The 72,089-nt window shown below is 41.9% G+C and overlaps 2 protein-coding genes across 3 annotated transcripts; both read right to left on the reverse strand.

The window, feature by feature from the left end:
* Positions 1–13,626: 13,626 nt before the first annotated feature.
* On the reverse strand, positions 13,627–24,403 carry LOC123732100 (E3 ubiquitin-protein ligase TRIM8). 2 transcript variants are annotated; one of them, XM_045711446.2, is made up of 7 exons: positions 23,710–24,403; positions 23,181–23,276; positions 17,796–17,846; positions 17,333–17,435; positions 15,325–15,390; positions 14,660–15,022; positions 13,627–14,521 (listed from the first exon to the last, which is right to left on the reverse strand). In XM_045711446.2, exons 1-6 carry the CDS (start codon positions 24,304–24,306, stop codon positions 14,826–14,828), a joined length of 1,110 nt encoding a protein of 369 aa, XP_045567402.1. In that variant the 5' UTR covers positions 24,307–24,403; the 3' UTR covers positions 13,627–14,521; positions 14,660–14,825. The 2 variants fall into 2 exon arrangements, with proteins under 2 accessions (XP_045567402.1, XP_082827899.1); XM_082971773.1 differs by having other exon boundaries at positions 15,325–17,435.
* A 10,421-nt stretch (positions 24,404–34,824) lies between these two features.
* Positions 34,825–46,667, reverse strand: LOC145876003 (uncharacterized). The gene is made up of 2 exons (XM_082971772.1): positions 46,143–46,667; positions 34,825–38,493 (listed from the first exon to the last, which is right to left on the reverse strand). Exons 1-2 carry the CDS (start codon positions 46,438–46,440, stop codon positions 37,019–37,021), a joined length of 1,773 nt encoding a protein of 590 aa, XP_082827898.1. The 5' UTR covers positions 46,441–46,667; the 3' UTR covers positions 34,825–37,018.
* Between the last annotated feature and the right edge of the window lie 25,422 nt (positions 46,668–72,089).

Raw genomic sequence — 72,089 nt, forward strand, 5'->3', positions numbered from 1 at the left:
ACAGGACAGTCAAAGCCCTGAGAAGGCTGCTGGAAGAACAGCGAAAGGAGAGAGAGGAACTACTGAAGTTGAGAGAGGAGAGTACTGAGCCAGTAAGGAGAAAGAGTGAGGATAGAGAGTTCAGAAAATTAACCCAAGAATGGGAAAAAGATAGACGGGGACTAGGACATAAGTGTGGAAGACCTAAGGCCCTCAGTAGACTGGATCCCCATAATCAGAGTCAGAAGCCAGGGAGATTCAGAATGGATAGAGGAGGATGGGGAGAGTGGCCAGTACCCTATGATAGCATTGCCAAACCCACGGGCTGGGGATGATGGGGCACTGGCCACTCTGGATGTATACAGGGCATGGACACAGAGAGATGTGGTCCGAGCCGTAGAGGGTGTAGTGCATCCTAAGACAGGTATAGAAGGGTTCAGAAGAGATCTGGAAGGTCTAGCAGCCAGCTTTAAGCTAGACACAGGGGAGATTGAGAGAGCAGTAAGACAGCTGGTGGGGAAGGACTGGGCAGCAGTCCGGGGACAGTGGGTACCTGGACATAATGATTTGGTGGTATTGCCCTGGGCAGCAGATGGGCCATATGCCGACAAAATAGCACAGCTGTGTAATAATCTGAGGGAACACTATCACCGACATGCCGATTTTTCCAAGGTCCACGAATGTAAGCAGGGAGACAGTGAGACCATAAGTCAGTACCTAGAGAGGCTGAAATATGTTTTCAATGCCAACAGTGGGTTAATAGAGCCACCAGTAGCCCAGGGGAACGATACAGCATATCACCAACAACTGAAAATAGCTTCCCTCAGTGGAATGCGCCCAGAGATAAGTCGTACCATAAAAAAGACTCTAGTAGGGTAGGGAACAGCAACTCTGGCAGAGGTAAAGAGATATGCCGTTCACTATGAGCAGGATGGGAAAAACGACAGAATGAAAAAAGAACAGAAAAGAGCAGAGTACCTGGTAGCAACCCTAGGGGAACTAGCGGGGAGGAGCAGAGACTCTGTAGACAGGAGGGGAAAAACAGGGAAACACGATGACAGAGACGGAGAGAAGCGGTGTTTTAATTGTGATAAAACAGGACATTTCACCAGGGACTGTAAAACACCCTGCAAATACTGTAACCAAGTAGGACACAATCACCGTATCTGCAGACATAAGGGGAAAGGCAGGCGTGACAATCGGGGTGGGAAGGGAGAGAAGAACAATAGGCGCCCACAGCCCGATTCAGGGAAGGAGGAAAAAGAGGATGAGGCATGACTAGATTCAGAGGAGGGGGAAGATCTGAGTGAACTAGACGAGGGGGTAACAGAACCAAATTGTGAAGTGTTTGAATTGGCAACCATTGATTTGGCATTACAACAGGAACAGAAACCACAGTTGATATTGACGGTAATGGGAAAGAAAATACAATTTCTTTGTGACAGAGGAGCATGCCGTACAGCGATCTGTGCTGCTGATAAACCTGAGGGAGTAAGAATATATGGGGAAAAGATTATAGTTCGCTCAGCTTCATGGACATCAATTCATGGAAAGGTTGTCCTCACCAATCAATTTAAAACATGAGCAGTCTGGAGGGGAGGCAACCGTCCCTGTCTTGATATCCAAACTGTGAACCTGCTGGGACGTGATGTAATGACCAAATTAAATGTAGCTGTCACTCCCATTGAATGGGGAATGATGGCACACATTGTTCAAGACAACATGGTAGTTTGCAGGGAACCGTGCTATTGGTAGAGTCAAGATCTGTTAAGGGGGGGAGTAACGGATAATCCTAAAACCTTGATGGAACTTGCGGATGATGCAGTACCAGGCCTCACTAAGATGCCCCCCGATGACTTACACTGCCCTCTCTGGTATAATAGACACCCAGGCCCCAATCCAGTCTATGAGGAGGCATTACTTAAAACCACAGAGAGAATTATAGGGCTAAAGTGGTTCCACTATGACAGTACACATGCAGCAGGGGAAGTAGAGCCACAGCATCAGACACAAAGACTGTTCAGGGAAAGGTGTGGCCCCCATGTCTCTCTTGCGAAAGAACCTTCAGAAGGGTGGGAGGACATGTCAGTGGATATTTAAGGGAAAGAGAATCACAGACTGGGCAGACATGATGAGTGGAGATCAGCATAGTCCATCAACCGATAGATATCGTAGGAAGCTATATTGGAGAGCTAATAGTGTTCCTGTGGTACATTTGAGTGAATGTGGGAGGTACTGAGGAGAGGCATGAAAATAAGGGAGAGCCGCACACCCTAGGAGCTCAGATGCAACGTTTCGACAGCCAAGCTGTCTTCATCAGGGTATAATCCGAGGAGGGTATAACTGAGGAGAGGCATACCTGTTAACAGAAGTTACCTGTTAACAGAAGAACAGGAATTAGAATTACAAATAGTCCCTGAGCACTTATGGTCACAAGGTCCAGCAGATGTAGGATTAATTAAAGGGGTAATTCCAATACAGGTATTGCCGAAATCTAATCATAGACCATACCAGAAGTAAAATTTAATGAAGCCCGAGGTAATAAAAGGGATTACTCCCATATTTGAGGAATGGGTAGAAGGTGGAGTAATCAGAGAAGGAGATGAAGCATAGTGCAATTCTCCAATGTTTTTGGTAAAGAAAGCAGCGCCGAGTAATGACTGGAGGATGTTATATCTACTCGGCTACTATAAGAGGTGATTTAGAGTGTAATACCTGGATCTTTATGTGTACCAGATTTTGGTTAACCTCTATGGGCTAGGTGGGACGCTAGCGTGCCACCCGTGGTGCACTCCATCAACAGCAGGTGCATTTCAAGAGCGGCAAATTTGAATCCAAATAAATGTCAAAATTCAAATTTTTCAAAAATACAACTATTTTACACCATTTGAAAGATAAACATCTCCTTAATCTAACCACGTTTTACGATTTCAAAAAGGTTTTACGGCGAAAGCATAAATTTAGAGTATGTTAGGACAGTACATTTACAAGAGTTGTGTGTAATGTTTTGTCAAGTCAAAGACAGGGTCACCAAAACCATAAAACCAGCTAAAATGATGCACTAACCTTTTACAATCTCCATCAGATGACACTCCTAGGACATTATGTTAGACAATGCATGCATTTTTAGTTCTATCAAGTTCATATTTATATCCAAAAACAGCGTTTTACTATGGCATTGATGTTGAGGAAATCGTTTCCCTCCAATAACCGGCAGTCAAGTCAGCGTCACAAATTAAATAATTAAAATTAGAAAACATTGGTAAAATATTATATTGTCATTTAAAGAATTATAGATTTACATCTCTTGAACGCAATCAACTTGCCAGATTTAAAAATAACCTTACTGGGAAATCACACTTTGCAATAATCTGAGCACTGCGCCCAGAAAAATACGCGTTGCGATACAGACTAGACGTCATGTTGGGGAGATCTAAAATCGAAAATACTATGTAAATAATCCATTACCTTTGATTCTCTTCATCAGATGTCACTTCCAGGTATCACAGGTCCATAACGAATGTAGTTTTGTTCAAAAAAGCTCATCATTTATGTCCAAAAATCTCCGTCTTGTTAGCACATGATCTAAGCCAGCCGGACTTCTCGTCATGAACGAGGGGAAAAAATATATTTCCGTTCGTTCAAACATGTCAAACGTTGTATAGCATAAATCATTAGGGCCTTTTTTAACCAGAACATGAATAATATTCAAGGTGGACGAATGCATACTCTTTTATAACGTATTGGAACGAGGGTACCCAACATGAACTCGCGCGCCAGGTGTCTAATGGGACATCATCGTTCCATGGCTCTTGTTCGGTCAGATCTCCCTCCAGAAGACTCAAAACACTTTGTAAAGGCTGGTGACATCTAGTGGAAGCAATAGGAAGTGCCAAAATATTCCTCAGCCCCTGTGTTTTTCAATGGGATAGGTTTAAAGTCAATACAACACATCAGGTATCCACTTCCTGTCAGAAAATGTCTCAGGGTTTTGCCTGCCAAATGAGTTCTGTTATACTCACAGACACCATTCAAACAGTTTTAGAAACTTTAGAGTTTTCTATCCATATATAATAAGTATATGCATATTCTAGTTACTGGGTAGGATTAGTAACCAGATTAAATCGGGTACATTTTTTTATGCAGACGTGCAAATGCTGCCCCCTAGCCCTAACAGGTTAATGTATTTTTATTTTAGTATAAGTAGTATATCCTGATAGCCAAGGTTGGTTTGGCTTTACCTTTTAAGGGAGGGAATGGATATATAAAAGGGTATTATATGATTTTTTAAAAAGTAATTAGGAGTAATTTAGGAAGATTTGACCCTCCAGAGGAGAGCCACATTTGAATATATGAAGATGACATATTGGTGGCGAATCCCTCCCAGGGGGGCTGTAAAGCGAACACTCTAGCTCTGTTAGTGTTCTTAGCAGAACAAGGTCATAAAGTTAATAAGAGGAAGTTACAGCTCTGGCAGGAACAGGTCATTTATTTGGGACACACAATAAGACAGGAAGGGAGAACACTTAATTCCACCAGAAAGACAGCCATTCTAGAAGCACCTAAACCACTCAATAAGAAACAGATGAGTTTTCTTGGAATGATTAACTATTGTCGTGCGTAGATACCCCACTTTGCATTACATACAGGGAAGCTTAGTGAGTTGATATATGGTAAAGCTATGGCAGCAAAAGATAAGATCAAGTGGACAGATGAGGTTGAGAACCAGTTTGTAACGATAAAGAAGTTATTGACAACTAGCTCTGTCCTAGCGTTTCCCAGATATGATTGTCCTTTTACACAGACAGTAGACTGTAGGGAAGGATTCATGACGTCAGTACTAACCCAGAGACACGGGGGGGGGGGAGAGAAATAGGCCTAATGCTTATTATTCCTCCCGATTAGATGAAGTAGCCCAAGCCATGCCACTATGTTTGCAGTCTGTGGTGGCAGCAGCTCAGGCAGTTGAGGACTCGGCATCTGTTGTGCTCTATCATGATTTGACTTTAAAAGTTCCTCATGCCGTATCCATACTGTTGTTAGAACATAAGATGGCTTACAGGTCACCAGCTAGACATTTGTCTTGTATGATAATTCTTTTGAACATGCCTAATTTGACAATAGGATATTGCAACAGATGGCAGCCCACATGATTGTGTAACAGAAACTGAGAAAGTTGTCGTACCAAGACCCGATTTGACTTATCTAGCTTTACCTGATGGGGAACTGACTATGTTTGTAGATCGATCATCAAGAAAAAACCATGATGGCACTAATGCGACAGGATATGCTATAGTTACAGACACAGAGGTCTTGGAAGCAGAGCCGTTACCGAGAAACTATTCAGCACAATAAGCAGAAATAGTAGCACTTACCCGTGCGTGTCAGTTAGGGACAGGAAAACGTATTACTATTTACAAAGACAGTGCCTATGCATTTAACACAGTACACATATTTGCAGCCCAATGGAGAAGCAGGGGAATGGTAACCACTCCTGGGAAACCTATTACACACGCTCAGTTGATTTTGAATCTATTAGATGCTGTACTTTTGCCAGAAAAGTTAGCTATTTGTAAATGTGAGGCCCACATTAGAGGGACAGATAGTGTCAGTAACAACAACAGAAAAGCAGATGCGGAAACGAAAAAGGCAGGTCTTAAACCGCAGCCGTCGACACAGCAGTTCTTAAAAGAGGAAGTAAAAATAGACAAAGCTATATTAAAATTGTCAGTCTAGAGCACCAGTGAAAGGGATTTCGAAATGGGAGAAGTTAGGAGCAATTTATATAAGGACGGTATTTGGTATCATGATAAGTTACCAATACTACTTAAGTCATTGTTTAGAGATGCGGCAAGATTGACACATGGGCAGAGCCATGTGTCAACAGGGGGGATAGTAGAGCAGGTTCGGAAACACTTTGTGGCCTATTGGAAAACGAACTACTTAAAACATTTTTTTTATAATAGATAAGTATATTAAATGGGAAGAAGTGGTCCCAACTTACTGGGTGGACACGATTAGGGTAGTTGGTTTACTAGGATCTATCTCTTTAAATAATAGATTACATTTTAGCTGATCAGGTAAACCATATAGAATGCCAGAGTTAAATGTATCTCCATACTCTTCATGATCACCACAGATGTCATATATCCCTGTCCTGTTGGCTTAGAATATATCCTATATACTTAACCTCTTGATGTTACCCTAGGATAGGGGGCGCCACAGCGCATTTTGGAAAAAATTCGTGCCCATTTTCAACGGCCTACTAATCAGACTCAGAAGCTAGGATATGCATATAATTAATACATGTGGATAGAAAACACCCTAAAGTTTCTAAAACTGTTTGAATGGTGTCTGTGAGTATAACAGAACTCATATGGCAGTCAAAACCCCGAGACCGATTGAAACATGAAGTGGCATTCTGAATTGTGGACTCAACTTCACGTCGTCGCCTATTATTCACACCGTGCGATATCGTTTATTGAGCACTTCCTATTGCTTCCACAAGATGTCGCCAGTCTTTACAAAGTGTTTTGAGCCTTCTACTGTCGAAACTCAGTGAATGAGACGCGTTGGAAATTGGTCACAGGGGGAGGGCCATCACCATTATGACGCCGGCGGCCCTGTCTACCCCCACCTTTGGAAACGTTTTGAAACACGATGAAATCATCCCCCTCGAATCTTATTGGCTCTCTTGTTGAAACAGGCCCTGAAGATTTATGTTATACAACGTTTGACATGTTTGAACGAACCTAAATGTGAAAAAAAAGGAATATTTCGAAACTGCTGTGGCGCTAAGTGTGATTACCCAGTAAAGTTATTTTTAAATCTGGTACGACAGGTGCTTTCAAGAGATATTCATCTATAAATCTTAGAATGACAATATTACATTTTAACCTCTCTGGGCTAGGCGGGACGAATTCGTCCCACCTACGTAACAGCCACTTGAAGCCTGTGGCGCGATTTTCAAAACCTTAAAAATCCTATTACTTCAATTTCTCAAACATATGACTATTTTACAGCTATTTAAAGACAAGACTCTCGTTAATCTAACCACACTGTCTGATTTCAAAAAGGCTTTACAACGAAAGCAAAACATTAGATTATGTAAGCAGAGTACCAAGCCAGAAATAATCAGACACCCATTTTTCAAGCTAGCATATAATGTCACAAAAACCCAGAAGACAGCTAAATGCAGCACCAACCTTTGATGATCTTCATCAGATGACAACCCTAGGACATTATGTTATACAATACATGAATGTTTTGTTCAATCAAGTTCATATTTATATCAAAAACCAGCTTTTTACATTAGCATGTGACGTTCAGAACTAGCATACCCCCTGCAAACTTCCGGTAAATTCGCTAACATTTTACTAAATTACTCACGATAAACGTTCACAAAAAGCATAACAATTATTTTAAGAATTATAGATACAGACCTCCTCTATGCACTCGATATGTCCGATTTTATTAAAATAGCTTTTTGGTGAAAGCACATTTTGCAATATTCTAAGTACATAGCCCAGGCATCACGGGCTAGCTATTTAGACACCCGGCAAGTTTATCACTCACCATAATCATATTTACTATTATAAAAGTTTGATTACCTTTTGTTGTCTTCGTCAGAATGCACTCCCAGGACTGCTACTTCAATAACAAATGTTGGTTTGGTCCAAAATAATCCATCGTTATATCCGAATAGCGGCGTTTTGTTAGTGCGTCCCAGACACTATCTGAAATGGTAAATCAGGGTTGTGCGCATGGCGCAATTCGTGACAAAAAAAATCTAAATATTCCATTACCGTACTTCGAAGCATGTCAACCGCTGTTTAAAATCCATTTTTATGCCATTTTTCTCGTAAAAAAGCGATAATATTCCGACCGGGAATGTCCATTTAGCTAAACAGAGGAATGAAAACAAACCTTTCGGTCATGCGGGCACGAGCCTGAGTCTCACAGTACTGTAACCAGCCACTACCCAAACGCGCTACTTTTTTTCAGCCAGAGCCTGCAAAGCCACGATTCTGCGTTTTGCCGCCTTCTGAGAGCCTATGGCAGCCGTAGGAAGTGTCACGGGACAGCTAAGATCCTCACTCTTCAATAAACAGAGACAAGAAGAACGATACCTTGTCAGACAGGCCACTTCATGCATGAAACCGTCTCAGATTTTTGCCTGCCAAATGAGTTCTGTTATACTCACAGACACCATTCAAACAGTTTTAGAAACTTTAGGGTATTTTCTATCCATATGTAATAAGTATATGCATATTCTAGTTACTGGGCAGGAGTAATAATCAGATTAACTCGGGTACGCTGTTTAAAATCAATTTTTATGCAATTTATCTCGTAAAAAAGCGATAATATTCCGACCGGGAATCTGCGTTTCGGTAAATAGAGGAAAAAAAAGAAAGACGGGGGCGACCAGTGCACGCGCCTAAGCCCACTGTCCCTTGATCGGCCACTTGACAAAGGCGATAATGTGTTTCAGCCTGGGGCTGGAATGACGACATTCAGCTTTTTCCCGGGCTCTGAGAGCCTATTGGAGCCGTGGGAAGTGTCACGTTACCGCAGAGATCCTTTGTTTTGGAAAGAGATGTCAAAGAGAGCCAATAAATGGTCAGACAGGCCACTTCCTGTAAAGGAATCTCTCAGGTTTTTGCCTGCCATATGAGTTCTGTTATACTCACAGACACCATTCAAACAGTTTTAGAAACTTTAGGGTGTTTTCTATCCATATCTAATAAGTATATGCATATTCTAGTTACTGGGTAGGAGTAGTAACCAGATTAAATCGAGTACGTTTTTTATCCGGCGGTGTAAATACTGCCCCCTAGCCCTAAGAGGTTAAACATTCATGAAATTACAAGTGTCATACATCATTTAAAAGCTTAGAATCTTGGCAATCGAACTGCGTTGTCAGATTTCAAAAAGGCTTTACGGTGAAAGCATAGCATTCGATTATCTGAGGACAGCACCCCACAACAACATATTTTCCAAACAAGCAGAGGAGTCACAGAATCCCAAATAGCGATAAAATAAATCCCTTACCTTTGAAGATCTTCCTCTGTTTGCAATCCCAAGCGTCCCAGCTACACAATGAATGGTCGTTTTGTTCGATAAAGTCCTTCTTTATATCCCAAAATAGTCTGTTTAGCAGGCGCCATGACTTCAGAAATCCACTCCTTCAACATGCAGACAAAGAAGTTCTAAAAGCTACCAGTAAATTTAGTCCAAACAAGTCAAATAATGGGTCTATATCATCCTCAGGTTGTCTAAAATGTAAATAAACTATAATATTTCATACGGAAAGTACTGTGTTCAATAGGAATGCCAAATTCGCAAGTGCGCACCCTCTCCATTGCGCGCAAAAACACTGATGTGACCCAAGCAGTCAGCTCACTGAAAGTGTAAATATTTATTTATTTTTCAAAATTGAAGCCTCAAAACCTTGAATAAATACTGTTGACATCTAGTGGAAGCTATTATGAATTGCAATCTGGGTGACGGACATAGGAGTTTTCAATAGCTTTACAAAATATGAGCCTGTGATTTTATTTATTTATTTTTTGGTCGGATATTCTTCGGGTTTTCGCCTGCCATATCTGTTCTGTTATACTCACAGACATTATTTTAATAATTTTGGAAACGTCAGAGTGTTTTCTTTCCAAATCTACCAATTCTATGCATAGCTTCTGGGCCTGAGTAACAGGCATTTTACTTTGGGCTCGCCAGACTCTCCGAACTTCCGAAAACTGCCCTCTAGCCCTAAGACGTTTTAACGGTCCTCACACTGTTCATGCTCTCATTTCATAGACGCGTACTGCTCACCTGTTCATCTTGTAATGAATAATGTGGAAATTGAGCAAGTTGAGGAGACTAAACTGCTTGGAGTAACCCTGGATTGTAAACTGCCATGGTCAAAACATATTGATACGACAGTAGCTAAGATGGGGAGAAGTCTGTCCATAATAAAGCCCTGCTCTACCTTCTTAACAACACTATCAACAAGGCAGGTCCTACAGGCCCTAGTTTCTACCTTCTGTCATGGGAATTCTGTTCCCAATGTTCATAAACTGAACTTCAATTAAACTACTCAGTCTGCCATCCCAGAGGGTGTAAGATTCTGGTTGAATGAAGCAGACGGAGAGCCAGCCTACAATTGGTCAGAATGTTTATTTACGAGAGCTCTGAATATCATACAATGTACACAGCATTTTATACCTGACATTTGGTCATACCATATGTCATACCCCTTACAAATGCCCCTCCTCTTCTTTAACCTTTTATGGATAGGGGGCAGTATTGACACGGCTGGATAAAAAACGTACCCGATTTAATCTGGTTACTACTCCTGCCCAGTAACTAGAATATGCATATAATTATTGGCTTTGGATAGAAAACACCCTAAAGCTTCTAAAACTGTTTGAATGGTGTCTTTGAGTATAACAGAACTCATATGGCAGGCAAAAACCTGAGAAGATTTCATGCAGGAAGTGGCCTGTCTGACAAGGTGTCGTTCTTCTTGTCTCTGTTTATTGAAGAGTGAGGATCTTAGCTGTCCCGTGACACTTCCTACGGCTGCCATAGGCTCTCAGAAGGCGGCAAAACGCTGAATCGTGGCTTTGCAGGCTCTGGCTGAAACAAAGTAGCGCGTTTGGGTAGTGGCTGGTTACAGTACTGTGAGACTCAGGCTCGTGCCCGCGTCGACCGAAAGCCTTGTTTTCTTTCCTCTGTTTAGCTAAATGGACATTCCCGGTCGGAATATTATCGCTTTTTTACGAGAAAAATGGCATAAAAATGGATTTTAAACAGAGGTTGACATGCTTCGAAGTACGGTAATGGAATATTTAGATTTTTTTTGTCACGAATTGCGCCATGCGCGCGACCCTGATTTACCATTTCGGACAGCTTCTGGAACGCACGAACAAAACGCCGCTATTCGGATATAACGATGGATTATTTTGGACCAAACCAACATTTGTTATTGAAGTAGCAGTCCTGGGAGTGCATTCTGATGAAGACAACAAAAGGTAATCAAACTTTTGTAATATTAAATCTGATATTGGTGAGTGCTAAACTTGCCGGGTGTCTAAATAGCTAGCCCGTGATGGCTGGGCTATGTACTTAGAATATTGCAAAATGTGCTTTCACCAAAAAGCTATTTTAAAATCGGACATATCGAGTGCATAGAGGAGTTCTGTATCTATAATTCTTAAAATAATTGTTATGCTTTTTGTGAACGTTTATCGTGAGTAATTTAGTAAATTGTTAGTGATTCGCCGGAAGTTTGCGGGGGTTATGCTAGTTCTGAACGTCACATGCTAATGTAAAAAGCTGGTTTTTGATATAAATATGAACTTGATTGAACAAAACATGCATGTATTGTATAACATAATGTCCTAGAGTTGTCATCTGATGAAGATCCTCAAAGGTTAGTGCTGCATTTAGCTGTCTTCTGGGTTTTTGTGACATTATATGCTAGCTTGAAAAATGGGTGTCTGATTATTTCTGGCTTGGTACTCTGCTGACATAATCTAATGTTTTGTTTTCGTTGTAAAGCCTTTTTGAAATCAGACAGTGTGGTTAGATTAACGAGAGTCTTGTCTTTAAATAGCTGTAAAATAGTCATATGTTTGAGAAATTGAAGTAATAGGATTTTTAAGGTATTTGAAAATTGCGCTACTGGATTAGACTGGCTGTTGCGTAGGTGGGACGCATTCGTCCCCCCTAGCCCAGAGAGCTTAATGGCACCTGTTTGAACTTGTTATCAGTATAAAAGACACCTGTCCACAACCTCAAACAGTCACACTCCAAACTCCACTATGGCCAAGACCAAAGAGCTGTCAAAGGACACCAGAAACCAAATTGTAGACCTGCACCAGGCTGGGAAGACTGAATCTGCAATAGGTAAGCAGCTTGGTTTGAAGAAATCAACTGTGGGAGCAATTATTAGGAAATGGAAGACATACAAGACCACTGATAATCTCCCTCGATCTGGGGCTCCACGCAAGATCTCACTCCGTGGGGTCAAAATGATCACAAGAACGGTGAGCAAAAATCCCAGAACCACACGGGGGGACCTATTGAATGACCTGCAGAGAGCTGGGACCAAAGTAACAAAGCCTACCATCAGTAACACACTACGTCGCCAGGGACTCAAATCCTGCAGTGCCGGACGTGTCCCCCTGCTTAAGCCAGTACATGTCCAGGCCCGTCTGAAGTTTGCTAGAGAGCATTTGGATGATCCAGAAGATGATTGGGAGAATGTCATATGGTCAGATGAAAACAAAATATAACTTTTTGGTAAAAACTCAACTCGTTGTGTTTGGAGGACAAAGAATGCTGAGTTGCATCCAAAGAACACCATACCTACTGTGAAGCATGGGGGTGGAAACATCATGCTTTGGGGCTGTTTTTCTGCAAAGGGACCAGGACGACTGATCCGTGTAAAGGAAAGAATGAATGTATCGTGAGATTTTGAGTGAAAACCTCCTTCCATCAGCAAGGGCATTGAAGATGAAACGTGGCTGGGTCTTTCAGCATGACAATGATCCCAAACACACCGCCCGGGCAATGAAGGAGTGGCTTCGTAAGAAGCATTTCAAGGTCCTGGAGTGGCCTAGCCAGTCTCCAGATCTCATTTACATTTACATTTAAGTCATTTAGCAGACCCTCTTATCCAGAGCGACTTACAAATTGGTGCATTCACCTTATGATATCCAGTGGAACAACCACTTTACAATAGTGCATCTAAATCTTTTAAGGGGGGGGGGGGGGGGTTAGAAGGATTACTTTATCCTATCCCAGGTATTCCTTAAAGAGGTGGGTTTTCAGGTGTCTCCGGAAGGTGGTGATTGACTCCGCTGTCCTGGCGTCGTGAGGGAGCTTGTTCCACCATTGGGGTGCCAGAGCAGCGAACAGTTTTGACTGGGCTGAGCGGGAACTGTGCTTCCTCAGAGGTAGGGGGGCCAGCAGGCCAGAGGTGGATGAACGCAGTGCCCTTGTTTGGGTGTAGGGCCTGATCAGAGCCTGAAGGTATGGAGGTGCCGTTCCCCTCACAGCTCCGTAGGCAAGCACCATGGTCTTGTAATGATCTCAACCCCATAGAACATCTTTGGAGGGAGTTGAAAGTCCGTGTTGCCCAGCGACAGCCCCAAAACATCACTGCTCTAGAGGAGATCTGCATGGAGGAATGGGCCAAAATACCAGCAACAGTGTGTGAAAACCTTGTGAAGACTTACAGAAAACGTTTGACCTGTGTCATTGCCAACAAAGGGTATATAACAAAGTATTGAGATACATTTTTGTTATTGACCAAATACTTATTTTCCACCATAATTTCCAAATAAATTCATAAAAAATCCTACAATGTGATTTTCTGGATTTTTTTTCTCATTTTGTCTGTCATAGTTGACGTGTACCTATGATGAAAATTACAGGCCTCTCTCATCTTTTTAAGTGGGAGAACTTGCACAATTGGTGGCTGACTAAATACTTTTCCCCCCCACTGTATATATATATATATATTATATATATATATATATATATATATATATATATATATATATATATATATATATATATATATATATATACATTTGCAGTCAATATTAATGTAAAAAAAGAGGGAACACTTTATGCCTTTCTTACTTTTATTGAGTGCCAGTGAAAATATGCAAATTAACAAATCAATTGAATACCCAGAATAGACCACCTACACTTTGCCTCCTTCCCTGCTATGCACAAGGCAGTAGAAATGGCATGTTTAAAATGAATGAGAAACTCTCTATTAAAGCATCCAGCTTTTATGAAACATGACAGTGTACAGTATATTCAGCTAACTGTCTAAATAACGTAGGGATTTACATCATATTTACGTAGTGCAAGTTACTATACACAAGGCCTGTTACAAGCACCCATTGAAATGGTAATAGTTTAACAGTAATTGAAACACCTTGCCACATTCAACAACTTGTGGTTAAGAACAAAGTGCTGCTGAAAACTTGGGAACAATAACAATCCCTTTAAGGACTGTTTATCTCTTTTCCCTGTCAATGAGAGCAGAGTATTAACCTATATCATCAACTGTTATTCCAAAAACATGTGACCATAAGTGGCAAACATATGCTCATTAATAGCCCTCAATTATACATAAACAATACGAACATGTTGGATCTACAGTCGAGCCTATGTGGCATGTTTGTACAAGAACCAAAAATATAAATCATTTAAGGAAAATAATATGAAAATGAAACCCACAGATATTAACACTATCTGAGGAGAAGCTGATTGGAATTGGATGGTACCTGAGCTACAGTTGGCTCTAGTTCTATCTATTCATCTTCCTTTTTAATGCTACGTTTCTGTTGTGGATATTTGATAGCAAACCAGTCTCTGTCTTTCAGAGCTACTGGCTCTGCTTGTAGGCAGGAGTCACAGTCCTTTTTACCTGGTATTCTGCAACTTGTTATGAAATTAAGCAAATGCCGCTCAACAGCTTTCACTTCATCACCTGTCCACTTGCTTCTCACCTTCACAGCTTTCATAAATGCAAACAAAATACAGCTGATTAACAATGAGCTCTGTTAAAGTGACAAATGGAGGATATGATACAAAGGATTCTAGTTAGTAGTTATATGATGTTATCAATACATGTGAATACAAAATGCTTACTAACCTTGCTTTCCTTTGGAGCACTTTGAGGAAGCTTGGGATGTGACTATTTTACCATGTCTTGGTTGTGTGTTGCTCATGTTATCCAGGGTGGTTGGCTCAGGAGTGCCCTCCATGTTATCCAGGGTGGTTGGCTCAGGAGTGCCCTCCATGTTATCCAGGGTGGTTGGCTAAGGAGTGCCCTCCATGTTATCCAGGGTGGTTGACTCAGGAGTGCCCTCCATGTTATCCAGGGTGGTTGGCTCAGGAGTGCCCTCCATGTTATCCAGGGTGGTTGACTCAGGAGTGCCCTCCATGTTATCCAGGGTGGTTGACTCTTGTGTTTGCCTCAGAAGTGTCTGGTCCCTAGAAGTTTCTGTTGTTGAGCCTTTGCAAAGTAATAATGAATGTGATTATTTTCTATGAGCTTTATGACAATACATTTGCTTGCTTGTATTATTCACTGTAAACAACCTCAATGTCAGGCAATACGCAATTCTACATTAGATATTAACTGATATTTCAGATATAAACATAAACTGATTGCAAATCCATAAATGTGGAATTACTTATCACCACCAATGTGATTGTTTAAAAACAGATAGAGGATCGTTTCGATAATCCCAACAGAAATGTGCATTTATGTGACATAACTTAAAGATATTACCACATATATACAAGTCAGGATACCTTTGCATTGATGTAGGTCAGCAATGGATTCTTCGCTGGAATCATCATCACTCATTTCTACTTCATCTGGTTGGGTAAAAAACATTTACGGCCAATTATTTAAATGAAGGACTAACAACACTTATAATAGTTATATTTGAAGTTGCTAAAAACTATATTTCAAACAAAGTTTTAACTTCAGGATTGACCTCAATGTCATCCAGCCCTTTCCCCTGCAGGTAAGGCAGTCTTCCTTTTTCGATTGCTATCAACAGTTTGCTGACTTTTGCGAGCTGCAGGGTACTCTCTGGAAGCCGATAGAATTCTCTATGGACATGGATGTCATGTCCTAGAAAGGTGCCTCTGGGTTCTTTGCGCCGCATTGATTTGCATACTTGCGAAAGCAGTCGGAGCCTCTGTAATGGGAAAGGATACCTGGCCGTGCAAACATGTACACATTTTCTTTGTGGATTTGACACTCTTTCCTGCTTATCATGAGGAGGTCCATAGCAGCAATCATGTCAGGGGTTAGAAGCACTGGAACCTTTCTTGACCTTTTACCTCGAATCTCAACTCTCTCAAAGTGCTCTGCAAGCTTCCTCTCAAAGTCAGTAAGGCCACTCACAATGTCTGGATTCAGCTCCGTAAGATCCCTGGATGTGAAAGACTGAAGCTCCATTTTTGAAACTTCCCCTTCCCTCCTTCTGTTAAATAGTACTACCTGCGTCAAAGTCACTTTAGCAAGATTTCCAAAGCTTTTGCTGTTGGGTTCTTCCTCAAGGTCCTTCATACACTTAGCACGCTCAGTAGCAAGAAACTTGTGCAGCGCCGACACATCCTCTGTAAAGGGTCAAACCTGTGGTTTATTCCATTTGGCTTGTTGAAGTGTACCCAACGCGGCAGCTGAAATGGACTCTGTCCACTTTTTCTGATGTAAAGTGGCAAATTGCTTTGCAGACTCTGCAACAGCAGGGCGATTTGCAATGATGGCATTGCATTGCACAATGCCTGCAACTTTGGCTAAACTGTGTCCCAATTTCAAAGCCAATGATGGGATTTTATACGAGTTGCTTTCAACATCATAACCAGCAACAGATCTTACTGCCTGTATCACATGGGGAAAGTTACAGGGCATAACAAGGTCTTCGGTGCTCTTCAATGGTGTTATAGCCCTTGCCGTTATCAATAGTCTTGCCATCTCTCTCATTTTTTGGCGTGCGTAGTCATTCCTTTTCTCATATGGTTTCCTGGAATTTAACACTGACTCGCCGATACAAAGGATTTCAGTTTCACTCCTTACAACCGAGGAAACGTCATCCTGGTTCATTTCACAAACAATCTTCCAAACAGCTTCCTTAACTGAGTCAGGTCTTGGTATGTGCAATTGAATCCATTTCCGCCCAACTTGAGGCTCTCCCTCAACAGATTTCTTCGGGCAGTTTCTCACGTCTCCATAGGGAATTTCTTGCATACAGTCCTTCGCAAAATTTGCAGTGACGGTAGTAATCAGATGGTTTTGCAGTACTAGGTCTTCTACAGGCAACCATCTCTCCAGTGCCACAGCTTGCCACTTCAGCATTATGGTCAAAGTTTCCTCTCTTCTTAAGAGAGCGTAACAACTCTCTTCTTTTGCGGGATCCTTTATTAAAACTGAAAGCCATTGCAACATCAGGCTTTTCACTGTGGATGGATTCGAGGTGTCTTGCCAATTTAGAAATGGCCTTTTTACAATAAAGACAAAATTGCTTCTTGTTGTACTTGCTTCCTTTTGCTGTTATTGACAAAGGTGTGACATTTATGGAGCTTTTCTGGTGTGATGTGTTCTCTGATGAATTCACACTGCAGCTTATTACTGAAGTACAAGGATTGCTGCGCATCTTTGAATAACTTAATGTTCTTGGCTTCTCTGAACTGGTGGTACTATCCCCACTGTGTGCTGTAACGTTCCCTAATGGTGTGTTCTCTGACAGTTTGTGGTGGAGATTATTTTCTGTGGTTTTATATTCCTTACTACAAGAACTTATAGTACTTATAATAGAAGCATCCAAGAAACTGCCACATGTGTCTGGAACATAGTCTGCATCGTCATAGTCCGTAGCATCCGAAGATTCATCAAGTAGGTCAGTAGAGGTCTGAAGAAAAATGGAGAAAAAAAGCATCTAATTCTGTCAATAACTTATACATGTATTAATACCTGGGGTATCATACTCCCTACAGTACCATCACATTGTGCATAACACCTACATACTCACAGATAAATTAATTATGGTGAACTGATTGAAAGACCTCTGTCTCTCAGCTATCTCTTTTTTAGCCTTCTCATAACGATCATGATGGCGCTTCAGATTTTGCAGATAGCGTCTTTTTCTAAAATTAATTTGTATAAGTCTTACTGGAAATTACTACAATGTTTCCTCACATCAAAAATACCACAATGTGTTTACAAAGAACATTAACTATTTTATCTAATAACAAGAATGCAGCTTTCTTACCTGCTTTGCTGTAGGACACTGGAAGGGTATAATTCCACTGGACTTGCTTGCCTTGAATGAAATGATGAAGAATAAATATTTGTTTGTAATAACACAGCACCATAACAGTAAATTAGGATATTATACATTATACTGTATGTGAAAATAATTTGTGATAAGAAATGGATAATACTGTTTTATAGATGACCTATAGATGAAAATATTAATATGTGGATCTGGGGTTTTTAAGCAAGACTCTATAGAAATGGTTAAAACTGTACAATATCTGCTAGCCAACAATATGAGGACCGTGTAACACACACACTCTGCTCTGGTTGGGTCATACCATATCGAGACGTCATCTGAAACACATTTACGTCTTGAACAGACTAAATACAAAATGAGGACATGACGACTGATCACATCTAGAGTCAAGGTTAATGACTTTGAGTTATCCTTTTGTTGTCAAAGAAAGCTCACAACCTTAAAATTAATGTAAATGGATCTACTGCCATATCAATTAATTCACGCAAATTGATAAGAAGTATGTTAAATGGGCAAAAACATTGCCCAAAAAATACAAAAACATAGGCATTAGAGAGAATAAAGATTAATTGTATGTTTTGAGGAGCGGTTAGTTCTGTCAAATGGTCGGGCTAATTTTGTTTACGCTATGATATCGAAACAAGTTACGGGAATGTTGATATTGTGAACATTTTACATAAAAGGTTGGTTGTAATACAGTAAAAAGCCATTTAATTTATATATTGGAATGAACTGAGACAACAATTTAATTTAAATAGAAAAGATCTACAGTACATCTATACATCTACAACCGCATTACTACTGTAACTACAGTACATCTATACATCTACAACCGCATTACTACATTAGTACAGTAACTACAGTACATCTATACATCTACAACCGCATTACTACAGTAACTACAGTACATCTATACATCTACAACCGCATTACTACAGTAACTACAGTACATCTATACATCTACAACCGCATTACTACAGTAACTACAGTACATCTATACATCTACAACCGCATTACTACAGTAACTACAGTACATCTATACATCTACAACCGCATTACTACAGTAACTACAGTACATCTATACATCTACAACCGCATTACTACAGTAACTACAGTACATCTATACATCTACAACCGCATTACTACAGTAACTACAGTACATCTATACATCTACCACCACATTACTACAGTAACTACAGTACATCTATACATCTACAACCGCATTACTACAGTAACTACAGTACATCTATACATCTACAACCGCATTACTACAGTAACTACAGTACATCTATACATCTACAACCACATTACTACAGTAACTACAGTATCTATATCCAGAATTCCACTAGTTGTACAGCTGTGGACAGAAGAAATCTGTCTTCTAAATGCAGCTGCCTTAAAAAGAACATAAAATGTTTCCAGTTATCTGTTGTAATGTCATACAGACGTATATCTCTCTAAAATGTGATAGGACTGGTAAAAGCTAACTGGACTAAATGACAATGGCAGTCTCCATTCTAGATAGTACATATATTCCAAAGAGGCAAGCTGTGACACACTATCTCTCTACAATCTCCTCCTTATTCCTCTGACACTGGCAGGAATGAAGACCAGAAGAGAGAAAGAAAGAGATAATGGAAGAGAAGCCAGAAGAAGAGTGTGACATTACCTCCTGGGGTGGTTGTCCCAGCATGTGGTGGCCATAATTCAAACTAAAGGTCTGTCTAAGACTAGAGGAACAGAGCCAACAGACTCCCAGTTTGCGTCCCAAGTGGCACCCTATTCACTATATAGTGCACTACTTTTGACCAGAGCCTAATGGCCAGAGCACTACGTTTGACCAGAACTCTGATCTAAAGTAGGGCACTATATAGGGAACAGGGTGCCATTTGGGATGCCGGCTCTGACTCTCTGATAGGCCAATACCTCTAAACGTTCCTGAATCTCCAATGTGCAGTGTAGCATAGTACCAGATACTCACAGCATGAGGCGAGGTTGGAGAAGCTACTGTAGGAAAGTCTTTAAACTAACTAGAAAACAGGCATGGAGCCCTGAGCTGGTTATATAAGGATGTTAAAATGTAAACATCTAGAGGATGGAGATAAAGGTGTGTTTAATCCATACTTTCTATAAGCTTCTATACAGAACCTCTACAGATATCAGCCATTTCCATTGAGGATTTTCCCCAGAGTGGCCACAGACTTTGTTTCCAACTCCACAGCCTGGATCCAGTGTCCCGCTGAGCTATGGCCTCAGTGGTCCTGCTCTGACTTGGGGCCAAGACGAGACCACTTGGACCTTCCGAGCGGCATTTTACATAACAATTGGCTAACTGTGTACATGGGTTAACGCCTTCCACAGTTAACACTTTCTCACAAAGCAACTGTCCTGATGATGCAGAGAGAGGTTGTTGAGTCTGCTCTTCACAAGTCTCTAGTGTCACCCTAAGGAGTCTGCTCTTCACAAGTCTCTAGTGTCACCCTAAGGAGTCTGCACTTCACAAGTCTCTAGTGTCACCCTAAGGAGTCTGCTCTTCACAAGTCTCTAGTGTCACCCTAAGGAGTCTGCTCTTCACAAGTCTCTAGTGTCACCCTAAGGAGTCTGCACTTCACAAGTCTCTAGTGTCACCCTAAGGAGTCTGCTCTTCACAAGTCTCTAGTGTCACCCTAAGGAGTCTGCTCTTCACAAGTCTCTAGTGTCACCCTAAGGTGATGAAAACACACTTCCCAAAACATAACACTAGAGCTTAACCTGTTAGGGCTAGGGGGCAGTATTGACACGGCTGGATAAAAAACATACCCGATTTAATCTGGTTACCACTCCTACCCAGTAACTAGAATATGCATATACTTATTACATATGGATAGAAAACACCCTAAATTTTCTAAAACTGTTTGAATGGTGTCTGTGAGTATAACAGAACTCAAATGGCAGGTCAAAACCTGAGAGATTCCTTTACAGGAAGTGTCCTGTCTGACCATTTCTTGAACTTCTTTTCCATCTCTATCATTTACTAAGGATCTCTGCTCTAACGTGACACTTCCCACGTCGTCCATAGGCGCTCAGAGCCCGGGAAAAAACAGAATGTCGTCATTCCAGCCCCAGGCTGAAACACATTATCGCCTTTCTCAAGTGGCCGATCAAGGGACACTGGCCTTATGAGCGTGACCCCGACCGCCCCCGCCTTTGGGATTTTTTCCTCTGTTTGCCGAAAAGGAGATTCCCTGTCGGAATATTATCGCTTTTCTACGAGAAAAGTGTCGTAAAAATTGATTTTAAACAGCGGTTGACATGCTTCGAAGTACGGTAATGGAATATTTAGAATTTTATTGTCACGAATTGCGCCATGCGCGCGACACTTCTTTACTATTTCAGGTTGTGTCTGGAACGCACGAACAAAACGCCGCTATTCGGATATAACGATGGATTATTTTGGACCAAACCAACATTTGTTATTGAAGTAGCAGTCCTGGGTGTGTATTCTGACGAAGACAACAAAAGGTAATCAAACTTTTATAATAGTAAATATGATTATGGTGAGTGCTAAACTTGCCGGGTGTCTAAATAGCGAGCCCGTGATGCCTGGGCTATGTACTTAGAATATTGCAAAATGTGCTTTCACCAAAAAGCTATTTTAAAATCGGACATATCGAGTGCATAGAGGAGGTCTGTATCTATAATTCTTAAAATAATTGTTATGCTTTTTGTGAACGTTTATCGTGAGTAATTTAGTAAAATGTTAGCGAATTCCCCGGAAGTTTGCGGGGGGTATGCTAGTTCTGAACGTCACATGCTAATGTAAAAGCTGGTTTTTGATATAAATATGAACTTGATTGAACAAAACATGCATGTATTGTATAACATAATGTCCTAGGGTTGTCATCTGATGAAGATCATCAAAGGTGAGTGCTGCATTTAGCTGTCTTCTGGGTTTTGGTGACATTATATGCTGGCTTGAAAAATGGGTGTCTGATTATTTCTGGCTTGGTACTCTGCTGACATAATCTAATGTTTTGCTTTCGTTGTAAAGCCTTTTTGAAATCGGACAGTGTGGTTAGATTAACGAGAGTCTTGTCTTTAAATGGCTGTAAAATAGTCATATGTTTGAGAAATTGAAGTAATAGGATTTTTAAGGTTTTGAAAATCGCGCCACAGGATAGTAGTGGCTGTTACGTAGGTGGGACGAATTCGTCCCGCCTAGCCTAGAGAGGTTTTAAAACCCACTACCCCCATTCCACTACTTTGACCCTATCTGCTCCTGCACCAGGCCAACTAACCCTACACTCATTAAAACCCACTACCCCATTCCACTACTTTGACCCTATCTGCTCCTGCACCAGGCCAACTAACCCTACACTCATTAAAACCCACTACCCCATTCCACTACTTTGACCCTATCTGCTCCTGCACCAGGCCAACTAACCCTACACTCATTAAAACCCACTACCCACATTCCACTACTTTGACCCTATCTGCTCCTGCACCAGGCCAACTAACCCTACACTCATTAAAACCCACTACCCCATTCCACTACTTTGACCCTATCTGCTCCTGCACCAGGCCAACTAACCCTACACTCATTAAAACCCACTACCCCATTCCACTACTTTGACCCTATCTGCTCCTGCACCAGGCCAACTAACCCTACACTCATTAAAACCCACTACCCCATTCCACTACTTTGACCCTATCTGCTCCTGCACCAGGCCAACTAACCCTACACTCATTAAAACCCACTACCCCATTCCACTACTTTGACCCTATCTGCTCCTGCACCAGGCCAACTAACCCTACACTCATTAAAACCCACTACCCCCATTCCACTACTTTGACCCTATCTGCTCCTGCACCAGGCCAACTAACCCTACACTCATTAAAACCCACTACCCCCATTCCACTACTTTGACCCTATCTGCTCCTGCACCAGGCCAACGACCTGGGAGGACAGGACACCACCACTCAACACACCCTGGAACTCTTCTGAAGTCAAATCTAGTATGACCAAATACTTCTCTGCAGCTGCCACCAAAACATTTTTTTTCTTCTGTGATTTACATTCCATTTCTGCGGTACAGTTGATAACCATTTGCTATGAACACTAAGAAGCCAACCTTACTGAAGCATATATCAATGGTTGGCCCATCCCTCTGTGCTGTCACAGATCTACTACTCACAGGGATCCTCTCAGGATCCCTCAGCCTTGACCCATCCTCCTCTACTTTCTTCACTGCCTCAGCAGTGACAACCTGTTCCCAACAGTGGGGTCAGTGGGATTGGATAGGGGCCCCTCTTCCTCTCTCTCTCTCTCTGACTGGAGGAGACAGGTGAAATGGTGTGTCTCCTCTGGTCAACAATACTCACCTTGAGAGACTCCACAGCCTGTTGGAGCTCCTTCAGCTCCTTCTCTCTCTCCTGGAATCTCTGCTGGACCTTCTGCTGACTCATCCCCAGCTGCCTCTGTGGAGAATCACTCTTCAATGAGCTATCAAGCTTTATTAGTCCAGTAGATCAATAGTATAGTAATGTGACATAGGGCCCATAGAGAGGAAGATCTAAAAAAATGGATGGTCCATTTACTAAATGATATTTATTTGTTGCTATGTGAATGATTATAGTTTTTATGGTAGGACTACATGTATCAACAGGTTGAGACTGAACTTTGGACTCATAAAAGGGCATTCAGAATGATAATAGTCTTTGACATTATAAAATGGTGATACATTTAGAGAATCTGGGTTGACATATCAATATACTCAAGGTTTGTGTTCATATTTGTTCTGCTGAGGATTCATTTCATTTCAATGATCTCATATTCAAACAGCCTTAGTTCCTACTGTATCTTTAATTCTTTGTTTATCAGACAGTCACCAATAAGTTGTTCTGGTCTTACCTGTTTCTCAGTCATCTCTGCTGCAGCTGACACTGTATCATGGCCTTTATGTTCGTCCATTGTACACTGATAACAGATACACTGCTGATCGGTACGACAGTAAACCTCCAGCAGTTTGTCATGATGAGAGCAGATCTTCTCCTGTAGTTGTGCGGTGGCTTTGACCATCTTGTGCTTCTTCAAAGCAGGAGATTCGTAGTGAGATTGGAGGTGAGTCTCACAGTAAGAGGCCAGACACACCAGACAGGACATGAGGGCTTTCTGCTTTCTGGTCCCAGTGCAGACATCACACACCACATCTCTAGGTCCAGCATAGCACAGAGCAGGAGGGGGAGCAGCCTGGAGTCCTGTCTTCTTCAGTTTCTCCACCACCTCAGCCAACATGTTATTTTTACTCAGCGTCGGCCTCGGACTGAAGGTCTGTCTGCACTGAGGACAGCTATAGACCCCTTTCAGAACATCCTGATCCCAGCAGCCCTCAATACAGCTCCTACAGTAACTGTGTCCACAGGGGATGGCGACTGGTTCCTTCAGTAGATCCAGACAGACAGAACAACAGAACTGGTCCTGGTCCAGCAGAACTCCCTGTTGAGCCATTTGGACGGTTGTTCACTCTCACACAGACAGACGACACAGAGACTCAGATCAGTTTCGTTTCCTCAGAAGAGAGTTTGTGAAGGGGGATGGACTTCCTGGTTCTGCCAGAGGGGTGGGGTTAGAGGGAGGGAGGGAGGAATGCAGGAAGAGAGAGAGGAACTGCATGCAACATCAAGAGGGAGACAAATAGTTTTGTTCCAATGTTAGAGCCCTTAACATGGAACAAATGACATAATGAATCTTAAAATGTGAGTTGTTAGAATATATGAAGGGTAACAGTTTTCTATGAAGTACGTATGTATCATTATTTTAATCACCTTTATAATGCCTTATAAATCGATAAGTCCTGAGGAGGTGTGATATATGGTTATTATACAGTACCACGGCTAAGGGCTGTTCTTAGACAAGACACAACACGGATTGAGAATTATCTAACACTTTCAACAATACAATCACATTTTATTTTATTGGTTTCATACACATATTTATCAGATGTTATTGTGGGTGAAGGGAAATGCTTGTGTTCCTGGTTCCAACAGTGCAGTAATATCTAACAATGCTTGTGTTCCCAGCTCCAACAGTGCAGTAATATCTAACAATGCTTGTGTTCCCAGCTCACAGAGGGCAGAAGTCAATGAAAATATTAGGACAAGCAATGATATATATATATATATATATATATATATATATATATATATATATATATATATATACATATATACACTGTATACTGTGATGTGATGCATAGACAATTTGGAGTACATCTGTAGTATATCTGAAGAATAGTAGATGTACAGTAGTAGTTATATAGGATGAACCAGGACTAGAATACAGTATATACATATTAAGTGGACAGCAGTAGTTATATAGGATGAACCATGACTGGAATACAGTATATACATATGAAGTGGACAGCAGTAGTTATATAGGATGAACCAGGACTAGAATACAGTATATACATATGAAGTGGGCAGCAGTAGTTATATAGGATGAACCATGACTAGAATACAGTATATACATATGAAGTGGACAGCAGTAGTTATATAGGATGAACCAGGACTGGAATACAGTATATACATATGAAGTGGACAGCAGTAGTTATATAGGATGAACCAGGACTGGAATACAGTATATACATTTGTATTTATTTCACCTTTATTTAACCAGGTAGGCAAGTTGAGAACAAGTTCTCATTTACAATTGCGACCTGGCCAAGATAAAGCAAAGCAGTTCGACAACATACAACAACACAGAGTTACACATGGAGTAAAACAAACATACAGTCAATAATACAGTAAAAACATAAGTCTATATACATTGTGAGCAAATTAGGTGAGATAAGGGAGGTAAAGGCAATAAATAGGCCATGGTGGCAAAGTAAATACAATATAGCAAGTAAAACACTGGAATGGTAGATTTATAATTTGAAGAAAGTTCAAAGTTAAAATATAAATAATATGGTGCAAAGGAGCAAAATAAATAAATAAATAAATACAGTAGGGGAACAAGTAGTAGTTTGGGCTAAATTATAGATGGGCTATGTACAGGTGCAGTGATCTGGGAGCTGCTCTGACAGCTGGTGCTTAAAGCTAGTGAGGGAGATATGTGTTTCCAGTTTCAGAGATTTTTGTAGTTCGTTCCAGTCATTGGCAGCAGAGAACTGGAAGGAGAGACGGCCAAAGGAGGAAATGGCTTTGTGGGTAACCAGAGAGATCCCTGACCTTATCTTCTCTCAAGAAGATGTCTGGTAGGCCCATTTACATACCTTTTTTGGACATTTCAAGATAGCAGATGTTTGAGTTGGGTCTATTAACACAGCTGTGAGTTATTTTTTTCATTTTTTCATTTTTGACAAAATGAGCACTCCTGGAAGTGACAGATTTTGACTCATATTGAGTGATAAGACTGAGCTATTTAAAAACACTTTTTCAACATTTCAAGATAGCAGTTAGTTCAGTTTGATCTTATTAAAGACGGCTGTATCATTTTTTTATTCATTTTGACATATTGTTTGGGACCACTTTTTTTGCTCTGTTTGAAGGCTGTCAGCTTCTTCTCAGGAAGAGAATCCCTTAGCCTTTCGACTAATTTTGGGTTAGTTCTCTCAAGAAGAACTAACCCATCTCAACATGACAGAAAGTAAGACAGGAGTCCCTGACCTTATCTTCTCTCAAGAAGATGTCTGGTAGGCCCATTTAAATACCTTTTTTGGACATTTCAAGATAGCAGATGTTTGAGTTGGGTCTATTAACACAGCTGTGAGTTGTTATTTTTTCATTTTTGACAAAATGAGCACTCCTGGAAGTGACAGATTTTGACTCATATTGAGTGATAAGACTGAGCTATTTAATGCCAACACCCAATTGTGTCCCTTATTCCATCATGCAATGCAGACATACCGGTGTATTCCTCATTTCATCATGTAATGCAGACCTACAGGTGTATCACTCATCATGCAACGCAGACATTCAGGTGCTCTCACTCATTCCTTATTTAATGTAATCATGCAGGTGCTATTCCCCAAAACAATGAATAAAGCTTACTAACCTTGTTATTTGCAGCTGAGTTTTTCAATGTTCGTTGAATCTCGTCACCACCTCTGTCGCGTACCAGTTTGCCACCGGCCTGTGAAGAACCCACAGTAAAGGGCCAGGTCTTTGATTTACGGATATTTCATCCGCACGGTTTCCGTGTCTCCTTGGAACGACAGCGGCAGTTTGAGATCCGGCTCGAAGGACCAATTGTTAAAGGAATTTTATATCTTTTATGATAATAATCAATAATCAATTCGCCTTGACTAATGCCCAAAGTTTGTAAGACAATGGGTTCAAATAATTAGGCAAGGACTCAGCTTTCTGCAAAAGGTATCTGTAGCTTTATTCAGAGAACGTTCTGAGGTCAGGATAACAAAACAGTCATTATATAGTTCTTGCTTTCTTACGCACATGCATTTACACACAATCTGTTGGTGACCTGCAACCCCCATAAACTTCTCACACTGTTTATCACCTTCTGGCTCAGCCTGTTCCTTTCCTTCAAGGTTAGGAACTCTCTGAGGTTTTACTCCCTTGACCATCTGCTTCTCTATCTCTCTATACTAATTGCATACACACATTTCTTTCCCTCTCCAGTGGTTCCTGGACTTTCCGGAACTAATCAGACTAATCGATCCCTACATTGATCTTTACTTTGATTATTCATTAACCATGCTGTATGACTAATAATTCATCATGGTTTATTGATTCATTTACATTTAATAGATAATTCTCTTATCAAGCACCCACCACTGCGACCTGTATGCTCTCGTCGGCTGGCCCTCGCTACATATTCGTCGCCAAACCCACTGGCTCCAGGTCATCTATAGGTCTTTGCTAGGCCGCCTTCACTCAGCTCACAGGTCACCATAGCAACACCCACCCATAGCACGCGCTCCAGGAGGTATATCTCACTGGTCATCCCCAAAGCCAACACCTACTTTGGACACATTTCTTTCTAGTTCTCTGCTGCCAATGACTGGAACGAATTGCAAAAATCGCTGAAGTTGGAGACATATATCTCCCTCACTAACTTTAAGCATCAGCTATCTGAGCAGCTTACCGATCGCTGCAGCTGTACACAGCCCATCTGTAAATAGCCCATCCAACTGCCTACCTCATCCCCATGTTTTTATTTACTTTTTTGCTCTTTTGCACACCAGTATTTCTACTTGCACATCATCATCTGCACATCTATCTCTCCAGTGTTAATTTGCTAAATTGTAATTACTTCGCTACTATGGCCTATTTATTGCCTTACCTCCTTACTCCATTTGCACAACTGTATATAGATTTTTCTATTGTGTTATTGACTGTATGCTTGTTTATTCCATGTGTAACTCTGTGTTGTTTGTGTCGCACTGCTTTGCTTTATCTTGGCCAGGTCGCAGTCGTAAATGAGAACTTGTTCTCAACTGGCCTACCTGGTTAAATAAATAAATAAAATCTGAACTTTATTGACAACACCCAAATGGATACTGTCATTAACGCGGTTCTTCAATAATTACACATAATTCTTAATGCTTTAGCAAACATTTTATTAAACAGGACATTCAAAAATATCCTTACAATTATAATCCAAAGTAGTGTGAAATGCACTCCTAAGCAACCTGGAAATGGAGGTTACTCCCCTGAGTTTTCCCCCATTCACATTCAGAATACATTGTGAAAAACTAAAATCTTTGCTCACCATTTTTGCTCCAGGTAGATATAGTACATCCATAACTAGTGGTTTCCTCATTAGCAGGGAGGAGTTTCTGCAATCAAATTGCCCTCGTGCCGCAATTTTAGCAAATACAGAAAGGGGCCTATATTGGAGACCAAAAGTCGTCTGGCACACTGCTTAGAGTTTCAACAACATGAATAACTTATTTCTAGCCTACAATCATTGATGTTACTACGAATGTGAAAACAAGACAAAATATTACTATTCTTGCTCATTTTAAGGCAAATATCAAATAATTGTAACATTCATTACAGAAGTCAATTGTTGTCCAACATCATGGCTCCGCTGTTGGCATCACCTTTTACAGTGGATTACCGCTGTTGTGGGCCTTTAATCATCTGTCTGACTTTGTTGTTCACACAGGAGAGATACTTAACTATCGTGGATCCTCTGGGGAGCCTCAACACCCTCATGATGCTGAAGAGGCAGAGAAGAGTCTCTCCACATCAGAACACCTCAATAAACACCTGCAGACATCCACAGGGAAGAGAACTCACTGCTGCTCTGACTGTGGGAAGAGATTCACCTCCCCATCAGGCATTAAAATTCATCAGAGAATCCACACAGGAGAGAAACCTTATAGCTGTAATCAATGTGGGAAGAGTTTTGGTCAATCTGGCCATCTGGTATCACACCAGAGAACACACACAGGAGAGAAACCTTATAGCTGTGGTCAATGTGGGAAGAGTTTTGGTCAATCTGGCCATCTGGTATCACACCAGAGAATACACACAGGAGAGAAACCTTATAGCTGTGGTCAATGTGGGAAGAGTTTTGGTGGATCTGGAGGGCTGACAGTGCACCAGAGAACACACACAGGAGAGAAACCGTATAGCTGTGATCAATGTGGGAAGAGTTTTGGTCGATCTGGAAATCTGACTGCACACCAGAGAACACACACAGGAGAGAAATCTTATAGCTGTGATCAATGTGGGAAGAGTTTTACTACATTTGCCACTGTGACTCGACACCAGAGAATACACACAGGAGAGAAACCATATAGGTGTGATCAATGTGGGAAGAGTTTTGGTGGATCTGGATGGCTGACAGTGCACCAGAGAACACACACAGGAGAGAAACCATATAGCTGTGGTCAATGTGGGAAGAGTTTTGGTGGGTCTGGAAATCTGACTGCACACCAGAGAACACACCAGAGAACACACACAGGAGAGAAATCTTATAGCTGTGGTCAATGTGGGAAGAGTTTTACTACATTTGGCACTGTGACTCGACACCAGAGAATACACACAGGAGAGAAATCTTATAGCTGTGGTCAATGTGGGAAGAGATACTCTGATAAAAGATCTCTGATCAAACATCAGAAAATACATACATGAAGGAATTGTTTCATGATATCAATGAAATGAAATCTCACAATGTAGAATGTTTTAACATTGTAGAAGGAGTATTTTAATGTCACAATGTAGAACCCTAAACGTTTGTCCCCTGTTCTATTGATTTCAACATGATATGGATATTAACCTCAGGGGGAAAATCCAGGCTCTGAATTGAAAGAGTTACTATTTATGAGATTTAACAAAAAGTGACTAACAAAAGAAAGAGTTGTGTTACACTTACCATGTTGGTGACCCACTTGAATCAAAATGCAACACTTCAAAATGTAGCTAGCTGTTTTCTACAAATTGTCTTCTAACCAGGGATGTACACATTATTCCCAGATTCCATGTGGATTTTGAGCTGTTCGTTTTAACAGGACGTGTAAACTCATCTTCCTCCTTTCGCACAATTGATTGCCAGCAGCATACCACCCTGCATCCCACTGCTTGCTTGCTTCTGAAGCTAAGCAGGGTTGGTCCTGGTCAGTCCCTAGATGGGAGACCATATGCTGCTGGAGGGCCAGTCGGAGGAACTCTTTCCTCTGGTCTAAACAATATCCCAATGCCCCAGGGCAGTGACTGCCCAGTGTAGGGTGCCGTCTTTCGGATGGGACGTTAAACGGGTGTCCTGACTCTCTGAGCTCATTAAAGATCCCATTGCACTTATCGTAAGAGTAGGGGTGTTAACCCCGGTGTCCTGGCTAAATTCCCAATCTGGCCCTCATACCATCACGGCCACCTAATCATCCCCAGCTTACAATTGGCTCGTTCATTCCCCTCATCTCCCCTGTAACTATTCCCCAGGTTGTTGCTGTAAATGAGAATGTGTTCTCAGTCAACTTAACTGGTAAAACAACGGTAAAAAGAAAAAAAAATCCACATGATATCGATGAGTTATGACAAATAAGTGTTGTGTTCCTTTGTTTAGGGACCCCTAAATTTAAATGCATCACTCCAAAATGTAGCTGACTGTCTTCTGCAGGTTGTCCTCTAATCAGTGAGGTGAAATATATCTCCCATTTCCATGTGTTTTTTTAGTTGTGTTAGTTTCAACATCACGTACAACCTGATTTCCCCCCTAATCGATATCAGTGATTTATTGCTACTTGTCAAACCAACAGTGTTTCTGGTGCTTGTACAGTTTTATAAGGTGCTTGTTTTAAATAATACAAGTAATATAATTATTGTGGCAGATGTTTGTGTATATAGCACATGTTATGTTTAGGTTTTCAATTTATCACAAACTGTTTCTGCATATTGGTTATTGATTTGGACACGTTAAAACTGTTTTGACATTGGGGATATCCCATCTAGCAAAATGACGTTGAAAATATGACTATGCAATCAAATATTTACATTTCATGTAACATTTAGTAGTGATAATTATTTATGCAACCAACTGACAATTTTTTTGGTACAATTATATTGACATTGTTGCCCTGCTTTTATAATATCAGGGTTCATTCTCAGATGTGCCAACACAAATGTACTAGAGCATGACATTGGGGACTGGGCCCCGATCCAACAACATGCCTATCTAGTGAACCCTGAAAAGAGAGAGAAGCTCTGCAGTGAGGTGGAAAGTTACTATGGATATTGCAGGAGTTTCCTCTTGAAATCAGACATGTCTGTGGTAAGGACAACTTGGTTTCTGATTGTCTCAAGGGTGGGCAGTCAAGAAGATTAGTTTTTTTGCGTTTAGCTAGTGCGTTGCTATAGATCACAATTTATTTTGACTGCACGTTTTTCCGTGTCGGAGATGAGTTTTGTTTGGGCTCGTTCCAAGGGGACGAGAGTTCTAGAAGCTAGTGAGTTTTAGGAAGATGAGAGTTCTAGAAGCTAGTGGGGAGAATATATATATTTTTTCTTGTTTATAATTGTTGACAGCCAGTAGACACCATGTTTATATTGGTGAAGGTGAAGCATTGTAGTTGATTATAATGTGAAATAGAAGTTATTTTCAACTAGTAGAAAAATGAGGAAGGGAAGTGCTACTAAGGTACACAATAGTAAATGTTGGTAGACAGAAGGTGCTCTTTGGTAAAAGGGGTGAGTTGGTCATCAAAAAGAAAGGAGGACCAAGGCACTCTTCATATAATTGATTAAAATGCCTTTATTAGTATGGCAGGTTCAATAGAAACAATGTTTAAAAAAAAATCCAACGCGTTTCGGCTGCATGGCCTTCGTCAGGGAGTACAAAGAAATAATACAATGTCCTCTTTTTAACAGCTTTTCCAATCAGCCCTAATTGGAGAGGGAGTGGTTACAAAATTGATTGGACACACCTAGTAAGCAATACTATACACATTAAAAAGTGAAACACTGTGGCTGTGTCATCACAAAAAAGGAAAGGTAATACAACTCCAAGCTAGAGGCACTAGAACACCCAGCAAGGTAGTTCCAACCCTAAACATGTCTGGGAGAGAAGTCAAGAACAAGAAAGCAATCTATTCCCTAGTACACTTGAACCCAACAAAACATGAACAACAGTCTAAACATAGCTGAGGGCAATTGAGAAGAAAGACCACTAGATGATAGCAAATGGACCTATCACAACCCTACAGGAATGGACCTATCACAACCCTACAGGAATGGACCTATCACAACCCTACAGGAATGGTGAGAAATCCATATCTTCATGTAAACCTGGGTATTTAGTGGCCTGTAGTTTGTAAATCCATATCTTCATGTAAACCAGGGTATTTAGTGGCTTGTAGTTTGTAAATCCATATCTTCATGTAAACCAGGGTATTTAGTGGCCTGTAGTTTGTAAATCCATATCTTCATGTAAACCAGGGTATTTAGTGGCCTGTAGTTTGTAAATCCATATCTTCATGTAAACCAGGGTATATCTAATAGAGGCCGGGATATGATCAATACCCACAAAATACAGTACTGAAGCAGAGAACATTAAAATAATCAATAAAAATAATTGGGGAATTATCCAAAGTGATACTCTACTACGCCAAGTCTTTCCTGTGCCACCAGTCATAAGCTTTAAAAGATGTCCTACCCTAAATGATAAATTAGTACACAGTTATCTTCCGGGTGACTCTCAAAAAACTTGGCTTGACCACAAACCCAAGGGCTCTTTTAAATATAACCACTGCAGAAATATTGCACAGAAAAAGTATTTTGTTGATACAGCTTCCAAAATGGAGTATTACGTCAAGCATTTCATTAACTGCAAAACCACTCATGTCATCTATAGATTGGAATGTCCACAGTGCAAGGTGTTCTACATTGGACGGACAAAGAGACGCCTTCAAGACCGCCTAGCGGAACACAAGTACGCCATACGGGTAGGCAATGACGACTACCCCATGGCAAGGCACTATAAGTCCTTACACCAAGGCAACCCTGCCTCCATCTCTTCGCCCCAACCCGGCCTCAAACCAGGGACCCTTGCACACATCAACACCTGACACCCCACGAAGCAACGTTACCCATCGCGCCACAAAAGCCGCGGCACTTGCAACGCAAGGGGAAACCCTACTTCAAGTCTCAGAGCGAGTGACGTCACTGATTGAAATGCTATTAGCGCGCACCACCGCTAACTAACTAGCCATTTCACATCGGTTACACCTACAAGCTGTGGGTATTGATCACATTCCGGCCTCTATTAGAAAAGGGGACCGTCTTAAACAGTTAAACCAAAGGGAAAGTTTTGGGATTAAATATTTATGTCCCCTTAGTGGTTCATCACGTCAGCAAAAGGGAATATGTTCCATTTATGTTTATTTAGTGCAAATTGTCCTCTGGTATTGCTGTATGAAAGTGAATTTCCCCCCAGGCATACATACATGTTTTTTGTTATTACCCGAGCCACTGCCTGTTCACCCCGCTATCATTCAGAAGGCGAGATCAGTACAGGTGCATCAAAGCTGGGACCGAAAGACTGAAAAACAGCTTCTATCTCAAGGCCATCAGACTGTTAAATAGCACAGAGAGGCTGCAGCCTACATATAGACTTGACATCATTGGCCACTTTAATAAATGGAACACTAGTCCCTTTAATAATGTTTACATATCATTTCTCATCTCATATGTATAAACTGTATCTCAGTCTATGCTGCTCTGACATTGTTTATCCATATATTTATATATTCCTAATTCCATTCCTTTACTTAGATTTGTGTGTATTAGGTATTTGTTGTGAAATTGTTAGATATTAATTGTTAGATATTACTGCACTGTGGGAACTAGAAGGACAAGCATTTCACTACACCTGCAATAACATCTGCTGAACACCTGTATGTGACCAACAACATTTGATTTATTATGAAGGTCATTTGTGTCAAATTTACTTTTCCCCTCATTCACCCCACCTCTTTACATTGCTGATGCATAATCAGTGGCCTGACTGTGTCAAAGGCCCATCCTGGTAGATCTGAACCTAATGCAGCTTGGAGTGATCAGATGACAGAAGTCACATTTAGGTGCCAGGTGTAACTGAGGCCATAGATGCTCCATATCCATTACTTTGAGAGTTTTATATAATATGACTAAATGTGTTTCTGTGTTGCAGGGACAGTCAAGAAATGGAACAGCAAGGCCACAGAACATGACATAAGCAGAGCTGTGGGAGACCACTTCAAGCCCCTGGTAGAGCCGGGGGTGGTGTTTACCACTCCACCACGCCTTCAGCAGGCTGGAAAAGTGGGATTGATCTGGTTGATCCATTTGTTTGTGTCCGTTTCCAGTAGTTGAATCCTTTGACATATTGTTGAATTAAACATTTATCTTCAACAAATGCACTGGGTTGGTTGAAAAGTGATACTAAACGTACATACCAGCACTATTTTGACATAGTGGGAAATATACTGAATTTATACTTTTTTCATAATAAGATGGACCAAGATACGTATTGGTTTTGCAAGAGTCTGTTGATTGTCAGTCATTATGTTAATTTCTTTTGCAATATGTTCAAATCAAGCTTTATTTATACAACACATTTCAGACATGGATGCTTCACAGGAAAAAAATAAAACAATGAAAATAAACAGAAATATTTACCACAACAAACATAAGATTAACAACTGAAAGACGAATTAGCATTCTAAGGAAAATCCATTGATTAAAATATTAATTGGATGCAACATCCAACCCAAAATATAAGCATGTTTTTAGGAGGGGCTCTGAAAGACACTATGGGGGTGTCCACTGGAAGTTGACTAGTAACAACAACTGGGACCTAAAAGACACCCACCATGAGGCCCACTAAATCTGCCCAAGAAGAGGAAAACAAAAGAAAAACCCACACCAAACTTAAAGACAGGAAGTAAACCAAAAAGGTGGAGCAACTAAAGGTGTTGACTCTCCACATGTATCAAGACAACTGGAGCACTGGGCCAGACACTCTTAAATAGAACCTGGACCAGCTCAGGTGAAACACCTTCCCACTAACGAGATGGACAAGCCAGCACAGGTGTAACACATACTGACTAACGAGGTGACACCAATCAGTGCGTCCTACGTGCTAACGAGCTAGACGGGCTAACGAGCTAGACGTGCTAACGAGCTAGACGGGCTAACGAGCTAGACGGGCTAACGAGCTAGACGTGCTAACGAGCTAACGGGCTAGACGGGCTAACGGGCTAGACGTGCTAACGTCCAACCTCAAAACATAAATGGAAAAACCAAAGCCTGTAACACCTTATGACAACAAATATATCCTATATTTCTTTTGGACAAGTTTGCTCACCACCAACAGAAAACAACTTCCATTTCACATTATAATCAACTACAATGCTTCACCTTCACCAATATAAACATGGTGTCTACTGGATGTCAACAATTAAAAACAAGAAAAAAAACACGTATTTCTAAATAATAATATACAATAGTATTATTTGTTTCTCCTTTTTCTTTCTATAGAATCCTAAATCCCACTAGCTTCTAGAACTCTCGTCTTCCTAAATCCCACTAGCTTCTAGAACTCTCGTCTTCCTAAAACTCACTAGCTTCTAGAACTCTCGTCCCCTTGGAACGAGCCCAAACAAAACTCATCTCCAATACGGAAAAACGTGCAGTCAAAATACATTGTGATCCATGGCAACGCACTGTCTAAACACAAAACTTTTTGACTGCCCACCTTGAGACAATCAGCAACCAAGTTGTCCTCACCACAGACATGTCTGATTTCAAGAGGAAACTCCTGCAATATCCATAGTAACTTTCCACCTCACTGCAGAGCTTCTCTCCCTTTTCAGGGTTCACTAGATAGGCATGTTGTTGGATCGGGGCCCAGTCCCCAATGTCATGCTCTAGTACATTTGGGTTGGCACATCTGAGAATGAACCCTGATATTTTAAAAGCAGGGCAACAATGTCAATATAATTGTACCAAAAATTGTCAGTTGGTTGCATGAATAAATATCATCAATAAATCGATTACTAAATCTGATCATGAAATGTAAATATGAAATATTTGGTTGCATAGTCATATTTTCAATGTCTTTTCAATGACATGTTGCTAGATGGGATATCCCCAATGTCAAAACACAGTTTTAACGTGTCCAAATCAATAACCAATATGCAGAAACAGTTTGGGATATATTGAAAACATAAAATGTGCTATATACACAAACATCTGCCACAATAATCATGTTACTCCTTATAAAATAGGGGGAAATTAGGGGGAAATCAGGTTGTACGTGATGTTGAAACTAACAACTAAACAAAACACATGGAAATGGGAGATATATTTTACCTCACTGATTAGAGGACAACCTGCAGAAGACAGTCAGCTACATTTTGGAGTGATGCATTTAAATGTAGGGGTCGCTAAACAAAGGAACACAACACTTATTTGTCATAACTCATCGATATCATGTTAAAATCATTTGTGTGACAGGAGGGAGATGAAGTTGCACGTCCTGTTAAAACGAACAGCTCAAAAAGCACACGGAATCTGGGAATAATGTGTACATCCCTGGTTAGAGGACAATTTGTAGAAAGCAGCTAGCTACATTTTGAAGTGTTGCATTTTGATTCAAGTGCGTCACCAACATGGTAAGTGTAACACAGCTCTTTTTGGTTCTACATTGTGACATCATTAAAATACTCCTTCTACAATGTTAAAACATTCTACATTGTGACATTATTTCATTGATATCATGAAACAACTCCTTCATGTATTTTCTGATGTTTAATCAGAGATCTGTTATCAGAGTATCTCTTCCCACATTGATCACAGCTAGGAGATTTCTCTCCTGTGTGTGTTCTCTGATGTGATACTAGGCTGGTTAGCCAAGAAAATCTTGTCCCACATTGACTACAGCTATATTGTTTCTCTCCTGTGTGTGTTCTCTGGTGTATAGTGAGATAGCTAGACGTAGAAAAACTCTTCCCACATTGAGTACAGCTATATGGTTTCTCTCCTGTGTGTGTTCTCTGGTGTATAGTGAGATAGCTAGACGTAGAAAAACTCTTCCCACATTGAGTACAGCTATATGGTTTTTCTCCTGTATGAGTTCTCTGGTGTTTAGTGAGATAGCTAGATGTAGAAAAACTATTCCCACATTGGTTACAGCTAAAAGGTTTCTCTCCTGTGTGTGTTCTCTGGTGTATAGTGAGATAGCTAGATGTAGAAAAACTATTCCCACATTGGTTACAGCTATAAGGTTTCTCTCCTGTGTGTGTTCTCTGGTGTAATATCAGGCCGTCTGACCGAGTAAAACTCTTCCCACATTGATTACAGCTATAAGGTTTCTCTCCTGTGTGTGTTTTCTGGTGCTTCTTCATATTCTGTGAAGTTGAGAATATTTTTCCACAATCTGAACAGTGGAAAGATTTCTCTCCTGTGTGTGTTTTCTGGTGTAGAGTCAGAGAGCCAGATGCAGCAAAACTCTTCCCACATTGATCACAGCTATATTGTTTCTCTCCTGTGTGTGTTTTCTGGTGTAATATCAGGCTGTCTGGCCGAGTAAAACTCTTCCCACATTGATTACAGCTATAAGGTTTCTCTCCTGTGTGTACTCGCTGGTGTTTAGTCAGATGGCAAGATGAAATATAAGTCTTCCCACATTGATCACAGCTATAAGGTTTCTCTCCTGTGTGTGTTCTCTGGTGTATTATCAGGCTGTCTGGCCGAGTAAAACTCTTCCCACATTGATTACAGCTATAAGGTTTCTCTCCTGTGTGTACTCGCTGGTGTCTACTCAGATGGCAAGATGAAATATAAGTCTTCCCACATTGATCACAGCTATAAGGTTTCTCTCCTGTGTGTGTTCTCTGGTGTGATAACAGGTTGCTTGACTGAGTAAAACTCTTCCCACATTGAGTACAGCTGTACGGTTTCTCTCCAGTGTGAATTCTCAGGTGTACTTTTAGTGCTTTTAAACTTGAGTAACTCTTCCCACAATCAAAACAGTGGTGAGATTTCTCTCCTGTGTGTGTTCGCTGGTGTATTTTAAGTTCTGATGAAGATTTGCAATGTTTTCCACAGTCAGAGCAGCAGATAGATTTCTTCCCTGTGGGTCTCTGCTGGTGTTTCTTGAGGTGATAGAATCTGGACAGACTCTTCTCTGACTCGTCAGCATCATGATGTTGAGGCTCCCCAGAGGATCCATGATAGTCACGTCTCTCACCTGTGTGAACAAGTCAGACAGATAGTTAAAGGCTCACAACAGCAGAAATCCACTGAAAAAGGTGATGCCAACAGCGTAGCCATGATACTGTACAACAATTGACGTCTGTAATGAATGTTAAAATGACTTGACAATTGTCTTAAGACAGTCAAGTGAGCAACAATAGTCATATTTAGTCTTGTTTTCACATTAGTAGTAACTAGAAATAAGTAAAAGGTGTTGAACTCCTAAGCAGTGTGCCAGGCGACTTTTGTTCTCAAATATAGGCACCTTTCTGTGTTTGCTAAAATTGCGACAAGGGCGATGCGCACACAATTTGATTGCAGAAACACCTCCCTGCTAATGCAGAAACCGCTAGTTATGGATGTAGTATATCTGCCTGGAGCAAAAATGGTGAGCAAGTGGCCTAAGCTGTGCCATTAGAGATTCTGGGTTCGAGTCCAAGCTCTGTTGCAGCCGGCCGCGACCGGGAGGCCCATGGGGCGACGCACAATTGGCCCAGCGTCGTCCGGGTTAGGGGAGGGTTTGGCCGGCAGGGATATCCTTGTTTCATCGCGCACTGGCGACTCCTGTGGCGGGCCGGGCGCAGTGCACGCTGACCAGGTCGCCAGGTGTACAGTGTTTCCTCCGACACATTGGTGCTGCTGGCTTCCGGGTTGGATGGGCATTGTGTCAAGAAGCAGCGCGGCTAGGTTGGGTTGTGTTTCAGAGGACGCATGGCTCTCGACCTTCGCCTCTCCAGAGTCCGTATGGGAGTTGCAGCAATGAGACAAGACTGTAAGTACCAATTGGGGAGAAAAAAGGGGTGAAAAAAAATATATATTTAACAAATGGTGAGCAAAGATTAGTTTTCACAATGTATTCTGAATATTACAGCACTAGATCAGGAGTGTTACTCAAGGAAACTCACATTAAGCTCTGTGTCTATTCACTAATTCACCACCGTGGGGGAAACTCAGGGGAGTTCTCATAGGCTGACAGCAAAAATAGCCTCCATTTCCAGGTTGATTATGATTATTATCATCATTTGACACTACTTTGGATTATAATTGTAAGGCTCGTTTGAATGTCCTGATTTAATATAATATTTGTGTTATTGTCAAATGTACTACTTTATATTTAAAAACGACTTCAACCAGTAAAATGCTCATTGGCTAGTTTTCCATCAGCCTGACATCAGCCTGACAATGAGGTTTTGTCCACTAAGTGTATGCCAAAATGGTCTATAATCTCACCTAACAATAACATAGACCTACTGTAGGACCCATAACTTCACCTAACAACAACATAGACCTAGGACTATAAATCATTTAATATTTTAGGTGAAACAAGGAGACTAAAATGTCTTTGTCATGACAATTCATAACCTGATCACCAGATAATTTTGTGAATAATCCCACTAGGCTACTCTGTAATGTGTTGTCATTCTAAATGTCCTGAATAAAGGAAAATAGCTCTGTGTGTTGTACAATAGCCTATCCATCAAGGAACAGTTCTCTACACATTATGAGCTAAGTATCTCCGTTTCCAAACGGACTAACGAGACCCTACTGTAAATCAAGTAGACAATAACACATTATAAATATCGATTTGTTTGGGATGTTGGATCCAACGTGGAGCACGGCATAACTGTCTTTACCGGTGTAATGAATGAAGAACTACGTTTGACTGGCATGCAGAAAATGATTTCCTGGATCAGCTGATGATAGTTGAACATGTGACTGTAACTAAACAGCTACAGTATTAAGTATTATGTGTAATTATTGAAGAACCGCATTAATGACAGTATCCATTTGGGAGTTGTCAATAAAGTTAAGGTGACTCTCGGTTAGAACCATTGGATTTAGTAAACTGAAATGATTTAGGATTTCTGTGCCCATGAAAACTGTTTTCCCAGCGTAACATAAGGAGACACTAAATGTTACGTAGTTAGAGAGCATTTCGGAGATCTGAATATACAAAACAACTGTCCGACAGCAAGATCCAGTATTTAAGTTAAAGTTCATCATATGACAAGCATAACGTTATGACTATAACTACTGTTCCCTGAAGGAGGGAAACTAGGTACAACATACTATTAAATCCACACGTTATGACTATAACTACTGTTCCCTGAAGGAGGGAAACTAGGTACAACATACTATTAAATCCACTGGCTTACTGGTGTTCTTCCATGCCGTCCATGGGAGGGGTGCGTCACTTGAGTGGGTTGAGTCACTGACGTTGTCTTCCTGTCTGGGTTGGCGCCCCCCCTTGGGCTGTGCCGTGGCGGAGATCTTTGTGGGCTATACTCGGCCTTGTCCCGGGATGGTATGTTGGTGGTTGGAGATATCCCTCCAGTGGTGTGGAGGCTGCGCTTTGGCAAAGTGGGTGGGGTAATATCCTACCTGTTTGGCCCTGTCCGGGGGTTTCATCAGATGGGGCCACAGTGTCTCCTGACCCCTCCTGTCTCAGCCTCCAGTATTTATGCTGCAGTAGTTTATGTGTCGGGGGGCTAGGGTCAGTCTGTCACATCTGGAGTATTTCTCTTGTCTTTTCCGGTGTCCTGTGTGAATTTAAATATGCTCTCTCTAATTCTCAGAGGACCTGAGCCCTAGGACCATGCCTCAGGACTACCTGGCTTGATGACTCCTTGCTGTCCCCAGTTCACCTGGCCGTGCTGCTGCTCCAGTTCAAACTATTCTGCCTGCAGCTATGGAACCCTGACCTGTTCACCGGAGGTGCTACCTGTCAAAGACCTGTTGTTTTCAACACTCTAGAGAGCAGGAGCGGTAGAGATACTCTCAAAGATCGGCTATGAAAAAGCCAACTGACACTTACTCTTGTGTTACTGACTTGTTGCACCCTCGACAACTACTATGATTATTATTATTTGACCATGCTGGTCATTTATGAACATTTGAACATCTTGGCCATGTGCTGTTATAATCTCCACCCGGCACAGCCAGAAGAGGACTGGCCACCCCTCATAGCCTGGTTCCTCTCTAGGTTTCTTCCTAGGTTTTGGCCTTTCTCTGGAGTTTTTGCTAGCCACCGTGCTTCTACACCTGCATTGCTTGCTGTTTGAGGTTTTAGGCTGGGTTTCTGTACAGCACTTTGTGATATCAGCTGATGTAAGAAATACATTTGATTTGATTTGTGACTATAATTACTGTTCCCTGAAGGAGGGAAACTAGGTACAACATACTATTAAATCCACACCTCGCTGGAAGCCCCGCATTCCACAGGTGATGAGCGTGAGACTCGGATATATTCCTTAACCTGTTAGGGCTAGGGGGCAGTATTGACACGGCTGGATAAAAAACATACCCGATTTAATCTGGTTACCACTCCTACCCAGTAACTAGAATATGCATATACTTATTACATATGGATAGAAAACACCCTAAATTTTCTAAAACTGTTTGAATGGTGTCTGTGAGTATAACAGAACTCAAATGGCAGGTCAAAACCTGAGAGATTCCTTTACAGGAAGTGGCCTGTCTGACCATTTCTTGAACTTCTTTTCCATCTCTATCATTTACTAAGGATCTCTGCTCTAACGTGACACTTCCCACGTCGTCCATAGGCGCTCAGAGCCCGGGAAAAAACAGAATGTCGTCATTCCAGCCCCAGGCTGAAACACATTATCGCCTTTCTCAAGTGGCCGATCAAGGGACACTGGGCTTATGCGCGTGACCCGACCGCCCCCGCCTTTGGGATTTTTTCCTCTGTTTGCCGAAAAGGAGATTCCCTGTCGGAATATTATCGCTTTTCTACGAGAAAAATGGCGTAAAAATTGATTTTAAACAGCGGTTGACATGCTTCGAAGTACGGTAATGGAATATTTAGAATTTTATTGTCACGAATTGCGCCATGCGCGCGACACTTCTTTACTATTTCGGATAGTGTCTGGAACGCACGAACAAAACGCCGCTATTCGGATATAACGATGGATTATTTTGGACCAAACCAACATTTGTTATTGAAGTAGCAGTCCTGGGTGTGCATTCTGACGAAGACAACAAAAGGTAATCAAACTTTTATAATAGTAAATATGATTATGGTGAGTGCTAAACTTGCCGGGTGTCTAAATAGCGAGCCCGTGATGCCTGGGCTATGTACTTAGAATATTGCAAAATGTGCTTTCACCAAAAAGCTATTTTAAAATCGGACATTTCGCGTGCATAGAGGAGGTCTGTATCTATAATTATTAAAATAATTGTTATGCTTTTTGTGAACGTTTATCGTGAGTAATTTAGTAAAATGTTAGCGAATTCCCCGGAAGTTTGCGGGGGGTATGCTAGTTCTGAACGTCACATGCTAATGTAAAAAGCTGGTTTTTGATATAAATATGAACTTGATTGAACAAAACATGCATGTATTGTATAACATAATGTCCTAGGGTTGTCATCTGATGACGATCATCAAAGGTGAGTGCTGCATTTAGCTGTCTTCTGGGTTTTGGTGACATTATATGCTGGCTTGAAAAATGGGTGTCTGATTATTTCTGGCTTGGTACTCTGCTGACATAATCTAATGTTTTGCTTTCGTTGTAAAGCCTTTTTGAAATCGGACAGTGTGGTTAGATTAACGAGAGTCTTGTCTTTAAATAGCTGTAAAATAGTCATTTGTTTGAGAAATTGAAGTAATAGGATTTTTAAGGTTTTGAAAATCGCGCCACAGGCTGCCAGTGGCTGTTACGTAGCGTCCCACCTAGCCCATAGAGGTTAAATGATTTAATCCTTAAATGTAATACCTCACTTCACCGACCCAGGAAGTGGAGGAGCCAAACAGGTGTTGTAACTCGTTCATAACTGGCACGCAGATCGGTAGAAATGGTAAGATAAATTGGCACTTCAAACGGAAATGGAAAAAGTTTGCCTATTTTACCGGAAACTTCAGGAGCATAACGTCAGAATTAACGAAGGCCAGCAGCAGGTGGGGAATTGGTTATTTTCTTCTGGTTATATTGACCTCTGGCTTCCTCAAGTAATTTGTTTGTGTTAATTATTTAATCAAATGCTTGAAGCATCAGTTCAATTCAAGTTCTGCACATACAGTTGATTTTATTAAACACATGGGGTGTGTCTATATGAACAAATACACGTCATAAAATTTCAACCAATCAATTGGTAGAAAGAATACAGTAGGTTGTATCTCTCTAGGTCATGCCAGTAGGTTACAGTAGGTTGTATCTCTCTAGGTCATGCCAGTAGGTTACAGTAGGTTGTAACTCTCTAGGTCATGCCAGTAGGCTACAGTAGGTTGTATCTCTCTAGGTCATGCCAGTAGGTTACAGTAGGTTGAACCTCTCTAGGTCATGCCAGTAGGTTACAGTAGGTTGTATCTCTCTAGGTCATGCCAGTAGGTTACAGTAGGTTGTAACTCTCTAGGTCATGCCAGTAGGTTACAGTAGGTTGAACCTCTCTAGGTCATGCCAGTAGGTTACAGTAGGTTGTATCTCTCTAGGTCATGCCAGTAGGTTACAGTAGGTTGTATCTCTCTAGGTCATGCCAGTAGGTTACAGTAGGTTGTACCTCTCTAGGTCATGCCAGTAGGTTACAGTAGGTTGTACCTCTCTAGGTCATGCCAGTAGGTTACAGTAGGTTGTACCTCTCTAGATCATGCCAGTAGGTTACAGTAGGTTGTACCTCTCTAGATCATGCCAGTAGGTTACAGTAGGTTGTAACTGTCTAGGTCATGCCAGTAGGTTGTATCTCTCTAGGTCATGCCAGTAGGTTGTATCTCTCTAGGTCATGCCAGTAGGTTACAGTAGGTTGTAACTCTCTAGGTCATGCCAATAGGCTACAGTAGGTTGTATCTCTGTAGGTCATGCCAGTAGGTTGTATCTCTCTAGGTCATGTCAGTAGGTTGTATCTCTCTAGGTCATGCCAGTAGGTTACAGTAGGTTGTATCTCTCTAGATCATGCCAGTAGGCTACAGTAGGTTGTATCTCTCTAGGTCATGCCAGTAGGCTACAGTAGGTTGTATCTCTCTAGGTCATGCCAGTAGGCTACAGTAAGTTGTAACTCTCTAGGTCATGCCAGTAGGTTACAGTAGGTTGTAACTCTCTAGGTCATGCCAGTAGGTTACAGTAGGTTGTAACTCTCTAGGTCATGCCAGTAGGTTGTATCTCTCTAGGTCATGCCAGTAGGTTACAGTAGGTTGTATCTCTGTAGGTCATGCCAGTAGGCTACAGTAGGTTGTATCTCTCTAGGTCATGCCAGTAGGCTACAGTAGGTTGTATCTCTCTAGGTCATGCCAGTAGGTTACAGTAGGTTGTATCTCTCTAGGTCATGCCAGTAGGTTGTATCTCTCTAGGTCATGCCAGTAGGATACAGTAGGTTGTAACTCTCTAGGTCATGCCAGTAGGTTACAGTAGGTTGTATCTCTCTAGGTCATGCCAGTAGGTTACAGTAGGTTGTAACTCTCTAGGTCATGCCAGTAGGTTGTATCTCTCTAGGTCATGCCAGTAGGTTACAGTAGGTTGTAACTCTCTAGGTCATGCCAGTAGGTTACAGTAGGTTGTATCTCTCTAGGTCATGCCAGTAGGTTGTAACTCTCTAGGTCATGCCAGTAGGCTCCAGTAGGTTGTATCTCTCTAGGTCATGCCAGTAGGTTACAGTAGGTTGTATCTCTCTAGGTCATGCCAGTAGGTTGTATCTCTCTAGGTCATGCCAGTAGGTTACAGTAGGTTGTATCTCTCTAGGTCATGCCAGTAGGTTACAGTAGGTTGTATCTCTCTAGGTCATGCCAGTAGGTTACAGTAGGTTGTACCTCTCTATGTCATGCCAGTAGGTTGTAACTCTCTAGGTCATGCCAGTAGGCTCCAGTAGGTTGGGTCTCTCTAGGTCATGCCAGTAGGCTACAGTATGTTGTAACTCTCTAGGTCATGCCAGTAGGTTACAGTAGGTTGTACCTCTCTAGGTCATGCCAGTAGGCTACAGTAGGTTGTATCCAAGTGGAAACAATTATCAACCCAATGTGGAAAGTGTTGAATTTGGTAAACAACAAAATGAATGGCTTATTTGCTACGTGAGGTTTACTTGATCTAACAGAAGTTTCGTAATGATTAAGTTGTTACGTGGACACGTGACATACCGACAACTTTGATAAAAACACTATAGGAGTTCTCCAGATCTCTATGCATATTCATGCTAGTAGCTTAGCATCTCTCTCCATTGAATACAAGCGGTTGACGACAACAACCCTCATAGAATATAAACAATAGATTACAATAATAAGATGTATCCACCAATCCAAAGACAGGATAGGTGGGAGATAGACAACCCACAGTGCAGCTTTGTGGACAACGACTCCCCTTGTCAGGACGGAGAGACATCTTGTCAGTATATCCATAATGTTTGGTGTAGCCAACCCAACTCTCACATGGCTCTATTGGGGGTCACGGTGTGTAGTAAAACATCACTACATTAAAAACACTACATGCCGTGGCCCCCCAGTCTGCGGTCAGCAGATAGACCCTCCTCAAATATATATGTTAAGTCACTTTTTGGAAACGGAACGGAGAAAACAAGGGGTAGCTTGTCTCTACGTCGTCTGATTCTAGACATATCAGTCATCATCCCAGGGCCCTCCGTTGAAGAGGTATTGACGAGCCAACTCCGAATATCCAAAGTTAAAAACTAATTGAAGGCGGTACTTACTGGTGTTAATCAGATCTCCTATCTCCTCCTCTTCATCTTCATCTTTCAATGTGACAGTAATCTCTCCTTCCTTCTTCACTCCAAAAACTGCATCTTCCTCCTCCTTCACTCTTAACACGTCTTCCTCTTCTTTCTCTGTAACGTCTTTCTCTTCTTCTTTCACGGTAACAGCCTCACCCTCTACTTGGTTTTGTATTGTAACAGCCTCCTCTTCCTCCTCCTCTTTGACGAGAGCTTCTTTCTCCGTCCAGCAGACCTCATCTTCTTTAGCAGGAGGAGAGTAGCTTAGTGAACGCATGGTCGGAGATGTTAGCTAGCTAGGCTAATGCTAACTTAACCAGCCCGCTAGCTGACTAATAACAACAACACCGTAAATATGAAATTAAATCGGATAACTAACTAGACGACAGAAGTGGGTTTAAAACACAGTGGCTAATATACACTAAAGCATCTAAAGAGCTTTATTGTTCGGCTATTTTGTCTAGCAAGCTACCGTGGTGTCTGACTAACTGTTGTTGCTGTTGAAAGAAGCGTTCCGTCCACTACATTATACGTCACACCAACAGCATTACCTTAAATTCCCACACCGCCATCTGCTGACTGGAGTGGGTAACGCAGTTGAGTAAAATGATTATTTTATTGTCAGACAAAAAGTTAAAGTGTAGGAAGCATGAGTTTTTACTCGCCAGTGTAACAACACAGTGTGGTTAAAGACTTAGTAGCCTAGTTGTAGTCACGATATGGTTACCTATAAGTACAAACAGTTATGTTTTTGCATTATTACAAATTGATTAACTTATTTCGGGAAATCTTCTAAACTACCCACAATGCACTATTTCCCAACGTCATATGTATTATCAACTCTATGCTACCGAGTTTGTATGCCAGTGTAACGGTGTAATGAAGTTACATTTAAAAAAAAATGTATTTAACCTTTATTTAAACAGGCAAGCCAGCTAAGGACAAATTCTTATTTACAATGACGGCCAAACCCCTGCCAAACCCTAACCCATGTTTCCTGAAGCACCTCCCACAAATTGGATTGGATTGATGGGCACTTCTTACGTATCATACGGTCAAGCTGCCCCCACAACAGCTCAATAGGGTTGAGATCCGGTGACTGTGCTGACCACTCCATTATAGACAGAATACCAGCTGAATGCTTCTTCCCTAAATGGAGCTGTGCTTTGGGTCATTGTCCTGGTGTAGGAGGAAGTTGGCTCCAATTAAGCGCCGTCCACAGGGTATGGCATGGCTTTGCAAAATGGAGTGATAGCCTTCCTTCTTCAAGATCCCTTTTACCCTGTATAAATCTCCCACTTTACCACCACCAAAGCACCCCAGACCATCACATTGCCTCCACCATGCTTGACAGAAGGCGTCAAGCACTCCTCCAGCATCTTTTCATTTTTTCTGGAACTCACGAATGTTCTTGTTTGTGATCCGAACACCTCAAACTTAGATTCGTCTGTCCATAACACTTTTTTCCAATCTTCCTCTGCCCAATGTCTGTGTTAGTTTGCCCATCTTAATCTTTTCTTTTTTTAAACGGTCTTTACTGTTGACGTTTAGACTGGTGTTTTGCAGGTACTATTTGATAAAGCTTCCAGTTGAAAACTTGTAAGGCGTCTGTTTCTCAAATTAGACACTAATGTACTTGTCCTCTTGCTCAGTTGTGCACTGGGGCCTCCTATTCTGGTTAGAGCCAGTTTGCACTGTTCTGTGAAGGGAGTAGTACACAACATTGTACGAGATCTTCAGTTTCTTGGCAATTTCTCACATGGAATAGCCTTCATTTCTCAGAAAAAATAATAGACTAATGATTTTCAGAAGAAAGTTATTTGTTTCTGGCCATTTTGAGCCTGTAATCGAACCCACAAATGCTGATGCTCCAGATACTCAACTAGCTTAAATAAGGACAGTTTTATTGCTTCTTTAATCAGCACAACAGTTTTCAGCTGTGCTAACATAATTGCAAAAGGGTTTTCTAATGATCAATTAGCCTTTTAAAATGATAAACTTGGATTAGCTAACACAACGTGCCATTGGAACACAGGAGTGATGGTTGCTGATAATGGGCCTCTGTTCGCCTATGTAGATATTCCATAAACAATCAGCTGTTTCCAGCTACAATAGTCATTTACAACATTAACAATGTCTACACTGTATTTCTGATCAATTTGATGTTATTTTAATGGACAAAAAAAGTGTTTTTCTTTCAAAAACAAGAACATTTCTAAGTGACTCCAACCTTTTGTTACACCATGTAGGAGCAGTATAGACCTAGTCTGTTCATTATATACATCTACATGATGTATTGTTACACCCTGTAGGAGCAGTATAGACCTAGTCCGTTCATTATATATATCTACATGATGTATTGTTACACCATGTAGGAGCAGTATAGACCTAGTCTGTTCATTATATACATCTACATGATGTATTGTTACACCATGTAGGAGCAGTATAGACCTAGTCTGTTCATTATATACATCTACATGATGTATTGTTACACCATGTAGGAGCAGTATAGACCTAGTCTGTTCATTATATATATCTACATGATGTATTGTTACACCGTGTAGGAGCAGTATAGACCTAGTCTGTTCATTATTATACATCTACATGATGTATTATTACACCATGTAGGAGCAGTATAGACCTAGTCTGTTCATTATATACATCTACATGATGTATTGTTACACCATGTAGGAGCAGTATAGACCTAGTCTGTTCATTATATACATCTACATGATGTATTGTTACACCATGTAGGAGCAGTATAGACCTAATCTGTTCATTATATACATCTACATGATGTATTGTTACACCATGTAGGAGCAGTATAGACCTAGTCTGTTCATTATATATATCTACATGATGTATTGTTACACCGTGTAGGAGCAGTATAGACCTAGTCTGTTCATTATATACATCTACATGATGTATTGTTACACCATGTAGGAGCAGTATAGACCTAGGCGGTTCATTATATACATCTACATGATGTATTGTTACACCATGTAGGAGCAGTATAGACCTAATCTGTTCATTATATACATCTACATGATGTATTGTTACACCATGTAGGAGCAGTATAGACCTAGTCTGTTCATTATATACATCTACATGATGTATTGTTACACCATGTAGGAGCAGTATAGACCTAGTCTGTTCATTATATACATCTACATGATGTATTGTTACACCATGTAGGAGCAGTATAGACCTAATCTGTTCATTATATACATCTACATGATGTATTGTTACACCATGTAGGAGCAGTATAGACCTAGTCTGTTCATTATATACATCTACATGATGTATTGTTACACCATGCAGGAGCAGTATAGACCTAGTCTGTTCATTATATACATCTACATGATGTATTGTTACACCATGTAGGAGCAGTATAGACCTAGTCTGTTCATTATATACATCTACATGATGTATTGTTACACCATGTAGGAGCAGTATAGACCTAATCTGTTCATTATATACATGTACATGATGTATTGTTACACCATGTAGCAGCAGTATAGACCTAGTCTGTTCATTATATACATCTACATGATGTATTGTTACACCATGTAGGAGCAGTATAGACCTAGTCTGTTCATTATATACATCTACATGATGTATTGTTACACCATGTAGGAGCAGTATAGACCTAGTCTGTTAATTATATACATCTACATGATGTATTGTTACACCATGTAGGAGCAGTATAGACCTAGTCTGTTCATTATATACATCTACATGATGTATTGTTACACCATGTAGGAGCAGTATAGACCTAGTCTGTTCATTATATACATCTACATGATGTATTGTTACACCATGTAGCAGCAGTATAGACCTAGTCTGTTCATTATATACATCTACATGATGTATTGTTACACCATGTAGGAGCAGTATAGACCTAGTCTGTTCATTGTATACATCTACATGATGTATTGTTACACCATGTAGGAGCAGTATAGACCTAGTCTGTTCATTATATACATCTACATGATGTATTGTTACACCATGTAGGAGCAGTATAGACCTAGTCTGTTCATTATATACATCTACATGATGTATTGTTACACCATGTAGGAGCAGTATAGACCTAGTCTGTTCATTGTATACATCTACATGATGTATTGTTACACCATGTAGGAGCAGTATAGACCTAATCTGTTCATTATATACATCTACATGATGTATTGTTACACCGTGTAGGAGCAGTATAGACCTAGTCTGTTGATTATATACATCTACATGATGTATTGTTACACCGTGTAGGAGCAGTATAGACCTAGTCTGTTCATTATATACATCTACATGATGTATTGTTACACCATGTAGGAGCAGTATAGACCTAATCTGTTCATTATATACATCTACATGATGTATTGTTACACCATGTAGGACCAGTATAGACCTAGTCTGTTCATTATATACATCTACATGATGTATTGTTACACCATGTAGGAGCAGTATAGACCTAGTCTGTTCATTATATACATCTGCATGATGTATTGTTACACCATGTAGCAGCAGTATGGAGGTACAGTGGGGGACAAAATTGTTGACACCCTTGATAAAGATGAGCAAAAACAACTCTATAAAATAAAGAATTCAAATACTTCTATGTAAAAAAAAGGGTGAATTATATTATTGTATGCTGAAACAATTGCTCAGAGAAAGAGATTTAGTTGAACATGTAATTCTCAAAAGGTAGGGGTCTGAATTACTGCCACCCATGTTTTCAATACTCCAGCACCCTCCCCTTGGGAGGATAACGACACTGAAATGTTTAATGAGATTAGAGAACACATTGGGTGGGATCTTAGACCCTTCCTCCATACAGAATCTCTCCATGTCCTTGATTTATTTAGTCTGCGCTTATGGACTGCCCTGTTCAATTCAAACCACAGGTTTTCAATGGAGTTCAAGTCCGAAGACTGAGATGGCCATTGAAAATGTTGATTTTTGTGCCCAATTAACCATTTCTTTGTGGATGTTGATGTGTCTTGCTGGAAGATCCACTTATGGCCAAGTTTCAGCCTCCTAGCAGAGAGGTAACCAGGTTTTGGACTAAAATATCCTGGTAGTGGGTAAAGTTAATTTATTTATTTCATACAGTCATTTTAGCTCATCTTTATCAAGGGTATCAATAACTAGGTGCTTATTTTGATATCTAGTTATTTGACTGAATCAGAAATACAGATGTGGAGTAGATGTAGAGTTTGTTTTAAATTCTCATTAAAATCTGAACTAATCAAACAACACTTGTTGCTCTTTATACGTGTTGATATAATATTCATATTTAATGGAGAGAAAAAAACGTTTCCCTGAACTGCTTTATAATATTATAATTCAATGAAGAATAAAAATAGTTTTCCCTCCTCAACTGCGTTTCCTCCCTCCAGACAGCAGATGGCGATATGTGTCTTTCAGGCGATGTTTCTAGTGTGACGTATAATCTAGTGGACGGAACGCTTCTTCAACAACTGCAGCCACCTCGGTAGCTCGCTAGCCGACAAAGTCGGAACATTCAAGTTCTTTAGACAATTTCGTGTTGTATTTGCCATTTTGCTTTAAACATACTTATGTGTAAACAACTAGCTACCCCATTTAATTTCATATTTACGTTGTAAGTCAACTAGCTGGCTGGTTAAGTTAGCACTAGTCTAGTCGCTAATGCTAACTCGCTATTATCCCCGACCATGAGTTCACTAAGCTACTCTCCTCCTGTTAAAGAAGAAGTCTGCTGGACGGAGAAAGAGGGAGTGTGGCAGAACGTTGTCGTGAAAGAGGAGAAGGAAGAGGAGGATGTCACAGTAAAACAAGAAGTAGAGGGTGAGGCTGTTACAGTGAAAGAAGAAGAGAAAGACGTTACAGAGAAAGACACCTTCAGAGTGAAAGATGAGGGGGATGTTACTGTGAAAGAAAAGGAGGAAGATGCCGTTTTTGGAGTGGAGGATGAAGTGAAAGAAGATGAAGACGTTTTTGGAACGAAGGATGAAGAGGGGGAGATTACTGTCACATTAGAGGAGGACGAAGAAGAGAAGACTGGAGAACTGATTAACACCAGTAAATACAGTGAGTACTATCTAATAAAACAGGGACATTGATCTGGTTAACACCAGTAAATACAGTGAGTACTATCTAATAAAACAGGGACATTGATCTGGTTAACACCAGTAAATACAGTGAGTACTATCTTATAAAACAGGGACATTGATCTGATTAACACCAGTAAATACAGTGAGTACTATCTAATAAAACAGGGACATTGATCTGATTAACACCAGTAAATACAGTGAGTACTATCTAATAAAACAGGGACATTGATCTGATTAACACCAGTAAATACAGTGAGTACTATCTAATAAAACAGGGACATTGATCTGATTAACACCAGTAAATACAGTGAGTGCTATCTAATAAAACAGGGACATTGATCTGATTAACACCAGTAAATACAGTGAGTACTATCTAATAAAACAGGGACATTGATCTGATTAACACCAGTAAATACAGTGAGTACTATCTAATAAAACAGGGACATTGATCTGATTAACACCAGTAAATACAGTGAGTACTATCTAATAAAACAGGGACATTGATCTGATTAACACCAGTAAATACAGTGAGTGCTATCTAATAAAACAGGGACATTGATCTGATTAACACCAGTAAATACAGTGAGTGCTATCTAATAAAACAGGGACATTGATCTGATTAACACCAGTAAATACAGTGAGTACTATCTAATAAAACAGGGACACAAACTCTGCAGTTGTTGAACTAATGTGTGATTTTTAAAAGTGCATTCTACACTCAAATATGTTTTTGTACTGTCGGAATTGTCCATGAAGTCCTACAGTGATTTTTTTTAAACTTTTCCTGTTGAAAAGTGATAAATACAGTGAAGTATAAACACACTAAAAGGAAACAAATACATGTTTTGAGCAAAATATATAACTGCAAACTAGAAGGAGTGAGTGATGTCATAGTAAGGCCTCCAAGGAGTTGGCTTGATGGGAAGTCATGATGTCATCCAATAGGAGGCTGATCTTCATGTGAATATTCATTATTCTTTTTAAAATCCTTCCTGTTCTGTCAAGTTGGTTGTTGATCATTGCTAGAAAGCCATTTTCAAGTCTTGCCATAGACTTTCAAGATGATTTAAGTCCAAACTGTAACTAGGCCACTCAGGAACATTCAATGTCATCTTGGTAAGCTCCTCCAGTGTAGATTTGGCCTTGTGGTTTAGGTTATTGATCTGAATCTGAATCCTACAGTAGGTCTATGTTGTTGTTAGGTGAAGTTATGGGTCCTACAGTAGGTCTATGTTGTTGTTAGGTGAAGTTATGTTTCCTACAGTAGGTCTATGTTGTTGTTAGGTGAAGTTATGGGTCCTACAGTAGGTCTATGTTATTGTTAGGTGAAGTTATGGGTCCTACAGTAGGTCTATGTTGTTGTTAGGTGAAGTTATGGGTCCTACAGTAGGTCTATGTTATTGTTAGGTGAAGTTATGGGTCCTACAGTAGGTCTATGTTATTGTTAGGTGAAGTTATGGGTCCTACAGTAGGTCTATGTTGTTGTTAGAAGTTATGGGTCCTACAGTAGGTCTATGTTGTTGTTAGGTGAAGTTATGGGTCCTACAGTAGGTCTATGTTGTTGTTAGGTGAAGTTATGGGTCCTACAGTAGGTCTATGTTATTGTTAGGTGAAGTTATGGGTCCTACAGTAGGTCTATGTTGTTGTTAGGTGAAGTTATGGGTCCTACAGTAGGTCTATGTTGTTGTTAGGTGAAGTTATGGTTCCTACAGTAGGTCTATGTTGTTGTTAGGTGAAGTTATGGGTCCTACAGTAGGTCTATGTTGTTGTTAGGTGAAGTTATGGGTCCTACAGTAGGTCTATGTTATTGTTAGGTGAAGTTATGGATCCTACAGTAGGTCTATGTTATTGTTAGGCGAAGTTATGGGTCCTACAGTAGGTCTATGTTATTGTTAGGTGAAGTTATGGGTCCTACAGTAGGTCTATGTTGTTAGGTGAAGTTATGGGTCCTACAGTAGGTCTATGTTGTTGTTAGAAGTTATGGGTCCTACATTAGGTCTATGTTGTTGTTAGGTGAAGTTATGGGTCCTACAGTAGGTCTATATTGTTAGGTGAAGTTATGGGTCCTACAGTAGGTCTATGTTATTGTTAGGTGAAGTTATGGATCCTACAGTAGGTCTATGTTATTGTTAGGCGAAGTTATGGATCCTACAGTAGGTCTATGTTATTGTTAGGTGAAGTTATGGGTCCTACAGTAGGACTATGTTATTGTTGTGTGAAGTTATGGGTCCTACAGTAGGTCTATGTTGTTGTTAGAAGTTATGGGTCCTACAGTAGGTCTATGTTGTTGTTAGGTGAAGTTATGGGTCCTACAGTAGGTCTATGTTATTGTTAGGTGAAGTTATGGATCCTACAGTAGGTCTATGTTATTGTTAGGCGAAGTTATGGGCTCTACAGTAGGTCTATGTTATTGTTAGGTGAAGTTATGGGTCCTACAGTAGGTCTATGTTATTGTTAGGTGAAGTTATGGGTCCTACAGTAGGACTATGTTATTGTTGTGTGAAGTTATGGGTCCTACAGTAGGTCTATGTTGTTGTTAGAAGTTATGGGTCCTACAGTAGGTCTATGTTGTTATTAGGTGAAGTTATGGGTCCTACAGTAGGTCTATGTTATTGTTAGGTGAAGTTATGGGTCCTACAGTAGGTCTATGTTATTGTTAGGTGAAGTTATGGGTCCTACAGTAGGTCTATGTTATTGTTAGGTGAAGTTATGTTAAACACTTAGTGGACAAACCCTCATTGTCAGGCTGATGGCAAAGCTAGCCAAATAGCATTTGAAGTGTTAAGTATAAAGCAGTTGATTTGCAACAATAACACAAACATTATTTTTTTACATTTTAGTCATTTAGCAGACGCTCTTATCTAGAGCGACTTAAAGTAGTGAATGCATACATTTCATACATTTTTTTATTTTTGTACTGGCCTTCAGTGGGAATCGAACCCACAACCCTGGCGTTGCAAACACCATGCTCTACCAACTGAGCCACAGGGAAGACTATTATATTATATTAAACAGGACATTCAAACGAGCCTTACAGTTATAATCCAAAGTAGTGTGAAATGCACTCATAATCAACCTGTAAATGGAGGCTATTTTTGCTGTCAGCCTATGAGAACTCCCCTGAGTTTCCCCCACGGTGGTGAATTAGTGAATAGACACAGAGCTTAATGTGAGTTTCCTTGAGTAGCACTCCTGATCTAGTGCTGTAATATTCAGAATACATTGTGAAAACGAAAATCTTTGCTCACCATTTTTTGCTCCAGGCAGATATACTACATCCATAACTAGTGGTTTCCTCATTACCAGATATACTACATCCATAACTAGTGGTTTCCTCATTACCAGATATACTATATCCATAACTAGTGGTTTCCTCATTACCAGATATACTACATCCATAACTAGTGGTTTCCTCATTACCAGATATACTACATCCATAACTAGTGGTTTCCTCATTACCATATATACTACATCCATAACTAGTGGTTTCCTCATTACCAGATATACTACATCCATAACTAGTGGTTTCCTCATTACCAGATATACTACATCCATAACTAGTGGTTTCCTCATTACCAGATATACTACATCCATAACTAGTGGTTTCCTCATTACCAGATATACTACATCCATAACTAGTGGTTTCCTCATTACCAGATATACTACATCCATAACTAGTGGTTTCCTCATTAGCAGATATACTACATCCATAACTAGTGGTTTCCTCATTACCAGATATACTACATCCATAACTAATGGTTTCCTCATTACCAGATATACTACATCCATAACTAGTGGTTTCCTCATTACCAGATATACTACATCCATAACTAGTGGTTTCCTCATTAGCAGATATACTACATCCATAACTAGTGGTTTCCTCATTACCAGATATACTACATCCATAACTAATGGTTTCCTCATTACCAGATATACTACATCCATAACTAGTGGTTTCCTCATGACCAGATATACTACATCCATAACTAGTGGTTTCCTCATTAGCAGATATACTACATCCATAACTAGTGGTTTCCTCATTACCAGATATACTACATCCATAACTAGTGGTTTCCTCATTACCAGATATACTACATCCATAACTAGTGGTTTCCTCATTAGCAGATATACTACATCCATAACTAGTGGTTTCCTCATTACCAGATATACTACATCCATAACTAGTGGTTTCCTCATTACCAGATATACTACATCCATAACTAGTGATTTCCTCATTACCAGATATACTACATCCATAACTAGTAGTTTCCTCATTACCAGATATACTACATCCATAACTAGTGGTTTCCTCATTACCAGATATACTACATCCATAACTAGTGGTTTCCTCATTAGCAGATATACTACATCCATAACTAGTGGTTTCCTCATTACCAGATATAGTACATCCATAACTAGTGGTTTCCTCATTACCAGATATACTACATCCATAACTAGTGGTTTCCTCATTACCAGATATACTACATCCATAACTAGTGGTTTCCTCATTACCAGATATAGTACATCCATAACTAGTGGTTTCCTCATTACCAGATATACTACATCCATAACTAGTGGGTTCCTCATTACCAGATATACTACATCCATAACTATCGGTTTCCTCATGACCAGATATACTACATCCATAACTAGTGGTTTCCTCATTACCAGATATACTACATCCATAACTAGTGGTTTCCTCATTAGCAGATATACTACATCCATAACTAGTGGTTTCCTCATTACCAGATATAGTACATCCATAACTAGTGGTTTCCTCATTACCAGATATACTACATCCATAACTAGTGGTTTCCTCATTACCAGATATACTACATCCATAACTAGTGGTTTCCTCATTACCAGATATAGTACATCCATAACTAGTGGTTTCCTCATTACCAGATATACTACATCCATAACTAGTGGGTTCCTCATTACCAGATATACTACATCCATAACTATCGGTTTCCTCATTAGCAGGGAGGTGTTTCTACAATCAAATTGCCCTCGTGCTGCAATTTTAGCAAACACAGAAAGGGGCCTATATTGGAGACCAAAACTTGTCTGGCACACTGCTTCGAGTTTCAACAACATGAATAACTTATTTCTAGCCTACAATCATCGATTTCACTACTAATGTGAAAACAAGACAAAATATGACTATTCTTGCTCATTTTAAGACATTTGTCCAACAATTTTAACATTCATTACAGACGTCAATTGTTGTCCAACATCATGGCTCCGCTGTTGGCATCACCTTAAACAGTGGATTACCGCTGTTGTGGGCCTTTAATCATCTGTCTGACTTTGTTGTTCACACAGGAGAGATATGGGACTATCGTGGATCCTCTGGGGAGCCTCAACAACCTCATGATGCTGAAGAGGCAGAGAAGAGTCTCTCCACATTAGAACACCTCAATAAACACCTGCAGACATCCACAGGGAAGAGAACTCACTGCTGCTCTGACTGTGGGAAGAGATTCACCTCATCAGGCATTAAAATTCATCAGAGAACACACACAGGAGAGAAACCTTATAGCTGTGATCAATGTGGGAAGAGTTTTAGTCAATCTGGCCATCTGATATCACACCAGAGAACACACACAGGAGAGAAACCTTATAGCTGTGGTCAATGTGGGAAGAGTTTTGGTCGATCTGACTCTCTGACTCAACACCAGAGAACACACACAGGAGAGAAACCTTATAGGTGTGATCAATGTGGGAAGTGTTTTGGTCAATCTGGCCATCTGGTATCACACCAGAGAATACACACAGGAGAGAAATCTTATATCTGTGGTCAATGTGGGAAGAGTTTTGCTGCATCTCGCAGTCTGACTCTACACCAGAGAACACACACAGGAGAGAAATCTTATAGCTGTGATCAATGTGGGAAGAGTTTTAGTCAATCTGGCTCTCTGACTCTACACCAGAGAATACACACAGGAGAGAAATCTTATAGCTGTGATCAATGTGGGAAGAGTTTTAGTCAATCTGGCTCTCTGACTCTACACCAGAGAATACACACAGGAGAGAAACCTTATAGGTGTGATCAATGTGGGAAGAGTTTTGGTCGATCTGGCTCTCTGACTCTACACCAGAGAATACACACAGGAGAGAAACCTTATAGGTGTGATCAATGTGGGAAGAGTTTTGGTCAATCTGGACATCTGACTCAACACAAGAGAACACACACAGGAGAGAAACTTTAACTGTGGTCAATGTGACAAGAGATACTCTGATAAAAGATCTCTGATCAAACATCAGAAAATACATGAAGGAGTTGTTTCATGATATCAATGAATTAATGTCACAATGTAGAATGTTTTAACATTGTAGTAGGAGTATTTTAATGATGTCACAATGTAGAATGTTTTAACATTGTAGTAGGAGTATTTTAATGATGTCACAATGTAGAACCCTAAACGTTTGTCCCCTGTTCTATTGATTTCAACATGATATGGATATTAGCCTCAGGGGGGAAATCCAGGCTCTGAAATGGAAGAGTTACTATTTATGAGATTTAACAAAAAGAGTTGTGTTACACTTACCATGTTGGTGACCCACTGGAATCAAAATGCACCACTTCAAAATGTAGCTAGCTGTTTTCTACAAGTTGTCCTTTAACCAGTGATGTACACATTATTCCCAGATTCTGTGTGGTTTTTGAGCTGTTAGTTTTAACAGGAGGTGCAACCTCATCTCCCTCCTCTCGGCACAATTGATTTCAACATGATATCGATGAGTTATGACAAATAAGTGTTGTGTTCCTTTGTTTAGCGACCCCTAAATTTAAATGCATCACTCCAAAATGTAGCTGACTGTCTTCTGCAGGTTGTCCTCTAACCAGTGAGGTAAAATATATCTCCATTTCCATGTGTTTTTTGTTTTGTTGTGTTAGTTTGAAGAGCAGATTCAACCTGATTTCCCCCCAAATGGATATCAGTGATTTATTGCTACTTGTCAAAACAACAGCGTTTTTCGTGCTTGTGCAGTTTATAAGCTGCTTGTTTTAAATAATACAAGTAATATGATTATTGTGGCAGATGTTTGTGTATATAGCACATTTTATGTTTAGATTTGGACATGTTAAAATTGTGTTTTGACATTGGGGATATCCCACCTAGCAACATGTAATTGAAAAGCTGTTGAAAATAAGACTATGCAACCAAATATTTCATATTTACATTTCATGTAACATTTAGTAATAATTATTTATGTAACCAACTGACTATTATATTGACATTGTTACCCTGCTTTTATAATATCAGGGTTCATTCTCAGATGTGCCAACCCAAATGTACTAGAGCATGACATTGGGGACTGGGCCCCGATCCAACAACATGCCTATGTAGTGAACCCTGAGAAGAGAGAGAAGCTCCGCAGTGAGGTGGAAAGTTACTACGGATATTGCAGGAGTTTCCTCTTGAAATCAGACATGTCCGTGGTGAGGACAACTTGGTTGCTGATTGTCTCAAGGGTGGGCAGTCAAAAAGTTTTGTGTTTTGCATTTAGCCAGTCCGTTGCCATTTATTTTGACTGCACGTTTTTCCGTATTGGAGATGAGTTTTGTTTGGGCTCGTTCCAAGGAGACGAGAGTTCTAGAAGCTAAAAGGGTTTTTCTTTTGTTTTCCTCTTCTTGGGCAGATTTAGTGGGTCTCATGGTGGGTGTCTTTTAGGTCCCAGTTGTTGTTACTAGTCAACTTTCAGTGGACACTGAGAGCAAAACTGCAAGTTTATGTTATAATACTTTTATTTCATCAAATGGTTGTTTTATGCAACAGAATAGAGGGTTCTTAGAACTATTGTGTCTGTGTTCTACTGAGGATGGGCCTCTGGGAGAAAACACTGACAGGAGATTTACAATGTCTTTTGGGTGATAAAACCTAAAGAGACCGCATTCCAGAGCATGAGTTAATGTTTCTGTTCTATATGATACCAGGGAGAGATGACCTCAGGGCCAGACCCTGGTCTCTACACAAAGAGTACTGTTTTTATAGCAGATACTGTCTGCTGAGAATTATAAGTATCTTTCATACAAATCTTAACCTTGTGACCCGTTCTATACATCTGTTGTTCGTCATGTAGGTTAAAAGGGGTGTATCTTGGCTGTAAAAGACCTTTGTACTTTTGTCTCGGGGCTCTCAACGAATCATCTGGGGGTGATTGTTCGACCAGCCATCACTATCATAGGGCACCCAATTGATTGACTTTATATGTGTGTTGTATTGACCTGCTCCCTTATAAGTGAATAAAGATTTAGTTTAAGAATAACTCTGACTTGTGTGATAAGTTTGTCTCATTTGATATTAACCACCACATTTGGCGATGGGGATGTGAATCTTCACTTGGTGACCGCTCCTGGTGACCTGGGTAAATGGTGCACCAGGGATCCCTCTAACTTGGGATCTCAGGGAGACCACACTTCAGGAACGGAGCAGATGGACCCACCTTTGATCTGAGAGGCAGCGAGCCGAGTGGATACCATCAGTATAGTATATATAGTGGATACCATCAGTATAGTATATATAGTGGATACCATCAGTATAGTATATATAGTGGATACCATCAGTATAGTATATATAGTGGATACCATCAGTATAGTATATATAGTGGATACCATCAGTATAGTGTATATATAGTGGATACCATCAGTATAGTGTATATAGTGGATACCATCAGTATAGTATATATAGTACCACATCTCAAACGTAGTTTTAAAAAAAGAGGAGTGAAACACGCAAAGTGGAGTTTTTAGAAAAGCCTCATAGGCTCTGAGTGTGTATTCCTGTGTGGAGGTGTAAACAGGGCCCAGTCAGGAGGCTCTGAGTGTGTATTCCTGTGTGGAGGTGTAAACAGGGCCCAGTCAGGAGGCTCTGAGTGTGTATTCCTGTGTGGAGGTGTAAACAGGGCCCAGTCAGGAGGCTCTGAGTGTGTATTCCTGTGTGGAGGTGTAAACAGGGCCCAGTCAGTAGGCTCTGAGTGTGTATTCCTGTGTGGAGGTGTAAACAGGGCCCAGTCAGGAGGCTCTGAGTGTGTATTCCTGTGTGGAGGTGTAAACAGGGCCCAGTCAGGAGGCTCTGAGTGTGTATTGCTGTGTGGAGGTGTAAACAGGGCCCAGACAGTAGGCTCTGAGTGTGTATTGCTGTGTAGAGGTGTAAACAGGGCCCAGTCAGTAGGCTCTGAGTGTGTATTGCTGTGTAGAGGTGTAAACAGGGCCCAGTCAGTAGGCTCTGAGTGTGTATTCCTGTGTGGAGGTGTAAACAGGGCCCAGTCAGGAGGCTCTGAGTGTGTATTCCTGTGTGAAGGTGTAAACAGGGCCCAGTCAGGAGGCTCTGAGTGTGTATTCCTGTGTGGAGGTGTAAACAGGGCCCAGTCAGAAGGCTCTGAGGCTGAGTCAGCTATCTGTGAACTGGATGAAAACTAGAATCTGTGTTTACTAGTTAAGACCATTTGTGATATAGTATAAGATGGTACGGTGCACCTGTAATTGTTTTAAACCTGGACCCCATTTTAGAAGTATTGAAAGATGTAAATGTATGAGTTTCATTATCCTAGGAACTAACCATTAGATAAATGTGAAAATATTCCTGCAGGTTAAAATATTGTTGAAAAACAACTAATTGATTAGGTATGTTTGGGAATAGCATTGTGTGACTGTGATATGAGAGTTGTGTGACTGTGATATGAGAGTTGTGTGACTGTGATATGAGAGTTGTGGAAATGAGTCTTAATTTGATGTTTGCATAGTATCATAGAAATATGCTGAATCAGATGATTGAAATGTGGATAATAAGCGGGATGATATTTTAGAAAGCAGCGGAAGGTCTATAGTTCCTGGGAGACTTGATTTTGCCGTGGTCTCTGGGAGGTTAGAGAACCGTTGAGGATCCCATGGTCATTGTCCGGGAAACTAAAGTTTATTTTTTGTTCTGCTGGGAGGATGTTTGGAGAGATGCTTCGTTGCTATGGAGAGTCCCTGAAAAAGCAAATGGAATGGTTGTCGTGACTACCTGAGAATTTCTTACGTTTTATATGGATTCTATGAAAATATGATGAATTGTATGTGTGTATAATGATTACTAGAGATTTGATGAAGTAATACTGGGAATATAATTAGATACAATTTAAACAACCCATATGTAGACGAACGTAGGTTTTGAGTTGGTATCTTTAATGGATCATTTGATAAAGATGAGGGTTAAGCATTATTAAACTGTCTACAAAGTCTGGGCAATTGTCTCAGAAACTGATGGGAGTGTGTCGACTTTAGGGTAAGTTGCCCTAAGGATGAAACTATAAAACGTCCGGGTACCTTAATTGAAATAAAACTGCCCTTAAGGCGTAGGGTTGTTCCCAGTATGAGAGGAGTTGCTAGATTTATTGAATAAACCTTTTTCCATAAAGTTAGAGTGAACCAAGGTGTCTGACTAGCTGTTGATGTTGAAGAAGCGTCCCGTAAAGGTTCCTGGAGTTTAGGGGTTCTTCAAATTGAACATTGAAACTGTGGGGGAACCCCTATAAGTTCCTCAAAGAACATTTTGGGGTTAATTTTTTTAACTCTCGGTCCACCCTCCCTGCATTATAAAAAACATATTTTAATAACAACAATATTGACAATATTGATTTAAATAATTCATTGTTTATTTAGTGGCACCACAAATGTGAATTCATATTTACAAAACACATAAACAAATTGCAACATTTCTGCAGACATGTCAGACCCTAATAAATAATACATTTACTTTGTATAGTGCTTTTCATGACATTTAAAATATATAAATAATAATGATTTACAATAAAAATAACATTAAAAATGAATCATAGGTAAACTAACAATATTGTAGACTTGATGCTAAAAACAGATTTTTCAGCTTTAGTGTGTATATCGTATCCACTTAGTTATGTTAGGAAGTTTTCCATCTTTATGACCGGCCCTGGTAACTTCACCCCAACTTCTCTGATCCCCAGAACACAGTAACTTAACAACATAAGTGTTTTTCTGACATTTTTGGGAAATTGAAGGGAAAATAAAAAAATCCAGCCGTAGCAGAGCCCCAAGTCCCATGGGGACGTCCTCGAGGGCCTGGATGTTCTCCCCATCAAAGGCCAGCGGGATTTCACTCTCATGGTGGAATGGATTTCCACCGATGTGCAGTAAAGGAGTGAAGAGCGGTGAAATCTGTGTCAACAAAAGTAAGAAAAGATTAATACACAAACAATTAACAAAGAACATAACAAATGTTCAGCTGTAGTTTTATATAAGCATGCACCCCTATGTTTATGAAGAAACAGATGATTGGTGCATAGACATACCTTGTCACGGACATAAAGGCCACTCGGGTCCTCATTGAAGAGGTAGGGCAAGAGCAGAATCACTGCTGTGGTCTCCAGTCCTAGTAAAGTAAAGCAATGATCTTACTACACTTGCTCATTTTACTAGAAAATACATTAGAGAAAGGGAAGGAATAAGAGCAGATCCCTCTTCTGTATTGTCCTTCAGGGACTGTCAAAATAGCAGGATGATGTCCTCACCCCTGCCTCGCCTCTCTACCTCTGATAGTCCTTGAATTATCTTTTTGTCTATATCCATTCCATGGACTTGATTCATTTCTGAGAAGATCTGAAAAGATCATTTGCACACATTTGTATGCTAATAGATGTCAGTTTGTATTGACTGCTATGTAGGTTAAATGTACACTTCAAATGCAGCTGTCCTACAACATATCTGTACCTTCTTCTTGATCCCAATTGCATTGTGTCCATGTTCTGTCCTATAAGAGTTTCAAAGGAAGAGAAAATGTGTCAAAGAATAGTCTTTAAAAAAAACAAATATATATATTAAGTAAATATTGAAAGATAAATGACATCGACATACAATTGAATGTAAAATAGAAGAACATATTGGAGAAAGCACTAGCCAATACAGTACTGCCATACAGTAACAGTACTGCCATACAGGCATAATATCACATTTCAAGATATCTTTGTAACACAAATTGTTCAATATTTTATCAGGCTGACTTGAAAGATTATACGCAACATTTTGCTGCGTGGCAATACTGTGTTTGGATTCTGAAGGGCATTTATACAAAAGAGGTAGTCTAGACACTGTATTAATACCATTATGCATTTGAATCCCATCTACAGCTACCATCAAGATATTAATTTCCCTCCACAAGGGGGCGGACATGTAACGTTTCCAAAATGGGATAGTATTGTACATGTAACGTTTTCAAAATGGGATAGTATTGTACATGTAACGTTTCCAAAATAGGATAGTATTGTACATGTAACGTTTCCAAAATGGGATAGTATTGTCCATGTAACGTTTCCAAAATGGTATAGTATTGTACATGTAACGTTTCCAAAATGGGATAGTATTGTACATGTAACGTTTCCAAAATGGTATAGTATTGTACATGTAACGTTTCCAAAATGGGATAGTATTGTACATGTAACGTTTCCAAAATGGGATAGTATTGTACATGTAACGTTTCCAAAATGGGATAGTGTTGTACATGTAACGTTTCCAAAATGGGATAGTATTGTACATGTAACGTTTCCAAAATGGGATAGTATTGTCCATGTAACGTTTCCAAAATGGTATAGTATTGTACATGTAACATTTCAAAAATGGGATAGTATTGTACATGTAATGTTTCCAAAATGGGATAGTATTGTACATGTAACGTTTCCAAAATGGGATAGTATTGTCCATGTAACGTTTCCAAAATGGGATATTATTGTACATGTAACATTTCCAAAATGGGATAGTATTGTACATGTAACGTTTCCAAAATGGTATAGTATTGTACATGTAACGTTTCCAAAATGGGATAGTATTGTACATGTAACGTTTCCAAAATGGGATAGTATTGTACATGTAACGTTTCCAAAATGGGATAGTATTGTACATGTAACGTTTCCAAAATGGGATAGTGTTGTACATGTAACGTTTCCAAAATGGGATAGTATTGTACATGTAACGTTTCCAAAATGGGATAGTATTGTCCATGTAACGTTTCCAAAATGGTATAGTATTGTACATGTAACATTTCAAAAATGGGATAGTATTGTACATGTAATGTTTCCAAAATGGGATAGTATTGTACATGTAACGTTTCCAAAATGGGATAGTATTGTCCATGTAACGTTTCCAAAATGGGATATTATTGTACATGTAACATTTCCAAAATGGGATAGTATTGTACATGTAACGTTTCCAAAATGGTATAGTATTGTACATGTAACGTTTCCAAAATGGGATAGTATTGTACATGTAACGTTTCCAAAATGGGATAGTATTGTCCATGTAACGTTTCCAAAATGGGATAGTATTGTCCATGTCACGTTATGCCCCCTTGTGAGTTAATAGTATTGCATGCTGTAGCAGCCTATATAAAGAGGAAGACCTCCATTGACGATTCAGTTCGTTGTAACATCTCGTCTGGACAGGTCACCGTCCTTAGTTAGTTAACGAAGCTAACGTTAGTAGAAGCTGCTGCAGCTCCAATACAGTATGAGGTGAGACGGTGAACTGATGTTGAATTACACCTCTGTTGCTAGGCAGAACTTTAGTCACATGAGTTCTTCCTCACTTGACCTGACCTGACCTCAGCCTAAATTCCTCACTCCTCCCCACCTCACGGCTGTCCTGATGACTTGTTCCAGACTGTGGCCCTTCTCCTCCCCACCTCACGGCTGTCCTGTTGACTTGTTCCAGACTGTGGTCCTTCTCCTCCCCACCTCACGGCTGTCCTGATGACTTGTTCCAGACTGTGGTCCTTCTCCTCCCCACCTCACGGCTGTCCTGTTGACTTGTTCCAGACTGTGGTCCTTCTCCTCCCCACCTCACGGCTGTCCTGTTGACTTGTTCCAGACTGTGGCCCTTCTCCTCCCCACCTCACGGCTGTCCTGTTGACTTGTTCCAGACTGTGGTCCTTCTCCTCCCCACCTCACGGCTGTCCTGTTGACTTGTTCCAGACTGTGGCCCTTCTCCTCCCCACCTCACGGCTGTCCTGTTGACTTGTTCCAGACTGTGGCCCTTCTCCTCCCCACCTCACGGCTGTCCTGTTGACTTGTTCCAGACTGTGGTCCTTCTCCTCCCCACCTCACGGCTGTCCTGTTGACTTGTTCCAGACTGTGGCCCTTCTCCTCCCCACCTCACGGCTGTCCTGTTGACTTGTTCCAGACTGTGGTCCTTCTCCTCCCCACCACCTCACGGCTGTCCTGTTGACTTGTTCCAGACTGTGGTCCTTCTCCTCCCCACCTCACGGCTGTCCTGATGACTTGTTCCAGACTGTGGTCCTTCTCCTCCCCACCTCACGGCTGTCCTGTTGACTTGTTCCAGACTGTGGTCCTTCTCCTCCCCACCTCACGGCTGTCCTGTTGACTTGTTCCAGACTGTGGCCCTTCTCCTCCCCACCTCACGGCTGTCCTGTTGACTTGTTCCAGACTGTGGCCCTTCTCCTCCCCACCTCACGGCTGTCCTGTTGACTTGTTCCAGACTGTGGCCCTTCTCCTCCCCACCTCACGGCTGTCCTGTTGACTTGTTCCAGACTGTGGTCCTTCTCCTCCCCACCTCACGGCTGTCCTGTTGACTTGTTCCAGACTGTGGTCCTTCTCCTCCCCACCTCACGGCTGTCCTGTTGACTTGTTCCAGACTGTGGTCCTTCTCCTCCCCACCACCTCACGGCTGTCCTGTTGACTTGTTCCAGACTGTGGTCCTTCTCCTCCCCACCACCTCACGGCTGTCCTGTTGACTTGTTCCAGACTGTGGCCCTTCTCCTCCCCACCTCACGGCTGTCCTGTTGACTTGTTCCAGACTGTGGCCCTTCTCCTCCCCACCTCACGGCTGTCCTGTTGACTTGTTCCAGACTGTGGCCCTTCTCCTCCCCACCTCACGGCTGTCCTGTTGACTTGTTCCAGACTGTGGCCCTTCTCCTCCCCACCTCACGGCTGTCCTGTTGACTTGTTCCAGACTGTGGCCCTTCTCCTCCCCACCTCACGGCTGTCCTGTTGACTTGTTCCAGACTGTGGTCCTTCTCCTCCCCACCTCACGGCTGTCCTGTTGACTTGTTCCAGACTGTGGTCCTTCTCCTCCCCACCTCACGGCTGTCCTGTTGACTTGTTCCAGACTGTGGTCCTTCTCCTCCCCACCTCACGGCTGTCCTGTTGACTTGTTCCAGACTGTGGTCCTTCTCCTCCCCACCTCACGGCTGTCCTGTTGACTTGTTCCAGACTGTGGTTCTTCTCCTCCCCACCTCACGGCTGTCCTGTTGACTTGTTCCAGACTGTGGCCCTTCTCCTCCCCACCTCACGGCTGTCCTGTTGACTTGTTCCAGACTGTGGCCCTTCTCCTCCCCACCACCTCACGGCTGTCCTGTTGACTTGTTCCAGACTGTGGCCCTTCTCCTCCCCACCACCTCACGGCTGTCCTGTTGACTTGTTCCAGACTGTGGCCCTTCTCCTCCCCACCACCTCACGGCTGTCCTGTTGACTTGTTCCAGACTGTGGTCCTTCTCCTCCCCACCTCACGGCTGTCCTGTTGACTTGTTCCAGACTGTGGCCCTTCTCCTCCCCACCTCACGGCTGTCCTGTTGACTTGTTCCAGACTGTGGCCCTTCTCCTCCCCACCTCACGGCTGTCCTGTTGACTTGTTCCAGACTGTGGTCCTTCTCCTCCCCACCTCACGGCTGTCCTGTTAACTTGTTCCAGACTGTGGCCCTTCTCCTCCCCACCTCACGGCTGTCCTGTTGACTTGTTCCAGACTGTGGTCCTTCTCCTCCCCACCTCACGGCTGTCCTGTTGACTTGTTCCAGACTGTGGCCCTTCTCCTCCCCACCTCACGGCTGTCCTGTTGACTTGTTCCAGACTGTGGCCCTTCTCCTCCCCACCTCACGGCTGTCCTGTTGACTTGTTCCAGACTGTGGTCCTTCTCCTCCCCACCTCACGGCTGTCCTGTTGACTTGTTCCAGACTGTGGTCCTTCTCCTCCCCACCTCACGGCTGTCCTGTTGACTTGTTCCAGACTGTGGTCCTTCTCCTCCCCACCTCACGGCTGTCCTGTTGACTTGTTCCAGACTGTGGCCCTTCTCCTCCCCACCTCACGGCTGTCCTGTTGACTTGTTCCAGACTGTGGTCCTTCTCCTCCCCACCTCACGGCTGTCCTGTTGACTTGTTCCAGACTGTGGCCCTTCTCTTCCCCACCTCACGGCTGTCCTGTTGACTTGTTCCAGACTGTGGCCCTTCTCCTCCCCACCTCACGGCTGTCCTGTTGACTTGTTCCAGACTGTGGTCCTTCTCCTCCCCACCTCACGGCTGTCCTGTTGACTTGTTCCAGACTGTGGTCCTTCTCCTCCCCACCTCACGGCTGTCCTGTTGACTTGTTCCAGACTGTGGTCCTTCTCCTCCCCACCTCACGGCTGTCCTGTTGACTTGTTCCAGACTGTGGTCCTTCTCCTCCCCACCTCACGGCTGTCCTGTTGACTTGTTCCAGACTGTGGTCCTTCTCCTCCCCACCTCACGGCTGTCCTGTTGACTTGTTCCAGACTGTGGTCCTTCTCCTCCCCACCTCACGGCTGTCCTGTTAACTTGTTCCAGACTGTGGTCCTTCTCCTCCCCACCTCACGGCTGTCCTGTTGACTTGTTCCAGACTGTGGCCCTTCTCCTCCGCACCACCTCACGGCTGTCCTGTTGACTTGTTCCAGACTGTGGCCCTTCTCCTCCCCACCACCTCACGGCTGTCCTGTTGACTTGTTCCAGACTGTGGTCCTTCTCCTCCCCACCTCACGGCTGTCCTGTTGACTTGTTCCAGACTGTGGTCCTTCTCCTCCCCACCTCACGGCTGTCCTGTTGACTTGTTCCAGACTGTGGTCCTTCTCCTCCCCACCTCACGGCTGTCCTGTTGACTTGTTCCAGACTGTGGTCCTTCTCCTCCCCACCTCACGGCTGTCCTGTTGACTTGTTCCAGACTGTGGCCCTTCTCCTCCCCACCTCACGGCTGTCCTGTTGACTTGTTCCAGACTGTGGCCCTTCTCCTCCCCACCTCACGGCTGTCCTGTTGACTTGTTCCAGACTGTGGTCCTTCTCCTCCCCACCTCACGGCTGTCCTGTTGACTTGTTCCAGACTGTGGCCCTTCTCCTCCCCACCTCACGGCTGTCCTGTTGACTTGTTCCAGACTGTGGCCCTTCTCCTCCCCACCTCACGGCTGTCCTGTTGACTTGTTCCAGACTGTGGCCCTTCTCCTCCCCACCTCACGGCTGTCCTGTTGACTTGTTCCAGACTGTGGCCCTTCTCCTCCCCACCTCACGGCTGTCCTGTTGACTTGTTCCAGACTGTGGCCCTTCTCCTCCCCACCTCACGGCTGTCCTGTTGACTTGTTCCAGTCTGTGGCCCTTCTCCTCCCCACCTCACGGCTGTCCTGTTGACTTGTTCCAGACTGTGGCCCTTCTCCTCCCCACCTCACAGCTGTCCTGTTGACTTGTTCCAGACTGTGGTCCTTCTCCTCCCCACCTCACGGCTGTCCTGTTGACTTGTTCCAGACTGTGGTCCTTCTCCTCCCCACCTCACGGCTGTCCTGTTGACTTGTTCCAGACTGTGGCCCTTCTCCTCCCCACCTCACGGCTGTCCTGTTGACTTGTTCCAGACTGTGGCCCTTCTCCTCCCCACCACCTCACGGCTGTCCTGTTGACTTGTTCCAGACTGTGGCCCTTCTCCTCCCCACCACCTCACGGCTGTCCTGTTGACTTGTTCCAGACTGTGGTCCTTCTCCTCCCCACCTCACAGCTGTCCTGTTGACTTGTTCCAGACTGTGGTCCTTCTCCTCCCCACCTCACGGCTGTCCTGTTGACTTGTACCAGACTGTGGTCCTTCTCCTCCCCACCTCACGGCTGTCCTGTTGACTTGTTCCAGACTGTGGTCCTTCTCCTCCCCACCTCACGGCTGTCCTGTTGACTTGTTCCAGACTGTGGTCCTTCTCCTCCCCACCTCACGGCTGTCCTGTTGACTTGTTCCAGACTGTGGCCCTTCTCCTCCCCACCTCACGGCTGTCCTGTTGACTTGTTCCAGACTGTGGTCCTTCTCCTCCCCACCTCACGGCTGTCCTGTTAACTTGTTCCAGACTGTGGCCCTTCTCCTCCCCACCTCACGGCTGTCCTGTTGACTTGTTCCAGACTGTGGTCCTTCTCCTCCCCACCTCACGGCTGTCCTGTTGACTTGTTCCAGACTGTGGCCCTTCTCCTCCCCACCTCACGGCTGTCCTGTTGACTTGTTCCAGACTGTGGCCCTTCTCCTCCCCACCTCACGGCTGTCCTGTTGACTTGTTCCAGACTGTGGTCCTTCTCCTCCCCACCTCACGGCTGTCCTGTTGACTTGTTCCAGACTGTGGTCCTTCTCCTCCCCACCTCACGGCTGTCCTGTTGACTTGTTCCAGACTGTGGTCCTTCTCCTCCCCACCTCACGGCTGTCCTGTTGACTTGTTCCAGACTGTGGCCCTTCTCCTCCCCACCTCACGGCTGTCCTGTTGACTTGTTCCAGACTGTGGTCCTTCTCCTCCCCACCTCACGGCTGTCCTGTTGACTTGTTCCAGACTGTGGCCCTTCTCTTCCCCACCTCACGGCTGTCCTGTTGACTTGTTCCAGACTGTGGCCCTTCTCCTCCCCACCTCACGGCTGTCCTGTTGACTTGTTCCAGACTGTGGTCCTTCTCCTCCCCACCTCACAGCTGTCCTGTTGACTTGTTCCAGACTGTGGTCCTTCTCCTCCCCACCTCACGGCTGTCCTGTTGACTTGTTCCAGACTGTGGTCCTTCTCCTCCCCACCTCACGGCTGTCCTGTTGACTTGTTCCAGACTGTGGTCCTTCTCCTCCCCACCTCACGGCTGTCCTGTTGACTTGTTCCAGACTGTGGTCCTTCTCCTCCCCACCTCACGGCTGTCCTGTTGACTTGTTCCAGACTGTGGTCCTTCTCCTCCCCACCTCACGGCTGTCCTGTTGACTTGTTCCAGACTGTGGTCCTTCTCCTCCCCACCTCACGGCTGTCCTGTTGACTTGTTCCAGACTGTGGCCCTTCTCCTCCCCACCACCTCACGGCTGTCCTGTTGACTTGTTCCAGACTGTGGCCCTTCTCCTCCCCACCACCTCACGGCTGTCCTGTTGACTTGTTCCAGACTGTGGTCCTTCTCCTCCCCACCTCACAGCTGTCCTGTTGACTTGTTCCAGACTGTGGTCCTTCTCCTCCCCACCTCACGGCTGTCCTGTTGACTTGTTCCAGACTGTGGTCCTTCTCCTCCCCACCTCACGGCTGTCCTGTTGACTTGTTCCAGACTGTGGTCCTTCTCCTCCCCACCTCACGGCTGTCCTGTTGACTTGTTCCAGACTGTGGCCCTTCTCCTCCCCACCTCACGGCTGTCCTGTTGACTTGTTCCAGACTGTGGCCCTTCTCCTCCCCACCTCACGGCTGTCCTGTTGACTTGTTCCAGACTGTGGCCCTTCTCCTCCCCACCTCACGGCTGTCCTGTTGACTTGTTCCAGACTGTGGTCCTTCTCCTCCCCACCTCACGGCTGTCCTGTTGAGTTGTTCCAGACTGTGGCCCTTCTCCTCCCCACCTCACGGCTGTCCTGTTGACTTGTTCCAGACTGTGGCCCTTCTCCTCCCCACCTCACGGCTGTCCTGTTGACTTGTTCCAGACTGTGGCCCTTCTCCTCCCCACCTCACGGCTGTCCTGTTGACTTGTTCCAGACTGTGGCCCTTCTCCTCCCCACCTCACGGCTGTCCTGTTGACTTGTTCCAGACTGTGGCCCTTCTCCTCCCCACCTCACGGCTGTCCTGTT

This window comes from Salmo salar, unplaced genomic scaffold, assembly GCF_965601325.2.
Source record: "Salmo salar unplaced genomic scaffold, fSalSal1 ptg000417l, whole genome shotgun sequence".
Lineage (NCBI taxonomy): Eukaryota > Metazoa > Chordata > Actinopteri > Salmoniformes > Salmonidae > Salmo > Salmo salar.

What these genes read in the sequence shown, in the direction of transcription:
- LOC123732100 (XM_082971773.1), bottom strand. Translation starts at nt 24,306, where the DNA reads ATGGCTCAACAGGGAGTTCTGCTGGACCAGGACCAGTTCTGTTGTTCT. An exon ending in CAGAGATGACTGAGAAACAG is followed by an intron (nt 23,277 to 23,709) that starts GTAAGACCAGAA and finishes GATTCTCCACAG; the next exon opens with AGGCAGCTGGGGATGAGTCA. An exon ending in AGTGTCCTACAGCAAAGCAG is followed by an intron (nt 17,436 to 17,795) that starts GTAAGAAAGCTG and finishes ATTTTTCTTCAG; the next exon opens with ACCTCTACTGACCTACTTGA.
- LOC145876003 (XM_082971772.1), bottom strand. Translation starts at nt 46,440, where the DNA reads ATGCGTTCACTAAGCTACTCTCCTCCTGCTAAAGAAGATGAGGTCTGC. An exon ending in AGGAGATCTGATTAACACCA is followed by an intron (nt 38,494 to 46,142) that starts GTAAGTACCGCC and finishes TTGTTCACACAG; the next exon opens with GTGAGAGACGTGACTATCAT.